The sequence below is a fragment of the Rousettus aegyptiacus genome, unplaced genomic scaffold, assembly GCF_014176215.1.
Source record: "Rousettus aegyptiacus isolate mRouAeg1 unplaced genomic scaffold, mRouAeg1.p scaffold_m13_p_4, whole genome shotgun sequence".
NCBI lineage: Eukaryota > Metazoa > Chordata > Mammalia > Chiroptera > Pteropodidae > Rousettus > Rousettus aegyptiacus.
Window position 1 is genome coordinate 128417531 of NW_023416307.1, and position 72089 is coordinate 128489619.

A 72089-nucleotide genomic window follows, 5' to 3' on the forward strand; every position below is an offset into this window, starting at 1 on the left:
ACGATCTCATCCATAAAGCTAAGGGTGGAAGATGCAGAAACACTGATAGTAGTCATCTGAAATCAAAGGTAACATCCATTATGAGAGAGAGATTGTTGTGAGGTGGTAGGAAATGGAACCAGCCCCCATGAGGTATGTGGTTGAAGAGACTAGACTTGAAGACAAGACAAAGAAGAGGGCTGTCATGGGTTGGGTCATTCAGGAAGTCAAGTCTCAGGGTGAGTAGGGAGTTGATGAGGTTCTCTCAGGATCAGTACAGACAAGGAAAAGGGAAGGGATCGAATTGGACAGAAGGAAGAGTTAGACTGTGAAACACTCATAGGGGCTTCAGCCAACCCCATGGGGAGCTCTGGAGCTGGGATCAACTTCCAGAATTGTCCTGAGTTGAGACAACGTGCTGGGCATTTATACTTTTGCATTGGTCAGTCTCTGGGTACAGACTGCCCCAGGAAGAGGTGTGACTGGGTGAGGTAACTCACTTCCATCAAGGAATTCTGCATGAGGGCAGGCTGCCCCCAACATTCCAGCAGCAGGGGGAATGACATCCTTCATTCCCAGTTTGGGCATCACACCAGTGTCCTTTAGAAGAGATCAAGGAAAGGAAAAGAATATAATGCTACCAAGGTATCTACTCTGCACCTACACTTTCCGTGTATTATTTTACTTCCAGGCAACACCCTGCAAGGTCAATATCACTAGCCTCATTTTATAGCTGAGGGAGCTGAGGGTTAGAGATGGTAACTTGCCAAGTGTCTCCAGTCTGTAAGTAATAGAGTCAGGATTTGAACCCACATCAGCCTGATCTTATGTCCACAGGACCAGTTAGAACTCTCATGGTGAGGAGACTATTTTTTCTGTAAAGAAGGAAATTAGGACAGGATCAAGAGTGAGGGGTCAGGGGTGAGATGGAGGATGGTTTCTAGAAAGTTGAAAAAAATCAGAAATAACTGGAGTTGAATGTGATAAGAGAATAAAAGGACTGATTGTCAAGGAGCAGACAAGGCCCAGGCAAGGTTCAATTGCACAAATGTTTTCTGGCACATAAGGAACTTTTTTGTTCTTTTTGACCACTCTTCAAACCAAACCCTCTTGCATATGTTGAAAAATTTTCCATCTTATGAACCTAGGTGGGAGAAACTGAAAATGGCAGATTGCCACTTTACCAGCCTCCTGTGCAATCAGGTGGGTCCTGTGGCACGGGCTTCACTGCTCACCCACATCCACCCAGCTCTGATGCAAACAGGTGGTAGGGAAGCAGGGACCTGGAGAAAGCTGCTCTGGTGGCTACAGGATTCATGGCCTTGTCCAGCGGGGGAGAAAAATGGGCAACAGACAGCATGATGGTTTGGGGATGGCAGTAGGACCTCCGTGATCTGTTTGGCAGCACAATTTCGAGCACATTTTGAACAGTGTTCCTAGCTGGGCAGTCCTCTTGCCAATTCTGTGAGCAATTCAATGTCCTTCAAATAAACTTTATTATGAAACAATTTTATACTTATAAAATATTGCAAAAATAAGAAACCCATAAATCCTTCACCCGGATTCCCAAAATGCTAACATTTTACCATACTGGTGCATGCATCAATTTATCAATTGATGCTAAATTAATTACTGAAAAATTGTAAGAAAAAAGATATTTACATAGTCTCGAAATACATCCCCTCAAATATGTGGAGTAAGGCAAAAGCTTGAAAGGCAAGGCAAGGGAAAGAGTAACTTCACAGTGATAAAACCTGGCAGACACCACCTTCGGCCAGTGATCAGACTTAACACCATGAGTAATGTAATGGGATGAATTGACGCCAAGTGCGTCGTCATAGGGATATGTTGAGATGAACATACCGTCCCTTCTGCGGCATTCCTGCGAAAACATACAACCCGAACTTACTCTTGAAAAAACTTCGGAAGAAATCTAGCCAAGATTTGTTCCACAAAATAACTGGCCTCTTTTCCCTAACGTCATTTTAGTAATTGTTATTAGTTTTTAACACAATATTCTATCCAAGTGTTTTATGACCTGCGTAGCACCAAACCAATGTAAGATCATTTTTGTAGTTTTTGCTATGATGAGGTTCATATTGGTGAAGGAAATGCATAATGGGACACTATTTTAGGGACTGGTTATCATATTGCAAGGGACTCCTGGGAGAAGCAGGTAGACTGAGAGGGAACAGAAGTGGTGAGAAATGTCGAGGTGTGGGGTGTTGAATATAGTGTTGAACATCCAGCCCCAGCTGATGCTTTTGTATCTAAGCTTTTCACATACACCTGTCTGTGCTCCATGGATGCAAAATTATAGCATATTTATTCCTTTCTCGTTAAAGCAGTGAAAGTGATTCATGGCAAAGGCATGGGCAGGGGTTAAATACTTTCGGAACACTGTGTGCCTGGTACTGTACCCGCACGGTATGTTCCATTCTTCCTATTGTAAGCCAGTATGTGATTAAGTGTTCAGGTCTTGAATAAGTTTCTTCGTACATAAAATGGGGATAATAATAATGCATAGTTCATAGGTACGATGTGAGGAGTAAATGAAATACTCAGTGTCCCACCATGAACATCTAAATGTTGGCTATGAGTGTGACTAGGAGGGCATAGGGTTAGATGATGGGCTTTAGGTCGCTCAGCCCTGAGAAAGGAGGGATCAAGCCCCTGCTTGTATTTTTCATACCAACATTCTCCTCCATGTGAAGCACAGAGAAATGGGGACTAGCAAAGGGGGCTTGGAAGTCCCCAGGTCAGTGCTAGCCTCTGGTCTAACATTCACCCTCTCTTTTGCCAGTTTCCTCCACCACCTTCACTTGTGCTAACCTTGGGGAGGTGGGCAGAGAGCTCATAACTCTGTAATTGCCTTGTGGTTTTTATGGGGCCATATCACGGTGTGCTGTGCAAACTTTTATGAGTATTTATTTTACAATGTCTACTGAAACCATTAACACTTTCATTAGCTAGATTCAAGGGCCATGAGAGGCTTGACTTCCCTGCTAAGATCTATTTTTGTCTGTAGATTTTAAATAAAAGTTTATGAAAACATTGCATGCTCATCCCAAGGCAAAAAAGTGTTCTCACGGACCTTGAATAGGAATCCATGATCAACTATTTGTCTTTTTCAATTCTGTATTGGCTGGAAGGAGATAAACAGAGATTACCAGAATATTCATTACTCCTCCACAATATTCATTACCTCTCTGGTTAGTCCACAATATTCATTACTTCTCTTCTCCTTGAAACCTGGATTACACACGCAAATCTTATCTGCAAGTGACCTCTTGCTTTCTGAGATTACACTTTCATTTTGGATTCTGTAATTTCTGGTGACCATGAGCTTAAGTATGGAGTACCAAGAAAGATAAAAATGTAATTTCTAATTCCTTTGAAATATGTCACTGAACATCATAGGTGACTATACCTGATAAAATTAGGATAATGTCTTTAATGGACTTAAAATCTATGGCAAAGGCTCAGAGTTGTTTCTCAGATTTTTTTTAAGGTACTACTGTAAGCTCAAGTTGTTAAGAGAATTACTGTGCTTGAGTGAAGTGATCATTAGCAAGAAGAGATCAGGTAGAGAAGCCAGTACCTGGGAGTTTGTCTTGGCTAGATAAGATGAGAACACGAATGGTATATTTTCTCAGTGCTGAGGTGTGTCATGGAGCTTACTTGATTAAAATACACACTGTGCACATTGATTGATTTTCCCAGTGATACGTAAGGATATGTCCTAAGAACTATAAAAGAGATGCACAAACGAATTGAATCCTTGTCCGGGAGTTTTTTTGTTGCTGTCATTGTTTGTTTGTTCCTTGTAGATGAAATTTATCCCCCTGAGTTCATGACCCACTCCTCATTATTGGTGCATGCCAAGCCGTTCTCTGCTTTTATTTTCCCCTTTTATTTCCCATACAACTTTTCCATTCCCCTCTTCCTCATGTGCAACTGCAGTTTTGCATTTGATGTCTGTGTTTCTTCCTTATGTATGTTTTTATAAAATGTTTACTGTTCTGCTGCATGTATTTTTAATGTATGTAAGTGGTATCGTGTTTTATAATCTCATTTCATTTCTCTCCTCACTAAACACTTTGTTTTTAAGATTCATTTATGGTGCTGTGTTTAAATCTAATCTGTTGCTTCTAATTGCTGCATGATGCTCCATTCAGATTTTATTTGTGTGCAAGAATGAACTATTTTCGAGGAAGAGCACTATCTGAACTTTGGAAAGATAATTCTGCATATTCCAGAGAGAATAGACCTGAGTCATTGGGGAAGATGGCATCTGGGAAACAACTTTAATCATCTAAATGAGAGGTGACTTTGGCCTAGTACTGGGAATGGAAAAGAGGGGGTATGTTTTATACCTATTCAGAGGTAGACTTGATGTATTTTGACTACATATTGCATAAAAGGAGTGACGGGAAGAAGAAGTCAAAGATAATTTTAGGATTTTGAGCCTGAGAGGTGGGGTTGGTTTCAAATACTAACGATAGAGGGAGAAAACAATAGAAGGCTAGGCCTAGTGGGGGAGAGAAGGGGAGAATAAGATGGTGTCAAACCTAGACATTCATTTGTTCATTTAGTCAACATTTATTATCTATTATATGCCCAACGATGAACTAGCCTGCTAGAAAAACAGGGCAGTGGTGGGGTGTGTAGTGTTCTCTACCCCCATTAAGTGGAAGGCAGACATTAACAAAAGACCACAAAGGATAAAAACATCATCTAAAATTCTCATAAGATACCTGAGAAGATAAAGGGTCCCAGATTTATATAGGAAGTCAGGGGAGTGCTTTCTGGGGCCACTACTTGTTAGCAAAAACCGGGATGAGTAGAGGTTACCAGGTGACAAATGAAAGGAAAGGCATTCTGCACTGAAGAACAGCATGAACAAAGGCCTTGAAGTGGGAAAGAGCTTGGCAAATAGAAAGTGCTTAAGGAAGGCCAGGGTGGCTGAGGCACAGGGAGCAAGGGGAGGCCTTGCATAGACTACATTCTACAGCATCTTCTAGGTCATGTCCAGCTTTTTGAGCTTCAACCTAAGAAGAATGGGAAGTATTTAAGAGTGTTAATCAAGGCCTGCCATGCTAAGCTGAGCAGTTCAAAATAGGGCTCTGTGAAGATGTTAGAGAGGCAGTGTGAGAGGGTGGGGAGGAGTTTAGGGGCCAGGGGTGGTGTTTAGGCAGAGAGGTGGCATGTGGAGAGTCCTGGAGGTAGGAAATAGCGTGTCCTGTTGAAGGAGCTGAGAGAAGTGTGTGTAGCTGAAGTGTGGAGAAGGAAGGGAAGAACAAGCAAAGTGGTGGCAGAATTCAGACCACATCAGGGCGTGGAGACCGCGCTATGGAGTTCGGGCACTCTCCTAAAGGGAAGCTGTTGGGATGCTTTAAGCAGAAGTGACCCTGTCTGATGGGGGCATCAAAATTTCACTTGAGCTGCTGTGGGGAGAACAGGTTGGAGAGCCTGTGGGAAACATTCAGGAAAGCTCAACATTGTCCCGGTGAGCAGGTGTGGCTTGGTTTTGGAGTGGCAGGGAAGATGGGGAGACAGATAGATTTGAGAGGTTTTGAGGTCAAGTTGCCTGGCTTGATGATGTATTAGATTGGCGGGGGCAGCGGACTCTGTGACAATCGTGGCAGATTGAGCTTGTGCTGCCTCTCAGATATGCAAACCCAGATGTCCAGGGATCACTTGGATATGATGCTGATATGTAGGAGATGATTTAGAGGCTATGAGATTGATTTCGGAATCAATTTATGCTGTGGGGAAAGAGGAAATTATGAGACTAGGTGAGATCATCAAGGAAGATTGTTTAGGGACATAAATTGAAAAATGCCTATTTGGAAGATAAATTTTTATTGGAGATTTTAAATTTTGTTATTCATTTCTGAGACATTAAAAATGCAATAGCAAGCAGCGAAAATATAGTATAATCTCATAATCTGATCATCGTGAATATATTTGGTCCGATCTGTTGCTTTGAGAAAATAAAGAAATAAAATATTACAACCCCAACTCCCCAACTCCTGGCAAACACACTCATGAGTTTGGGGACAGGATATTTATTTGAGATACGAATTCATCTTTCTGTGTTTCCCCCTCCATAATCTAGGCAGGTGACAGAGTCTGTGCTTATGCCCCACATGAGGCAGGGCTCTGGGTGTTTGTGAGGTCAAGACTGTCTGAAGGTGGAGAGACATTAGAAACAAGGAGGATTTCCCAGTGATTGTTTCCTATGCAATTTCTGTGGTCCTGGAGTGGAGTGGCAGGGTCCTTTTCCCTGTCCCAGGCAGTACTCAGAGCACTGGCCGGTCCTCAGAGTGGGTAGCCCACAATGCCTGGGCCACCAGCCCTGTGCAAGCTTGGCAGGGAAGGATCAAGGACACACAGGGCCTCAGGGTCTGAGGCAGTGGACTTCTCCATGGCAATCCAGAATAGACCAATGTCCTATTACCAGAGAGACCTTGTTTATGTTCTAGACCTGTGTCTTGCCTTTGAACCAGGGCACGACCTCTCAGGGGAAGGAGAAGAATCTCAGGAATGACTGAGGCTGAATTTTCACCACCCCAGCAAGATAAGAGCTCAGGATTGAAATGCAGTTAATTCACAGGGAATAAAGAAATTAAATATTTCTTAAACACTTGGGTTTATGGACAGGAAGTCATACTCCATATAAGTCTACTTATTGAGAGGAGACTATGATGGAGTCCGAGGGGGACAAGAGCCACCAACTCCTAGAGAAGAGGCAGTTCAAAAGGAGAGAGTGGTCTGCTATGCTATATACAGCAGAAAGGCCTGAGAGAGAGGTCCCTGGAGGGAGGGGAGCCTTTGAGAACACAGAAGGCATATGGCAAGGGCCTGAAAAGAGAATGGGAAGCGAAACTTGTGTATTTTCCATTCAAGTCGCTTGTTGAGAAGAGAGAGAAGAGAAGAGAAGAGAAGAGAAGAGAAGAGAAGAGAAGAGAAGAGAAGAGAAGAGAAGAGAAGAGAAGAGAAAGAAAATTTAAAAATATGTTCATATTGCCTGGGTCTAGGAGAGACTTGATGCTATTTCTACCTTGAGACAGAGGGAGAAGGAGGAGAGTCTGAATAAAAAGGTGAAGGGATTAAGAGGGGAGAATTGACAGTTACAAAATAGTCAAGGGTATGTAAAGTACAGCATAGGGAATATAGCCACTAATATTGTAATAACTATGATACCATGTGGTTACCAGTCTTATCAGGGGATTACGTTGTAAGTTACATAAATGTCTAACCACTATGCTGTACACCTGAAACTAATATAATATTGAATGTCAGCTGTAATTGAAAAATAAAAAAATAAAATAAAACGAAGAAAGATAGAGTGGATAATGGTGGAGAGAGGTACCTGAGCTTACGGTAGACAGGATACACTGAGGATGAGGGAGATGGCCTATAAGGAGAGACCAGGTGAATAGCTAAATATAGAAGGACCTTTGAAGTATAGAGAGGATACTTAGGGAGCACATGGTGGATGGCCTTGATCTTCATAACAAAGCATGTACTAAGATCAATGTCTGCCCTTCTAGGACTTGGGAATAATAGAAACATTTTCGGGACCATACAGAGAAGAACACAATAAGGAATGATTAAGACTGAGTATAAGTGCAATCATAACACAGTTACCATTACAATTGCATACTATATGGCAGTTACTATTCCATGCTTACTGTGTAATAATTCATATAATTAATATAATTCATAGACAATATTAGTATTATCCCTACTTTGTTGATGAAGAAATTGAGGCTTAGAAAGGTTAAATAACATAACCTCACTAAATAATATAACCCTGTGGTCATTCAATAAGGAAATTGCAGGGCTAGGGTTTTAACCAGTCTACTGGACACAAAAGTCAGCCTAACCCTTTACAGAAGAAACAGAGCAGTGCAGGCCTTGAGGTTGAAGTCAACGAGTTGAGTCACAGGATGATCTCTAGCAGCTTGGGGTCAGGAGAATTGCTGGATGCTGTGTAAACTGGTTTAGAAATTCCCCAACACTCTCATCTCAAGCTATCTGAATGAAGATATGAGTGTGATGGATGTGGGACTGTTGCCAGATTGTGTGTGTGTGAGAGAGAGAGAGAGAGAGAGAGAGAGAGAGAGAGAGAGAGAGAGAGAGAGAGAGAGAGACCTGATAGTTTGGCAGGGGGAAAAAAAAGTGACAAAGTGAAAGAACTGGAGGCCACAGCCAAAAGTAGATTTCAGAGTTCATCTGTATATTGGTGGAATCTGAAGCCAAGAGGCTGATGAGTTAGTTAAAAAGGAGATTTTAGAGGGTGAAGAAGAAAGGAATTGACATCAGGTTTAAAGGAATTCCAATATGAAGTGGAACTTTCAAAGGGGATGGAAAAAAGTATTGTCAGGAAATCTAAGAGTGAGGCAGCACTGTGCCACTAAGGCAAAGGGAAGACAGTGGGTTAGCGAGAAGTAGGGAGTACCCAACACAGAGAATCTGGCAAAGTCAGCGAGATGAGTTCTGAAACATGCCCATTAGATTTACGGAGATCTCTGGTGACCCAGGCAAGAGTCATTCCAGTGGAATGATGGGGACTAAAGTCAGTCGAGAGTGGGTTGAAGAGTGAGAAGAGTGAAACAAACTTTTCAGGAAGGTTGGCTTAAAGGGTGAAGAGAGAATAGACAATAGCCAAAGGGGTATGCAAGGTTGAGAGAAGGCAGTTTTCAATGGAAAAGAGGTACAGATATTTAAGATATTTAAATGTCATTGAGAGAAATCCTTTTGAGAGGAAACTAAAGAGAGAAGGGTTAGTGGATAATACACATTTCCTGACAAGACGGGAGAAGATGAGTCTTAAGCCATATGGACCAACCAGCCTTGGTAGGAGGGAGAAAAGGCCAAGGAATAGGAGGGAGGAGGGGGTGCTCAATTGGGGGGTTGGTGAGAGAGTTCCATGAAACAGACTTAATGTTCTCTGAGAAATAGGAGGCACGGTTGTAAGCCAAGAGTGAGGAAAGAAGTGAGAGACTCAGAGGTGTGAGGAGGGCAGATTAGGCCAGAAGCATGTTACAGAGTTGATAAAAGAAATATGGTATGCTTGCTGGGCAGTGTTGAGAGTCTGTCTGAGAACAGTTATCATGAATACATGGTGAAATTGATCTGCCCTATTGTGATACTTTCTCAATAAAGCTCAACAGCTTGTGCTCTCCTTCAGAGCATGAACGGAGTTGGGTCCATTCAGAATTGGCTTTTTGCAAGATGGATGTGATAAAAAGAGTGGCAGAGGAGTTTAGAGTTCTGAAAAGTGTTTTAGAGTAATGGGTTATAAGATCTAAGTTTTATAAAGAAGAGAAGGAAGAAAGAAGCTGGCTGATGGATTGGCAAAGGGTGAAAGGGGTTAATTGACTGGCGGTTCCAATGAAGTGCAAAAAACCATTTGGGGAAATTTGACCAAGCTAGATGGAGAGAAAGTTGAGACCTATGCATGAAATGAATCATGATGACAAGATTTAGGTGATTTTGAGAGTAAGTGGCCAATGTGTAATAAAGAAGAAGATCACTGGGGATAAGGAGGTCAAGAGATTGAGAGACCAGAGTGTTGGATGGTCATCCATGTGGATGCTGAAGTCACATGATTCAGGGGCAAAAGTCACCAATGAATGAAGATGGTAGGAAGATGGCAGCATTGAGGAGGGAAAGAAGGCAGTACAGCCAATAGCTCTGGGCAGGAACTGTATGCCCAGCTGGAAAGAATTGAGAGTATGCTTATGCCTGAAATGCCACAATTTGAGATTACTTTTTTGACTTAAGATGTTGTCCCCTTTAGGTTGCAAAGGTTCCAAGAAGGAGTAATAAACCAAACCTTGTGAATCATTTACTCTTTGGTATAAATGAGTTTCTCAGTAATTTACAGAGAATACTTTTCATCCAGGAGAACTAAAAAGGCACATGGAGTGAGAGGAAATGGCTAAAGCTGGAAAATGTCATCAAAGTCAGTCTTAGGAACCAACAGAGGGCAATTGGCTCAGTATACCAGGAAAGTAATAATTAGGTATGTGGAGTTCCATTGACTCAAAATGGCTCTCGTGAGCAAGCAGGGGGCACTGTGAGACTTGGTTCAAGGCTTTCTAACTTCTTGGCTGGACTAGTTTGAGAGAGATCTGAGCAGAGATCCTGGATAACTCAGAGGGACCACAGTTTGTCCCCAATAAAGACCATTTCTAGACTGCTATAGACTTTCTACTTAGAAAGGTAGACTTGGTTATTAAATTATAGGTCACCTCTCATTATGGGAAGCCAAACACATCTATATATTTGGGGAGCAGATCATACCATATTTGTAATGTCCATCCATCCAAAATCAAACATTTATTGATCAATTTCTATATGCAGGCCTTTTGGTGAAGAGTTTACAGAGACATGAATAAAACATGATCCCATTCTTCAAAGAGATCATCATCTGGGCAAAGGGGAGAAAGATGAGTTAGACAAATAATTAAAATGCTATTTGATGAATTCTATAATAGTGAATTATACAAAAGACCTGGGAACATTGCAGAAGCAGTAGCTAACTTTGTAGCTAACAATTTTTTTGTTCAAAATCAGGATACAGGCAAACTAAAACATTGGTCACAAATGTCCTAAAATAGTGCCTGTTTGGGTGGGTAGTAAGGCATATGTGTGCCTTCTCAAAATTGCTAAAAATAAAGAAGGTTGTTTTAGAAGGTCCTAATATCTGTACAATTGTCCCGATGTTGGTATGAAGGGGATGTGTTTTGCTATGGTTTTGAGATGAATAATATTCTAAATTAATGGTGGGAGTATTTTGTGAATTAGAATAGCTATACAGTAAAGAGAATCCAAGCAAAATTGTGTGACTGTGATTTTCCTCCTGCTTGGGAACTTGTGAAAGTGTCCTTGAGGCTGGTAGAGAAAGAATCTCAGAGATGTCCCCGCACTCTATCTTTGGGACATGGAGTCTGAGATTTCAACAGGGCTTGGAGTCCTGAAAGCTTTCCCACCTGCACCACTTTCTTTTTTGTTTATCTAAAACCATGGTTTTCAGCCCAATGTCATAGCATGAAGATGTGTGGCCACATTTATAATAACAAAATAATTCACATGCCTCTTCAACAATAGTTTCAAAATTATTTATATAACAATACAATTCTCACTCATTCATATTTTGAGCTTTTTTCCAATGACACAGAAGGGGGCAGATTTATATCTCTGGGAGGAAATTCGGATTGGCCTGTCAATATCTTATTTCTACCACATCTTTACTATACCATGAGGAGGACCATGCTATGGAGCAGCTAGTTATCAAGGATCACACTGGAACGGTTCAGTTGGGGACTGAGTGGGAACCGTGATGCTTCTTCTCCATGTACAAATAGTTGCTATATAGTGCTTATGAGCCAGTCAATCTCGATTCTTCTATATAAAAAAAAAAATTAAAGGAACCAATATCCATTAATTAACTTTACTCCTTGGAGGTGAGTAAGTTCATGGTTTCAGTGGGGTCTAGAATGGCGAGGTATAGAATGGTACCTTTGAACGAGAACTGTCATTAATTGCTGCTTGACCTTAGGTTTCCTCTCATCCCCCAGAAATCCTTTTGACACTCTTTCCAGCTCCTGCCTGCCCATGAACCTCTGGCCCCATTCCTTTTGGCATGACTTTTGCTTCAGTGTCTGCTTCCTTGTCTCTCTCCAAGTCCCTTTCAGAGACAATTGACTTTTTATTTCCTTTCCTTTTGTGGTTAGAGAACAAAGCAAATGAAAAGCTCCTGTGGTTCAGAGTCTGGTTCCCTTTCAATCAAGTTGTGGTTACCTGATAACTCAGTCACTGACACAGGAAGTCTCTGCTCTCTGCTCTCTGCCCCCTGCCCAGTTCCCTCCACCTGCCCGCCCTGCCTTTTCTGATGAATAAACACCTCGGACACACAAAAGACTCAGCCTGGAGCCTGCAGTGTGCAGAACTGTATGTACGGCCTTCTTCTGACAGCATTTTTCTTAAAGAAGTCAAACTCTTTTTGTACTCTATCTTTGAGACATGGAGTCTGAGATTTCAACAGGGCCTGGAGCCCTGGAAGCTTTTTGTACTCTTTTGGCCTTTCCAAAATTTAAAATATAGTTAAAATATGCCAGAGCATGTGTTAAGCAGAGCTGCATAGTAGTTTTCATATATTCAAGTTACTAATCTTTTAGGAACTGCCAACATTTCCATTTTAGGCTTGTAAGACTAGAAAGAATAATTTGAAAATATATCAAAACTTTAAATTTCCCATACAGACCCTGTGTGTGGATCGTCTAGGGGTTCACTATATGTTTTTCTGGCTATTTCTTTTTTCCCCATGGGTTGTCATCCTTTGTCCATTCATAGGAGAGTAGAGGGTGTATAGGATAAACTTGGAGCACTCTGCAGTATCTTAGTAAAGTACTAGAGTCAGAGAGAATGGAAAATGGGAAGTCTATGAAACCATGGGCTAAAATCAGGTGTTACTTACAGTTATATTGCATGAAAGAAGCTTTGATGACTAATAAAGGGTAGGAGAGAGGAGTCAAGGAGTGCCTCTTTAGTGCTATCCATGAATGAAGATATACCCCCCTGGAAAGCATGATGCATTTCTACCCTGTGCTTACTCTCCCCTAAGCCTCCCATTCATTAATACTTTCCCTATAGCACACACTCATACCCCCTCACACAGATATACACACATATACTCATACCTTCTCATAGCCACAATATATTCTCACATCTACTCACACCTACTCACAATCATGCACACAAATACACACACACACACACACACACACCCCTTCCCAGAGTGTGATCTAGAGGCAGCGCATTGTTCTTTAGCAGAATGTAGTGGAGAAGACTCTTGATTTGGAACAAAAATATTTGATTAGGCAGACCCTTCACTCCACTGGGGCCTCGGTTGCCTCACCTGGAAAATTAAGGATGTGGACCACATGATGCTTAAGTTGCTCTCAGTCCCAGTGCAAGCAGGAGGAGAATCTTCTATCCTTGAGATGTTCTCCCACCGCTCCTGCAACGAAGGCTTTTCAGAAACCAAAGAAGTGATTAATGTGGGAGCAGAGATAAAACCAGTTCAGCCTTCCTAGGTAATGATTTTGTAATCTCCTGAGCTGGTATGGCACCTTCAGACCTGTTATGCATGGGGAGGTTTTGTTGGTCTTTTCTAGACTTCTAAATAATTCCCCTTGACATAGCGCCTCTCCCTCCTACTTTCGCTCTCTGGCCAGCTGGGAGTGGCGCTGGAGGTCATGTCCACACTCAGGGCTGCAAACACCAGAAAAGTCAGTCACCTTGGGGTGCTGACCTTGAAGAGAGAATCAGTGATGGCTTCTCAGTAGCAAGCTACAAGATGCATATAGTCACTCCCCTTTTCATATCACTTTGCCATAGGCAATGCACGTTCACACCTATTAATTACTGCATTTGGGTCTTACAAGAGCTCTAAAGAGAAGAGAGTGCAAATATCCTTATTGCGATTTTTGATAAAAGGTTAAGTGACTTGCCTTTTAGTCACAGCTAATGAGGAGCAGAGGTGAGGCTGTACAGGGTTTTCCTCTGATTGACAGACCAGGGCCTTTCCTGGAGCTTTTTATTATCTCTTAAGAATATAGATATCTAAGACTCACCACAGTGGTGAAGGGGCTCAGGGTCTCAGAATGGGGGAGGATGGGGATCTATTATGTTAGCTGGATCCCAGGGGCTTCTGACATACATAGGTTTGGGGATCCCAGATGTATGTCTTCCAGAGGATGGAACAGGCTTGGTGTGGTAAGGAAGCTGTGGGGGTATAGGAAGTATGTTCTGTTTGTAATGCTGAGGCCTAGCTTGTAATTCTGTGTGACACTAGATTTGTTCTCTTATCACTCTCAGTCTCAGTCTCTTGATCAAGAGGAAAATGAAGCCTAATATAGCTCCCCCCACCCCCTCCACCCCCGCCACACACACACACACACACACACAGAGCATTAGCTCAGGAAAGTAATGTTTGGGAAAGCCCTCACTATGCACATCAGAGGCTGTATTAGTCAGCTTTGTTGTGTAACGAGCCACCCCAATTTGTTAGAGTCTTACAGCATCAGCCAATCATTTCTTGCTGATTTTTCATAAAGGCTGCAGGTTAGTCTAGTTTTGCTGGGCTCTGCTGGGCTGAACTGAGCTGAGCTCCACATGCAGACTGAAGGAGATGCCCTCTGTAGAACAGGCTGTTCTCATGGTGGAGGGTAGGAACAAAAAGGGCTGAGCCAAATCCCCTAAGTATATTGAAAGCTTATGGTTAGACAGCACGCATCATATCCACACTCTTATTTCCTTAACCAAAACAAACTCTTTGGACAAACCTTGGGGAATTACATACTCTGCCTACAGAACTGTGACCTGGGTAGAGAGGGAGTGAATAGTTGTTAATACACAATAACTTAGAAGAGAGGGGTTATTACACTGCCAACAGTTATAGAACTCATGGACTTCAACTCTAGTGGTTGAATCAAGCTCTTCATTGTCTGGTCAGGTGTTTATTTTCTAGTCTAAGTGGCTTCGATTCCATCCTGGCCCTTTTGAAGCTGTCTGTGCCTCCACGTTTCTTGCAGACCCTTCCTTTCTCCATCTTTTGCCCCAGAAGCTCTCGCCTTCAGGGACCATGCAATATAAATGCAAATGAGGAGAGGCAGCCATAAATCTCAGCGGCCTTCTTAAGTGCTTGCATGCCTATCACTCAGCTTGGCATGGGCGGATGCACTCATGCTTCTCTTCTTCAAGAAGGACACCTATAAGGTGAGTGATCACAGACAGAAGAAAGAGAACTAGCATTTAGGACCCCATGGAGAAACTGAGTATAATTAAGAGGAAGCCAGAGACTTGCAAAGATTTCAGAGAGAGAAAGAAAAATATTGTCAGCACAAGTTCTCCTGTTCTCTGTTTCAGAGACATAGGATGAGAGGGGATCCTATGGCTGAGATCCACAGCAGGAGGCCCGAGTTGGCCCACGTTCAGAGCACAGTGAGGGATCATGTGTCAGAGGGCTCATATCCTATAACCAGCCTCATTCTCGTGTGGCAGTGTGATACTTTCAGTGTAGTCTATCATCATTGGGCATCTAGTCACTAAACACACATTTACCCTATACCTAACATCATTCTAAGAGCACATATTAAGTACTTCCTGGGTTGAGCCCATCTCTGAGAATATGGAGATGAACAAGCCTCAGGTCCTGACTTGAATCGCTCTCAGTCTGCAGCCCAAGGTAGATGCATGAACCAAACTTTATATCCCAGCAAATCTCTATCTCAGGGCTGAAGGGTCTTATTTCCAGATCAACAAAAGTTCTCTCTCAAATTTTGTTTTAGGGCTAAAGACTCAAATTATGACCATCCATTCTCTTTTCTATTCCATGGAGAAACTGCATTATAATAACAAGTCCTATCCCTCGAAGGCATCATGACCCTAAGAGGTACAGCTGTTCTGGCAGGGCTTCAGATACCCTTACCCATGAAAGAGAGCCATCCTTCAGGGGACGTTACAGATTTTGTCCCCTTGGGCAGTCATTTCTCCTTTCTCCTTTGAAATTTAGTCTCATTTAGTCACTGAAAACAGTATTGTACATAATTTTATAGTTTAAAAAGTAGCTTCCCATATGGTTTAAATGAGCTAATGTTTATAGAGTGCAAACATAAATATTCCTATTTTAGAAATGTGGAAGGTAGGGCTGAGAGTACCTCCCTGTACTGGTTGCCTTAGACGCATTATCTCATTGAGTTAACACAGACCTGTGGGATGTAAAGCCAGCTTACTTACTGGATGGCTGGGTTCCCTCTTGGGTCCAACACAAAAGCCACAACTTTTCATCATACTATAGTTCCTTAGAATCATAGAATTGATAAACAATTCTAACCAAAACTAAGACTATAGTTTTTCTAACTCAAATATTTCTCTGTCTTCCATTTTTCTCCTCATTTGTCCCAGTTTTATATTTATTTAAAAAATAACAATATAAGGATAAAAAAATAAAAATAAAGTAAATTTGTGTGTAATTCAATCACCCTAAATCAGTTATTTTAATTTTCCTTAGTCTCCTTTGAGTCTTTATCCACATACCTACATATTTTATGTTGCTTTGGTTTTACCCCAGGTATCACCCCGTATTCTGCATTCTTCTCCTGATGTCACATCATGGGCGTTTTTCCATGTCGTTGCGTGGTCCTTGATGTAACCATGCTCAGTGGTTGTAGATTTTTCTGATGGGATCCCCAAGCTTTTTCTGCTCCTTCCCTTCACACTCAGTGTCCCCACAGGCCTTCTCACAGCTTAACATCAGACTTCAAAAGATGAGGACTGGATCCATGTGCCTCTGTGTGTTTAGAAAGGTATGGGATGCTGAGAATTCTCTTTTCTTAAAAAGTCAAACATGAGCATCAAATAAGAACAAATATGCATGCTGTTAAACAGTGATTTTTAAGGGTCGTTCATCAACAGGTGAATTTATGTAAACCCCTGCTTAAAATTTTTGCTATATTGAAGTCCAGGAAGAAATTGAAAGTAACGACTCTCTAATGCCTTTCTTTGCCCAGACATTTAGCAAGAATGGCAATTTCATTTAAGGGAAAATTTCAACAGAAATCAATTTTTCTAAATCAAATTCAAGGGTCACTGATTGTTAAGGCAACCATGGGTATGCTAATGCTGCTATTTATAGTTTGGTTAATACCTATGCATAATAAGAGAAAATTATTTACAGAGACGATGAATTTAATATTGGGAGTAAAGCAGATTTACAGCCCGGAAAATATAATTGCTTGTTGATATCAATTAAAGGATTGTTTCCAAAATCAATAAGAATTTTAAAGAATAGCGTGAGCCTGAATGAATGATAAGCAACTTGGAAGCAATTTTAAAATCTTACAGTGAACAAGTCTCTTGAGCCCCATGAAGGGCTTTATGGGCCTTTGAGGAATAAGGTAAGATTTAAAAAAAAAAAAAAAAAACTTCCATTGATTCAAAATGAAAGCAAAGCTTGCACACACCACTGAACTGCCACTTGTGTCGCTACATAAAGCTATGTTGGACATGGGGCTCTGGGAGTGATGAATCAGAGGGAATGAGAGAGCTTGAGAGTAGGTGCCTTATAGGCAGAAGCCAGACAAAGAAACACTGCAAAGTCTAGGGAGGGGAAGAAGGCTTGCCTTGGGAGAAAGGAGTGGGCAGCCCCTCAGTTCCAGAGAAGAGCAGCAGAAGAGGGGGAGTCCAAGAGATACCAAAGGATGAAAGGCATACAATTTTGTCACTCCACAGACATCTATCAGGCATCTACTGGGTGGAGGCATCTTGATAGGCTCTAGGAGACAGAGATGAATAAGAAAGGGTCTTGTTCTTGAGGAGTTCATGGTCAGAGGAAAAGGCATTTGTGCAAACAGTTATAGAGCAATGTAACTAACATTTGTTCTCATTTGTGGAGAAACCACTATATGACAGGCAATGCATCAAGCACTTGGCGTGCACTCTTATTCATTTCTCACAAGGAAACCCCATTTTACAGATTGTAAAAACTGAAGCAAAAAGAGGTCATATGACCTGCCCAAGGTAATCTAGCTAGCAAGTGCAAGAGCTGGAAATCAAACACAAACATTCTTTATTTGTTAAAGTTACTAACACTGTTTTCCACTGGGACTTGAGTTATGGAACTTTGCTGTGTGGTGTCCAGGTAATGGCCCCAACACCAAGGTGAACCCCATAAAGGTAAATACCCAGTGCTGTGGGGCTGTCCAAGAGGAGAGACTCACTTTTCCTGAGGAAGGTGGGGAAAGGCTCAGCCAGCTCCATTTCCCTGAGGCAATGACATTTGAGGAACTATTCAAAGATGAATGGGTATGTGCTTGGCAAGAAATGTTGGGAAGACCTGTTACAGAGACAGAGCTGTTGCATGTGCCAGGAGGCAAACATGGGCCATGAAATAATTTTACAACTTGCAGAAAAACTTCCTCAGATCATCTCAAACCACAAGTGCTGTCCCTGTTTTTAATGATTCCCCATGGTATTTGCCTGTGACAAAGTCCATCTTCAAGAGATCACTAATATGCATCTGAAAGGTGCTTGATTTGCAACTGAGCTCCAGATCAGGAATCTGAAGGGGAGGGAGGGAGGATTCTGCCACTTTCTAGCTGTGTAACAATGGGCAAGTTACTCAATCTTGCTGAATTTCAGATTTCCTATTTGTAACATAAGGATGTAATACCACTTTCTAATGTTTGTTGTGAAGTTTAATACGGAAGACTAAAGCCAGATTTTCTGGAATAGGGCTTGGCACAGAATAAGACTAAATAATTGCAGCATACCACATCACATCTAGTTCCAACGAAAGATTTTAAGCAATAAGTAGAAGATAAACATGTGTCCTGATTAGGTACTTGGGCATGGACTAAGCATGCCAAGGCTTGAATCTTGGGTCCATTACCAACTGCCCATGAAACCTTCTAAAGCTGAGTACACGTCACTGTGCCTTAGTTTCTTCCACTTTAAAATCGAATTAATAACGACACCTACCTCCTCAGATTCTTGGAAGGATTAAAAGAGAGAATATGTGCGTATCTCCTAGGGCAATGCTAATCTATAGTAAGCATCCAAAAAATGTCTGCTAGTGTTAATATCAAAGCACTGCTAAGTTAGCCCGGGCAGCTTACTTGTTCCAGTGTCTTCAACACAATTAGTATGGTCCTACCAGTACAATCAAAAAGTGTGTGGTCAGTGGTCCGGAATTTTCAGCAAGAGGGTGTGATCTATATTCTGTTTTACTCATGGGTTTGCGGAACAGAACTTCCATTGATCCAGAACAAATTGAGATAAATTCTATTGGTTCAGAAATTGATCTAATGTGAGTGCTGGCTTTTCTCCCATTACAATGTTGCCAGGAAGAAATCAGTATCATGTTGGGCTAGAGGAGGTGTAGAGGCATCAATCCTAAAAAAGCTGGAAAGAAAACCCAAGAAACAAGCTACGCTGGAGAGAGCCTACTCACCTGAGAGAGGTGATAGGTTAAGTAAGTGGATTCTGGAGGCACCATGGGCACATCCTCTTGCTTTGTTCTGCCTCAAATAGCTTATTCATGAAATGGGGATAATTACAATACATAATTCACGAGTTTGTTGTAAAGATTAAATACATGTGCATATAAAGTATTTAGAAGCCAATAAATGCTGAATACTCATCAGATATTATTGATAATACACAGGTGAAATGTAGTAAGCCTAAACATAGCTTCATGGGGGTAGGGTGAGGAGAGGAGAGGATGGGAATTCTCACTGTTTCTTCCCTATTTCTTTCACCATTTTAAAAACATCACTTTTTATTAGTTTAGTTCCTTTCAGAAAGCATTTACTGAGGGCCAACTGTGGGCCTAGCAGTGCTCAAGAGTCTGTAGGGGGCCTACGAGGAGAAGCAAGAAGTCGCGGGCATCATTTCTACGTCAGGGGCTCTCCATCTGAAAGGAAAACACTTCCATGCTCAGGCAAGGGGATTGCAGGGGCTAGATATACACTCTGTTTCAAGCAACAATCTAGGATGCCATAAGGGCATTTCAGGTAAGTGGACATTAGAAGCAAAGTCAGAGAGGCTTGGCCTAGTGTGATAAGTTGGGGTGGTGGATGTGAGGAGACCAACCTGGTTGGAAACAGTGTTCTGCTTAAGAGGCTGCTATAGATAACGACAGCTGGTCAGAGATACACCCAGTGCCTGGGGTAGGACCAAATTAGTTGTTAAGGTACTGAAACCTGCCCACATGCTATCATCAGCCTGGGACAACTTCCCCCTCCCCACCACACACAGAAGCCCCAGTAACCGAGACCTAAAGATTAATGGCCACCACTACAAAGGGCCTCCAGGACCAGCCTGCCTTAGTACTGTGGCCAGTGACCAATTTCGATTATCAGCACACAGAAGACCTCAAAGGCCAGTTTGGGGAGATTGTTGTGTTTTATTCTGGAGATCACAGAAACCCACTGGCAATCTTCTGTTCTTAAAAATTTCCCTTGTCATGCAAAAGCATGGCAGGACAATGTGTCCTGCTGCAGGGACATTTACCCCAAACAAATTCAGAGACAGGCATTTGCTCTCTCCTATAGGTTTTCCTATGGGATCTCTGGGCCTGATGCACACAAGGAGGTATCCCCTCTAACATAGGACAACAGAGCTGCTCAACTGTCCTTCCCTGATTCCAGTTTCACCACTATGATGGTTAAGCAGTCACCTCTCCCAGCCATTAGGAATGATATTGGTGATCACTTTGGAACTGCCTCAGCCTTTTGCTTTCCCTGTATGAACAGTTGATTTGTCCTGCTAACTATTTCTCAACGATTTATTTTGTTGTTTTGTCTCCCGAACCCACCTCCCTGACTGTCCCCTACTAACCTCTCAATCAGTTAGCACATCCCTACGACTGAATGCCCTCTTAGCATCTGCCACTTTGATCTTATCTTCTAACCTCCCTCGGGGTAGCTCCAGTATGGAGAGCTCATCAGAGGGAGTGCAGATGCTGGTTGACACATCCGTTGATGAGGAGGGTGGCTCCAAGGAAATATCAATGCACTAGAGAGCAGCTTGGGCCAATTGGGAAAACTTCCTTGAGAACAAAATGGAAATTGATCCCTGATAGTTTTAAATTGAAAGAAGGAGGCATTCCTTGTTATTTTTTAAATAAATCTGGGTAATTTTATCAAGAAGGTTGATTACATTGGAAATTTTGATTGATTCAGAAATATAATTATTTCAATTCAAAAATATACAAAAAATTACTTTGGTTAAAACATTCATTTTCCTGTCTTGTGTTTAAACAGATTATAGGGTTCTTTGTTCTCTTCTCTGTAGATGGTTATTGAGCAAAATCTGGATCTCCCAGCTGCTTGATTTGCTTCTTTTTCAGACTCAAGGCAAACAAATGTTGCTATTTCTTTTCTGCCCAGCACTTCAAGGCTAAGGAGTTTGAAGAAGTCTGAGGTAAATCTTGCTGGCAAATCATTTGAACAGCCACCGAAAAGATGATCAGAAACCATCTGCCAGATAAACAGAAGACCCAGGAAGATGAGGATGGATCATGAGTTTGCCTTTTTATTAATCAAGGCTGAAGTTTTCTGACTATCATTTTCTTCTCATGGCCTCAGTCACCTCCCTAACCCAGACCTCATCATCTGAATTCTGTCTGAGCCTCTACAGGCGTTTTCAGCAACTCTTCCCATGTGACTCTCACTTTTTCCTATATATTAATCATGTGACCTCCCACCCACTTACAAACTCCTTCAGGTCTTAGAAGCTCTATCCCTCTAAGGTACCCAAAGAAGTGGTGGTCTGCAAGTTCTTCACGGTAGTTTGTTCATTGACATTTACACTGATGGGAAATGGTCGCTGTCGAAGGGAATTTAATGCAAGGAGACTGGTTCTATATATTTAACTATTGTGGCCAACAAACGAGATTACTGCCAGCTTTGCTGCAATTATATTGTTACCATCTTTGTATAAACGAATGACTGAGGGTGTGCCCCCGAACATCTACCGCCTGAGAAGGCCAACATCAGTAATTTGGGCAGGTGCCTGGGAGACATTCCTAGGTGCTTCAGGGGACAGCCTGACCAGGGAGGATTAAAGAGGGTAAAGTAGTATGCCAGGTAAGTACTCAATCCCTGAGCTCAGGCTGCCTGTATTTGAATCCTAATTCTGTCATCAATTTTCTGAGTTAAATTAGCAGTGTTTTTTATGAGAACCGGCTTTACTGGTGTCCCCTCAATTCATGTATCTTCAGCTCAGCTGGGACTGACTTTGTTTTTCCTCGTTGCTATTTAGACTACTTCACTGTGTTAAATGGGATGCACGTGGACTCCTAGAGTAAGTATACGCTGGGAGAGAATGATGTGAAATAGAGTCCATAAGGGGCAGAACTTTCTGAGTAGATCGTATATAAAGCAGGGGAAAGCAGGTGGGACCAGAAGTCAGAATCTGGGTTTTATTACAGTTCTGTGCAATAAGGAGATAGGGGAGCAAGTCCTATTCTTCTGTCTGTCTATCTCGTCAAGAGCATGAACTCTGTGGCCTTCAGAGCAGAGTGTGGATGTGGAAGTCCCTTACAGGCTATAATGTGCTGGGGTGACTATTGCTTGGCATGGCTTTCTGCTTTAACCTACCTCTTGACCCCTATTTCTGCAGCATGTTGTGCTTTTTTTCTTATCAGCAGAGCTGGCTACATGAGTATGTGACCTGTGCAGTGGCACAGGACCCCACGCTCACCAGAGCCTGCACTTAGTTTAATGCTCTGCTGCCAGCATCTTGAAATTCTTAATTTTTAGCAAAGGTTCCATATTTTCATTTTGCATAGAACCCCACAAATTCTATAGCTGATCCTGTTTACCTGGAAAGTCCCTCAAAGACAAGGTAATGACTTGACAAGGAAAAGGGACATAGCAAGACTCCAATGGCAAAGCTCATACGTGGTCACAGACATAGCTGGGTGCAATTAGGGAAAGTGTGTCACATTTCTGTGCCTCGCTAAAACAACTTCCAGCAGCACCTCCCCCGCCCCTGCACCTTCTTGTAAGGAGAATTTTTGGAAGGCTAAATCATATTTTCCCAGATATTCCTCACCATACACCTGCCCCAACAACTCCCCCAGTACTCATTCATATCCAGAAACCCAAGAATCAACAGCATCCATATGGTGCATCCTCTATAAATGAAAGCTCTTTTAATTAGCGATGGGGCACCTCAAATTATTTCAGCAGATGCTTCCATTTTATGCAAACAGGCACATGTCTTTGCAATTGGGCAATATTGTTCTAATTATATCATAGCCTGCAGCCCAACTGGGCATGTCTCTTAGTCTCTCTGAGGGAAAGTACGTGGGTTGGGGGAGATCTATTTTATTCACTCTCCCCCTTCTCCCTGACACACACTAGGATATATCCTTTCAGTATTTAACCTTCATTAACTGGTTTTTGTTTTCTTTTTTACTACTTTGATTTGCAAGTGCTTTCTTTAGTAAGGAAAGGAAGAATGGGAAGGACATTAATTATTTGGCACTAGAATGGGCGAAGAGAGGAGGTTCTAGGATTTTCTTTTTTAAAAAAAAAAATTCCTTAAAAAGAATGGGTCTACTTCTTCAAGGAGGCCGCGGAGCAGACTGTGTGACGCAGAGATTCCTCTCACTCTCCCCAATATCCTGGGATTCTGTGGCAGAGATGACAGGGCCGTTTGCTATAATTAAAGCTCCTCTAGGAAGGGTGGGAGAGAGTGTGGTCTCTGAACAGACGGGGTTGGTATCTGGAGGCGGCTTCGTGGTTTTGCATAGTTCTTGGCGTACAATGTTAGAGGGACCTGTAGGCTTGTCATGCTTGGGAAGGTATATTGTTTGAGTCTATAAGATGCTGTTATGGCTGTTCACTAAGTATTTCTAGCTCACCTTCTGACTTCTGAGCACTTAGGACCATGCTTCTGTTTCTTCGAGGGCTTGTATATGAGGCTTCTATGTGAGACTCTATATCCTTCTCTATGGGGCTGTGTGATTTAATTTGGCCAAATATGAGCAGGTATGAACTATGTCCCTTCCAAGTGGAAAACTTGAAGAGCTAGACTTCCTTCTCACTGCTGTGGTAATCATAGAAGCAAGAAGAAGACTATCACCCTGGGTCCCTGAAGTGTCTAATCTCAGCAGAAGCCTCCTATGGGCCTGAGACATTTTCATGGTGTTATAGCACTGAGATTTTGAAATTGTTTTTTGGTGCAGAAAAACCTGGCTTATTCTGACTAATATAATAGTGACTAGAACAAGCCCTAGTTCACTCTCTGAGGAGTTCCCATGAGGCCACTCTGAGCTGAGAAAAAGAGGGGTTCCCAGAGGAGCAATCTGGGAATTGGCAGTACTGAAACAAGCAAGAGAAGACCTGTTGACATCAGTCTTAGGAATACTTCTCTCCCATTCTGGTACACAGGAATAGCCAACTGTGAGGCATTCAGGCTATTTTAAGTAAGAAAGAGTAGCTAGAATCCAGAGCAGGGAGGCACAGACAGGGTGACTCATGCCAAGTTGAAGAACAGGCTGAAACTATGGTTGAGGCTACCTCAGGGGGATCCAGTCTCCAGGCAGACCTGACAGCCTCGTCCTCCCTGGTGACCGAGAGCCGATCCTATCCTTTGCACTTTAGGCCAGTGCACAGGCCAGGCTGTGTTGAGGTGCTTCAAAGGACATCTGGAAGATGCACCCAGATGTCCCCATCTGGTAGAGATGTTCTGAGGATGGCCTAACTTGTTTTCCTTTTCTCTTAGTTGTGTAGGTCCAGGATTTCGTGGTGAATAGTCTACCAATATGGTAGACTCAGTTGCTTTCCTGGTCATCCTCTGATGACCCCCAGGACCTAAGGCAAGCTCAAGGTTAAACTTTCCCACTCCTATTTCACCTTACCTGATGTTATTTAAGTGATGAAGGCTCCACTTATAGAAAACATGATCTGGGTGTCAAACTGCCAATTGGATAAGTGTTTTGAGTATCATTCTATTTGTAAGATGGGGAAGCTTGTGAAGATTTATAATATTCCTTGAGTGCCTCAAAATTTTTTTAACCAAGCAGGATATAAACAAAAAATGGAACAAAATAAGAAAGAAAGCTTCTTATTTCACGTTTAAATCTGATTTATTACCTAGATAATAAAATGATAGAGTTAAATTTAGGTAAAAGCAAAGAGACTTGGTAACTTTTAAAGTGCACATAACATTATTTAAAATGGTCTCTCTGGGTAAATACTCTAGGCTGAGTCGCTCCCAGCCCAGAGAGCTTCTTGATCTGCCCACCGACAGTGTGACGCTGAGAGAATGAGTCTTCGGCAGTGTGGGCATCACCCACCAGTGTCGGATCTCGATCTTCACCACACTGACTAGATACACTAATAAATTGTCATAAAAAGGAGCCCAACAGCCTTTTACCGTCCTACTTAGAGGCAGGAGGCTGGATGAGATGACCTCTCAAGGGATCTTCCAGCCTGAATGAATAATGCATAATTAGGAGAAAAAGCAGGAAATGATAGGAATTTAAACCTCCATGTATTTCTCGGCTGACTGAGGTAGCACTCGAAGAAGATAAATTGGGGCAACAGTGATTAAAATATTTGGCATGCATGCAGTATGGACATCACTAAATGTTAATGGTTTCAGGACATCATCGCCAGTGAGTTTATTTCGCTCTTGGCCTCTGCCATCGGGAGCTTGCTATTTGGTGGGGGAGACGAATAAATATGTTTCAAAATTGTGCTCAAGGCTGTGTTACATCCATGTCCAGCTGCTGTGAGAGTGCTGATCGGCAGGGGTTCTGGCTCTTTAAATGAATGGACCTAAAGCTGGATCTTGATAGAAGTAGAAATTAAGTGGCAGGGTGTGAGAGAGCAGCACCCTTGCTCTTGCAAATCCTTCCCCTCCCCCGGTGGGGTGGGGGTGAGAGGTGAGGAGGAGCCTGGGAGGGAAGCTGTAGGAAGGATTGCCGGATAGGGCCAAGGGTCAGGTACAGAGGCTGAAATATGCTAGCGAGCGAGTGTAGATTTCATCCTGAAGTAGTGAGAAGCTGGGGAAAGATTTTAAGCAGGGAAGAGGCATGGTCGGATGGGAGATCTCTCTCCAGCTTTGGATGCAGAACAGCTAGCTGGAGGACAGCGACACTGGAGGAGATGATCCTATAGGAAGCTCCTGTCCTAGACCAGGTGGGAGATGGCCAGTCCTGAGAAGGGAGGGAAGCAGGAACAAAATCTGGGGATCCAGGATGAAGGATGAGTACTTCCTTTTGTCTTTGCCCTTTCCGAAGGTAGAAGCACACCCAAGTAGCAAGCCTGCTGGTGGCTAGCCTGGATGTGCTTCCCCCTAACAAATGCATGTGTGGGACTTTGCCCTCAGCCCACTCACTCTCTGAGCAGTGACTTACGTTCAGCTGAGAAGAAGCTCCCAGTTGCCACCCCCCGCGGTTCTCCCCACTGTCCTGCAGTGGGGTCCTCGGCAATGGCTGCTGTGCTTCAGCTCTGTGTCACAACTGCCTCTCTGTCTTCTGGATAATCACCCTGTCCACCTCCAATCTACTGGGAAGAAACTTCTCAGAGGAAGCAGCAAAGCATGATGCTGAAGGAAGCAGTCTAGAGGTCAGGAAAGTGGGTTCCTATCCTGACTCTCCCTGCCACAACTCTCCCTGTCTCTGGGCCTCACTTTTCATTTCAGGGAAATGGGGAACACAGATGGTTGGGCCCCACTCCAGAGTTTCTGATTCAGTAGGTGGGATGGGGCCTGACAATTTGCATTTCTAACAGGTTCCCAGGTGATGCCCAAGCTGCTGGTCGAGGACCAAACTTTGAGAACCGGGTTTTCCACCTTACATTTTCTGAGGGCAGTTTTTAGTCATGCCAACTGGGTCATTCAGCTTTTTCAAAACAGAAAGCACATGGGTGCTAAGCAGTGTTCTCCTGGATCTGGGCCTGGGAGTCCTCTGAGGGGTGAGAGCATGGCCAAGAGAGACTGGGAAATGCAGGGGCAGTCAGGGCAGATGTGAGCCCTAAGGTCCCCTGCACCGACCTGCAGAGCTGCATGGTCGCTGTGCCTTTGTATGGCTCTCCATTCCTTATTCCCTATTCCGTCTCCTCTCTCCTGATGTGTGGGAAAATCAATGCCTGCAAGGTATTAGAAAAGCCATCGAATTGCCCTTACCTGTCATCAGGTGACATCCGATATCGATTTAGCTTATGAAAGTGATCCACAGGTTAGCTGAAGCCTAGAAAAGATCAAATGTTATGAGCCTCATGATCCCATCTTCCTTCTCCACTCTCAGATAACACTAGAGGAGGTAACTGGGAAACAATAGAGCAAAGACACTTTTTTGGGGGGTAGGGGGGATGCTCAGGAGGAGAACAAAATACAGAAGAATAATTTTATTGGAAGAGAAGAAATTTTAGTATCATACATTTTTATTTAGACCAATTTTCTCTTTAAGTGCAACATCCTCTAGACTTGACCATTAAAGAATAGCAATTTTAACACAACCAGTAAATCAAAGAAAAAATTACCATGGAAGGAAGCTTCTTACAGATGTTCCAATGGTTATGTACCAGACAGGTAACATAGAGCTGGGAAAGGCTGATATCTACCAGAATCTGTGCCAAGGCTGCCCAGCCCCTCAGGGGACATTCTTTTTAATAGGGAAAGTACTGATGTTAAGACAAATATTTGCTAGCTTGTGATTTCAACTTCTCTAAGTTTTGATTTATAAGAATAAATTATAAACTTATTTGGTAGGGTTGTTGTGCAAACTAAAATAATGAAAAACGGCCAGTGCCTGTTAGCGTGTTAGGCGTCTCTCTCTTTATTGTTACAACGTTAGAAGTAACAGCAGTGGACATAGCAGCTGTGGCAGAAGGGCAGTTTCCACTTATTAAATGCTGTGGCACCACAGTGATACGTGATCTTCATATTGTTTGTCTTGACACACAAGACCACATGCCCCAGCAGCCTTTGCGGTTGATTCAGAACCGTGTGACAAAATATGACCAACAGGATGCAGGTGGAAGTGATATGAGCTGGTTCCCAGCTCACACTTACAAACATTTTTATAAAATTCTCCAAACCTTTCTTTCCTAGATACATTGACCTTGAGATTACGTATTCCATATGTTTCAGCTGCAAGATGCAGGGGGGCTATCAGACCTGCATTGTAATTTATGTCCGTGATTAACCTTTTCATGTTAAGACCCCTAGAGTTTATTTGTTACTGCAGCATTGCTTATACAGTCATGTGCCACATAATAATGTTTTAGTCAACCAAGGACCCATAAGATTATGATGGAGTTGAAAACTTCTATCACCTAGTGATATCATAGCCATCGTAATGTCACAGTGCATTGCATTACTCACATGTTTGTGGTGATGTGATGTAAACAAACCCACTGTGTTGCCAGTCATATAAAAGTGCAGCACCTACATTTACAGTAGTGGAGTATACCATCTAGGTTTGTGTGAGTACATTCTATGATCTCATAATGATGAAATCGCCTAATGATGCATTTCTCAGAATGTGTCCTCATCGCTAAGTAAACGTGACTATATTATCCTGACAAACACAAATGTCTACTATGTGAAATAGTAAATTAGACACATGAATAAATAACATGACCTAATTTAATCTTCACTAAAAATACTTCAAATCTGCTTGTCCCCCTCACCTGCTGACTTACTGCCCCAACTCTACTCTGCAAACATGATTTGTGTTGATATTTATTATACTACTGAGAGCTGCTAGAATTAAAAAAGAAATTTCTAAAATCGGCTGCTGTTTTGCCTAGAATTTCCTTTTTTTTAATTAGTAAAGGACAGATCTGACTTTAATCATTAAGGAATTTCATGCTCTTAATCACTTAAGTTCCATAATGGGATCTCTGTTGATAGTTTATGATTGTTATACCTTACTTCTAGATTGTTTCTATTATTATTTTGTGCAATCATTCTTAACTCATAACAATTATTTTGCCATATATAATATCTTGAGTGAAATGAATATTACTATATTACTTTTTGTTTGTTTGTTTAAAACTCGATTAAATGCTGTTATTGAACAGGATTTCTCCAGGTACTCTATAGTTCTCGTGTCTTGCTTTTACAAATTTTAAGTGTTTATTTGTTCATTTTTATTGTCCATATCCCCTCACCACTACTGTGTATGTATTTCAATATGCACAACTGCGATTTTCATAGATTCATTAGCAGTTTTAGTTAATGCACTATCTTTTGTATACTTTGCCCAGTTTTCTCCAACATTTTGTAGATCTCTAGTATGATACCACACCAAAAGTACTGATATTAATACGACCCACCAATTTTATTAAAATTTCCCTGTTTTTACCTGTACTCCTGTATGTGTGTGCATGTGTGTGTGTATGTGTGTGTGTTACTAAACAGTTCCAAGACCACAAGGATTCCTTCTGTAGCGCTTTAATGATCGTACTGTTTCCCACTTCTACTCCTCCCCTGCAACTCATAATCTATCCTTTATATTCAAAATTTTGTATTTCACCTATGTTTACTAGCTCATGACTTCAGGCAATGAAAAGTGGCCAGTGCCTGTTAGCAAGCACTAAGTAAATGGAATCATACAGTATGGGGTTGTAATTATACAGTATGGGATTGACTTTTTTTCAAAGTAACATTCATGTAACAAAAAATTAACCATTTTAAAGCACATGATCCAGTGGTTTTAGTATATTTACAATGTACGAACATCTCCTCTATTAGATCCAAAATATTTCCATCACTCCAAGAGGATACCTGTACCTATTAAGCAGTTACTCCCCATTCTCCCTCCCCCAGAGCTCCTGGCAGCCCTTCGACTGTTTTATGTCTCTGTGGATTTATCTATTCTGGATATTTTGTGTAAATGGAGTCATACAATACGTGACCTTTTGTATCAGATTTCTTTCACTTAGCATAATGATTTTGAGGTTCATCCATGTCATTGTGTGTATCAGTACTTCATTCAGTTTTATGTACTTCATCAATACTATTTTTATTGAATGGCTAGACCACATTTTTGTTTATCCATTTATTAGTTGATGGATAGTTGAGTTATTTCTACCTTTTGGCTATTGTGAATAGTGAACATTTGTGTATAAGTTTTTGTTTAAATACCTGTTTTCAATTCTTTTTGTGTATATACTTAGGAATTAAATTGCTGGGTCATATGGTAATAGTATGTTTAACTTTTTGAGGACCTGTCGTGTTGTTTTCCACAGTTGCTATACTATTTTATATTCCTACTAGCCATATACAAACATTCCAAAATCTCTATATTTTCACCAAACTTGTCATTTTCTGGTTTTCGATTATAGCCAAGTGGTATGTCATTGTAGTTTCAATTCATATTTCCCCAATGACTAATGATGTCGAGCATCTTTTCATATGCTTGTTGGCCATTTCTATATCTTCTTTAGAAGGAAATCTGTTTAAGTCTTTTGCTCATTTCTTAAATGAAACATTTGTTTTGGTGTTATTAAGGCATTTTTTTTACATATTTTAGATACTAGACATTTATCAGATATATGATTTGAAAATATGTTCTCCCATTCTGTAGGTTGTCTTTTCATTTCCTTGATCATGTCTCTGAAAGCACAAAAGTTTTTAATTTTGGTGAAGTCCAATTTATCTAATTTTTTTCTTTTTTGCTTTTTATTTTGGTGTCATCTCTAATAATCCATTGCCAAATCCAAAATTGTGGAGATTCACTCCTAAAGCCTGCCTACATTTCTTGGCCTCACACCTTCCTCTACGTTCAAAGCCAGCAGTGCAGCATTTTCTCTCCTCTGTGACCTCTGCTTCTATCCTTACATCTTCTCTCTCTGACTCTGATCATTGGGTTTACAATATAATCATTATGATTCCATTGGGTTCACCAGGATAATTCAAGATAATCTCTGCATTTCAAGATCCTTAACTTCATTGCCTCTAAAGAGCCCCTTTTACCGTGTAAAGTGACAAATTCACAGTTTCTGGAGATTAGAACATGGACATCATTGGGGGCTATTATTTAGTCTGTGACAACTGTTACCAAGATTTTACAGCTTGTATTGAAATGTGGAAATCTCATTTCCATTTAGATCCCTTTACTGTCTCCACTTTAAAATATCATTATCTTGGGCATGAAATGCTATTATAATTTTTGTTTCAATTATTCATCATGATTTCTAAAACTCGTGAAAAAAGTCTATTCTATAGTCCTGCTCTTTCCACTGTTCTATCCTTAAACTTTAAGATTTTGTATTTTTTCATTTCCTTTTTGTTTGAGGAAATTTCTTTAGCCAATCTTTAAGAATATTTTTGCTAATGACAAATTTAAAAAATTTTTCCTTTGTCTGAAAATATTTTTCCCTCTTATTCTTAAAGGACAGTTTTACCAGATATTGAATTTTCAGTTACAATATTTTTCTTTCAGTACTCGAAAAATCTTGTGCCACTTCTTTGGGGCCACCATGATTTCAGTTGAGAAATCTGCTGTCATTCAAGTGGGTGTTCCCCTATAAATAATGCATTCTTTCTCTCTGGTTGTTTTGAAGGTTTTTTTTTCTTCATCTTTACTTTTTTTAAAGTTTTAGTATGATATGATGGGCATGGATTTCTTTGAGTTTATTCTTTTTGAGGTTTACATAGTGTCTTGGATCTGTAAATTTGTGTTTGTCACCATATTTGGAAAGTTCCCAGCCATTATTTTTTTCAAAGACTCTTTTGGCTCTACTTTCTTTGTTGTCTGCATCTTGGATGGTAGTCACCTTGTTTAGATTTAGCATGCAGGTCTCGGTCTACTTTCATAGGCTGTAGTTCCAAAGGCAGATTAATTTTCGAAGCCTACAGGGTTTTATTTTGGTCCATGCAGTGTATCTAGTGCTACTGGGGTTCCCATTGGTTCTTGCTGGTGCTACCTTAGTGTGGCAGAAGGAGATTTCCCAAGTGAGGCCACCAGGTATCTCTAGGTCACGGAGGGGCACAGTAGGATCCTCCTACAAGTGTCCCCTCACCCTTTACTTCTTTACCACCCTTCTCAAATCTCCAGGTGAGCTTAGGAAGACAAAGAAGCTTTCCAAATCAGGCCAGCTACTATAACTGTGTCTCTCCTGCTGACTCCATCTGTCCATGTATCTTTTGGTGGGAAAGGAGAAACTGAAACCTGGGGAGGAGAGAGAATGCCTATTCTGGTGTGGCTCATGATCAGTTTCCCTTGCCAGGGGTACTGGGCTCCCATTGGATCTGGGGGAAGAATGAACCTACCTGAATTGCCATCTACTGCTAGGATAGGGGCTGAGAAATGCCAGATCTGGGTAGCTTTTCTGTGTTAGGGAGGGGTGGGGATGCAAAACACCCTGTCTCTGTTTTTTTTTGCTCCAGTCTTAAAGTTCCAAGCCAGTATACCTTTCTCTTATCACCATTCAGAGTTCTCCTTTGGTCCTCTCTTGCTCCATTTCCAGGGTTTATAGCTGTACTTAGAAGGGAGGAGGAGGGAAAAACAGGCTCACACTACCTTGTTTGAACTGGAAGTGACTCCACCATTTTTTTCTTTGATAATTCCCTCATCTTCATTGACTTTGGTCTCTCCTGCTGTAAATCCTATTAAATGCATTTTAGGCTCTGTTTTCTTCCTCCAGTTTAACAATCTTTACTCTTATATTTTCCATCTCTCTTTTTGCTGTGGAAGATTTCCTTATCTTCCCATTCACTGTTTTCATTTTTATTTTATTCATTTTTATTTTATTTCATTTTTATTTTTATTTTATGTTTATTCTACTTTCATTTTTATTTTATTCATTTTTATTTTATTTCATTTTTATTTTTATTTTATGTTTATTCTACTTTCATTCTGTTCTGCTATTTATTTAATTTTTATTTCATTTTTCAGATTTTAAATTTTTAATAGTTTTTTCCCTTTGATTGCACCTTTTAAACATTTTCTCAAATGGCTCTAAGAACTCAAGTAAGAACTACCATTTTTACATTGCTTTATTTTTCTTCCTTTCTTTCCTTGATGTCTTTAATTTGTTGTTGTTATTGTTGTTTTGGTTCATTTTTCCCTCCTGTTTCATGCTGTTGATTTTTCTTAAAGGTCTGGTGATCCCTGGTTGACTTTCCACATTTATAAATGGAAGACAAGGCTGCTTGGTATGGATGGCACGTGAGAGACCCTTTGCTATTGTGTACAAAGACCTTGGGGGCAGGGGGAGGGCCGATATAAAGCCTAGCAGACAAGCAGGTTCACAATTCCCATCACTGCCTAAATACATTGGCCTTGACTGTTGTCACAGCACTTTACTGTGTTTTATTTTTGAGTGAAGCTGCCTCCGTTTCTGTTCGTTAGTCTGCTAAGGAGGCTTGGAGATGCCCCATCTCTCCTTCCCACTTTCTCGAATATCCGTGCTGTGGGCTTCAGGGCCCAGCCAGGTATGGATGTTGCAGCTAATTTATTTGTAACTTGGGGAGATAAAGGCCCAACTGGCACAGAGGGTACCACTCCAGTGGATGTTAGTGGGGGTGCTCTCCCTGAAGGTTGTGCAAGTTCATCCATTGGGTGTACAAAGAAAATCTTAAAATTTTACCGACATTAATTTTATCTAAAATGTGAAAGACAGTAAGACTTACTAATTTTAATGTATGGATTTTCATTCCTGAGGTAAGGAGTTCCATAATCCACTTGTTTGCTTGTTTGATTATCTTGTGATAAATTATAGTTTATATCATCTTTGTTAAGGAGATTTATGGATAGTCATTTAAAAAAAAACTAACTCTTGAATAATGGTTAGGTGATTAAAAATTCTAGCATGGAAAATGTGAATCACAGATAATTCAAAAATCCCAACATTAGTAAACAACTGGAGAATAGCAAAGCTGACACTTTTAACTTTTGTTCACTACATTATGTGATGAACATAATGATAATTTCATCAGATCTAATGAGAATTTGGCCCCTGAAGTTCAAAACTCTCATAAAGACTTGATAAAATAAATTCTTATTCATGATCATTGTGATTAATCTCACCTAAATATAAATTATGTTGAGATATTTGCTAATGAGTATAGTATGTGTATATAATTTATAAAAAATATATATATAAATTGTGGATGTGTGCTTGATTTTTTTAAATGATAAGAGTATGTTATGAAAAACAATTTGGAAATCACTGTTATCGATGGTCTTCCAACTAATGATCCTGATATCACTCCACAGTCATACTCAAGCTGGGAGACACTCTGAGGCTCCCTGGAAAACACTGCCTTCACTGCTGCCTGAACCTTCTCTCTTGTGGTTTTGAGCTGCAACAATGTAGTCACATCTGTATTCTATTGCTCATAAATTTTTTACCATTTCCATTCCATCGATGACATTCTTATATTTTAAGTGCTACCAAGGATTTATTCTTTCTTTCTTTCTTTTCTTTTTTCTTTTTCTTTTTGCCAAATATCTCTTACACTTCTGTAGGATCTGTGGGGGGGGGGGGGGGGGCGGATAATGTATATACATAGGCTACCATCTCAAATCTAAAGCCAAAAGGTTGCTATTGAACTTAAGGAATGAGAAATCCCCTACTGACTATCTCCTCTATAAATAATATTTTCTGTTGATATTTACTAAAACAAAAAGCAAAACAAACAAAAACAGCCTCGCTCAGAAATCAGGGGATAAGAATGTTCAAACTTAGATTTTGTAATGCAATAGAGAACTCTTGGGGCCTGCACCTTGTCCAAGAGAAGGTGAGATTGATGGAGAAAAGGGCAAGTTGTTATTATCTTTGGGTGGTGTCATTTACAAGAAAAATAGGAAGGACTGTCTCTTTCCACCTAAAAATATCTCTCCATCAGTGTGGGGCTGACATCAGAATTAGAACCAAACATCTCCTATCCTGACTACAATAAGTCACCTCCTGGTTCCCTTCTGTGCTTAGGTCTTTGGAGGATCCTGTGTCTGCTTTTAATGAGGGAGAACGTTTCTTTACAATGATGCCCTCCTATTGCTTAGCTTTATGATGTACAAACTCTCTCCTAAATATGTCATGTAACACTTTCAACATGAAAATGAATTTAAATTAATTGGGTTTGAGACTCCTTTTTGGAGAATTTCATGAAGCCCTTTGAAATAACAGAATTGTCACAAACATGGGTTTGGAAGCAGACATCAGGTACAAAGAGTATGTTAGAGGAAGATACAGTTGTCAAAAAGGTATTTTTCCCCCTGCAGTGACAGATGGCTCTGACAGCTCCGGTTTGTCAGCAGGCAGGCACATGAGGATGAGGGGATCAGAAATGAAAGATGCCAGTGAAAATAATTCCTTTCGTGGCTGTGAAGTGATCATGACATTGCTGTATCATAACAGAGTGCTGAAGACAGGATCAAAATGATATCTCCCAACCTGCAGAAGAAATTTCTACCTGATAATGCCCTCTCTCCAGCCCTTCCTATTTTTACTGGTGTCCCTGATGGTGAATGGGAAGGGGCAGGACTGGGACGATCTGTCCATGTTCGTGAATTTCTGGAGGTTGCCAGCTGCTTCAGACAAGGTTTAGATTTTAAGGTTTGTTGTCCCTGAGAGAACATTCCCTGAGAGGCTGGGTGCAGGAAGCACCTGGGAGGGTAAAATACGTTGTAGTGTCAAGGGTCCGGCATCAGGGGGCGACCTACCTTCCAAATCTGGAGGTAGGGACAGCCCATTTCATCTTATGAGGGCTGCAGATTGTGGGAAGGGTGTTCACTTTCTTAGGAAAGACGGTCTTGGAGAAATACTCTCTCTTCAAGCCTTCCAGAAATAGCTGTTGAGATAGCTGTGGTCAAGAGCCTGGGATACTAAGCCTGGAATATGGGGGGCACAAGAGCCAAGGACTGAAATGAAGAAAGTTGGGCTCCCAGATGGGTCCCAAATGCCTACTCCCTTATGTAATTTGCTATGTCTCTGCTTCCCAAGATTTTTCTGAACATCTGGGAAAACAATTTATTTAAATTAATAACCTGTACCAATTCTTGTGACAATGAGTTTCCTCAGTTCATGATCTAAAGTGGATAGAAGTTCTATTCATACCTTCATATTTAAGGCCTGTGCTCTTAGTCTACTGCTTTGGAGTTTTCATCAATCAATGAAAAAATTAAAGAAACTTCCCTGAATTATAGGGCATGTCGTCCAGATTAAAAAGACCAACCGAGTGCCTAGCATAAAATAGAACATCATCATCATCGTCGTCCATAAAAGTGAATAAATATATGTGATTAATTACAGCATTGGACAATAGGCAGAGCAGAACTGTAATCCTTGAGAGAAGGAAAACCCAACATGAGCTGACCTTAAAGTTCACCTGCCTTTCTGTCTGGGGACACTTTTCCTACCATAGTGCAGAGAGGTAGGGCCCAGATGAAACGTTACCTCACTGAATGGAAAAAGCGGGTAGCAGAGTTTAAAGCTGCTGAAATGACTTGGAGAGATGGCTATGAACACACAGAGCAAGGACCTGTAATGTCTGGCAAGGAGCACATGCTGCAGGGCAAAGGCTGACTGGAGGTACCAGTAACACACTTTGGGCAAGTGAGATTTATCCCAGGAATGCAAGTTGGCTTAACATTTTAAAATAATGTAATTTACCACTTGAACAAAATGCAAGGAAAATGTGATTCTTTCAACAGATATAGAAAAAATATTAGACAAAATTTAACAACTATGCATGATAAAAATTCCAAGAAACCAGAAATAGATGGAAATTGCCTCAATCTGATGAAGAACAGCTACAATTGAAATCCTATAGCTAAGTATTGTACTCAGTGATGAAGTAGTCAACATTTACCCCCTAAGATTGATATCAAGGCGAGGATAGTCTCTCATCACTTCCATTCAACATTGTGTTGGAGGTTATAGCCATTGTAATAAAGCAAAATATAAAAATAAAGTTACAAACTTGTGAACAAAGAAGTAAAACTGTCTTTATTCACAGACAATGTAATTGTTTACATAGATAACCTCAAGGAATCCATGCACCAAAAAACTCTAAAGAATCTAATTTATGAACTTGACAAAGTATAAAATATAAAGTCAATTCAGAATGCAAATTCACATCTATATAATAGCAGCAAAGAATAGAAAAATGAAATCACAACATACATACAAAATAACCCAAATTTCAAGACATGATTGATTGATAGAAAGATGATAAATAATAGACACATTGATGATAGATAATAGATTATATATATAGATAAAATGTGTTACAGGGTAGGGAAAAAATAGATGACAGAAACGTTAATGAATGTTTTCTCCATAAACAAAACTTTTTAACCAGTACCTTGAGCCAGAAGCCTAGACATCATTCTCTCTCACCACATCTAAAAAATCACCAAGTTAATCCTCCATTCAAAGACAAGTTTAATCTGTCCACTTCTCTCCATCTCAGTTACAACTACCCTAGTCCAATCCATTATCATTTCTTACTGGGACTGCCTCTTAAATTCTTTCCCCAAATCCAACACATTTCCACAGAACAACCATACTGATCATTTAAAAAAGTAAACTGATGATGCCCCACTCTACTTAACACCCTTCAAAGATTCCGAATGCCTTGAAAGCAATCCAAACTAATAGGGACACTTCACGAGGCCTAGAGAAAGCTGGAGAAACCCCCTGACTTTTCCCTCCTTCTTCCCTCCTCATTCGGTCAGCGCCTCTCATTGGCTGGGCCCTGACATTGTCCTTGGACAAAGGACTATGAAAAATACCACTTGCAGGAATCAGCCTCCCTCTGCCCCCACCTCCAAGATGCAAAACATCAGGGGGAAAGATACAGAATGGATCTGAAGGGATATGATCCAGTGTCTACTTTAGCTAGAAGGTCAGGGATGTCCTCTCAGGAGGTAACTTCAAACTGAGCCCTGAAGGGCGAGGGAGAGCAACTTCATACAAATTTCATACTTAGTAAAACATTCTAACCCTTCTGTCCTGTAGACTTTCTTTGTGACCTTAAGGTATCTTATACTTACTAAACCTGAGTTTCCTAATTTACAAAATGAGTAGTAGTTAGGGGTGTGAGGAGGGTGGTATCACCGAGCCTTGTTCCAGGATAGAGGAAAGGGCTTTTCAAAGGCGCCTGCAAAGAGGAGCTATGGAGTAGTCTGCCCGGGTCACCCTCCATTTGTCAGTGGTCTCCAGAGGGGACCTTGATAGTCTCTTTGGACTATCAAGAAAATGAGTAAGGGGCATCAGCTCTGTAGTTTCATAGGACACTGAGGGAGAGGGTAACACATTCAGGGAGGTTGTTGGACACACAACCTTCCTGATGTACCCCCAGATGTACCCTCAGAGACAGGTCACACACTCCTCAATGCAGATGAGAAATACGAGGACAAGTGAGAAGACAAACCTGTTCCCTCTCTTCCCTACATCAAGTCTGCCTGGCCAAAGCCTGGCCTGCAGTGAAGAAGGAGAAACCTAAGGGTGCAAGTCCAGACTGGACATGACCAGGAAACCCAGAACTGCCTGAGATAGGCTTGAAAGATGGGAAGGGAGATTTGACAAAGCGCACCTGAAGACAGATTGGAGGAAAACTTCTTCCTGTGTGTGCCTGCAGAGTTCAGACAGTTCGATTAACCAGATACATTTGCGGAGCTGAGGACCAGGATGGACCACTGTGGGGCCATGCGCACATCTCTGACTTATCCTTCACAGTAGTCCATAGAGTGGAAAGGTTCAGGGCAGCCTTCCTGCCCAAATCAGAACTTCATGCTGGATTGTCTTCATTCCTTTCCTGGAAATGATGCTGAATAAGAATCAGGTGGAGCCACTGTCTCTTACTTTTGTGTAATTTCACCCTGGAAGGCGACTGGCCAGGGTAGGTAATTGCCCCTGGCCTTCCCATCTGTGCCGGAGAGAAACCTGGCACTCAGCCACGGGTGTTCCGGTCTGTGCTCCAGGCAGAGGCGCTCCTGACAAGTAAACTGACACTTCCATTGCTCTCATGCCAGAGCGAGGCACGACTTTAATTAAACGGGGTGCTTAAAACTGCGGCAGAAGAGCTGGGACTAAGACAGCCTCTTCTCCTATGACATCACCCTGCTTGCAGGCATTTGCTCTCTTTTCCTTCAGACTAATCTTCCTGTGGCAGCCTCCATTCTCTGATTTCAGACCACTGAGGTTTCTTTAACTTCTGCCTTCAAAACCCTTTGCAAAAATAAACTCCGAGGCCAGACTGGTGGGAGTAAAGGCAAAAAGAGCTTTCTCTCTATGGGTCACCCCTTTGGGAAGAGTGATTCTTTCTGTACCTTCTCCTGCTCACCCACTGCCCTTGTCTGGTTGTGTATGTTTAGTAAGAGTAGGAAATGTGAATGCCCAATTGAGCATTGCACATCGTCTAAAGAGGTATTTCATTTGCTTGTATTCTATAGGCCTGGGTACAATCCGTGGGAAAAATAAGCCATGTCTCTCAGTAACCATATTGCTGTGATGTCAACAGAGTCCTGAGAGTCCCTCTAGGGCAGAGCCGAGGAGAAAGCTTGATTCCTCAGGACCTGGGGACCCCAGTCTCAGGCTACTTCCTCAACACAACAGTGGGAGTGGGAAGAGACAGGTGTTGAGAGGAGGCAAGTTCACATTTCCAAATAGGTCTAGCCAAGTTCTAGTTCGCTAACCTCCCAGACATCATGGTCAGGCATTCCTTCTGCATTGCTATTCATGCCTACTAGAATCAAGACTGGGGCTTTATTTATTTTTATATTTAATTTTTTTTTTAAGGGAGATTTCTCTTTGTTTGGAGGGGGGATGTCTTTTCCTTTTACATAGGATATTGTCATTCTGTTCTGGTTTATTGAAGTTAATCTTTTGTAGGGTGCCATATTTAAAGGAAGGAGAAAGGAAAACCAAATAATCTCACTGTGCTAGATAGCTAGGTGTCAGAGATGGATAGGGGAAGATAAAGGCCGATTCCTGGTGGCTCACTCTTGGTGTGAAATTTGTCAGAACAAGGGATGAAGGCCTTGGAGAGATGGGCACTTGTTGCGTCCACTCTCTGCAGTGTGGTCCTGAGGATCGGGAAACAGAGCTTTTGTCTGTCCCTCTTAACGACTGTTAATTTTTAAATGCATTAAAATTATTTTTAAATAAGCGAAGAATAAGAGTTCTGAAGGTTTTTTTAAAATAACTTTGACTTGACTAAAAGTTGGATTGAGAACGTCATTTTTTTTTTTTCCTGGAAATTTTCCCTAGCCTTTGAAGTACTCCCAACTATATTCTCCCTTCAGAGAGAAAATGGTTGTTTTGAAAGTTGCCTTTTAAGCAGCAATGCTGTTTTTTCTGTGCTGAGAGCTGCTCTTGTGCACTTCAAAAGCAGAGCATGTCAGCCTTCTCCACCCCGTTTCTCCCCTTTGAAGTACGTGTGGGGGCAGCCGCTGTCTGCTGTCTTAATCACACTCTCCGGCATTTCCATGGCACTTTACAGTTTTCAAAGCCCTTTCACAGCTATTATCTTATTTGATCCTCATGACACCCCCTAAGGTAAGCCTAAGGTAAGCCAGGCAGGTATCTTTATCCCCATTTTACAGATCAGAAATCTGGGGCTCAGAGAGGTGGAGGTTTGTCCCAAGGTGATAAGACACCCCAAACAACAGGAGCCAGGAGCAGCAGCAAGCCTCTGGTGGCTACTTCAGGGCTTCTTCTACCGAACTGCTCTGCCTTGCCCTGCCGGCATACGGCGGGTTGGACATTGAGAACTTGATGTTGGCTCCGTCCAGGGCATGAGACACGTGTACTCTGAGACTGGTAGGGAGAGACCCTCGCGAAGACTTCCTGGCTACAGTGGAGCAAAATAAAGGCAGGACTCAGCCAAGGCCCAGCCCTGGGAGCATGAACACCAGGTGCTCTGTTGCACAGGCCCCTGGCTCAGAAGCTGCGGGTCCAACTAGTCCACACTGACTGTCTTTCAGTGACTGAACTTTAGCTCATTTTGAACCCACTCCAGTACATTATTAACCTTTGTCCACAGATTAATTTGTATGTTTAGAGTTTAACTCAGAATTCAAGCTTCCACAATAAGCAGTCATCCTTTCTACCTGTGTATCCAGTAACTAAAACTTATGAAAATTTTTTCAATGTAGACACTTCATGTTCAGGACACTTCCTTTATTCATTTTATTCACTGGTTCATCCAACAAGGGCCCCATACACAATAGCTGCCCCTAAGACTTTGGCAGAGAAATGAGTGAGTCTGACTTGAAAAGAGACAATGATGCTTTGGGGTGGGAGTGCCAGCATGGGAATGAGCCCATGTGCTGTGGTCATCTCAGTCTAGGACTAGGGGTCAGAGAAGGCTTCCTGGAGCAGGAAAGGCCTGTTCTGGCTCTTGAAATGTGAGAGTAGATTTAAGCCTAAGATAGCAGGGGAAAGGGCTTAGGGAGGGAGCAGTGAGAGAGAGGGCATTCTTAGGGGAAGAAACAGCACAGAGAAATGCCAAAGGTGAGGGGACGGTACACTGCAGGGCTAAATGTAGCTCAGTGTGACTAGAGCATAGAGTCTGGGGAAGAAGAGAGAGGTAATATATGAGTCCGGAGTGTGAGGGCTTAGTCATAGAGGAATACATTAAGAATCTTGGACTTTATCCCAAAGGCAATGTGCAGCTTTAATAAGGGTTTTTAAGCAGGATAATGTCATGCTCAGATTTGCATTTTAGAAAGATCATTCTAGTTGCAGTCTAGAGAATCCGGCTCAGATACACAGAGATTCAGTCCTTCCCACAGGCCTGTTCAAGACACAGACAATTTGAAAGCAACAGTAGGAACAGCAGGCTAGTTCTCAGTTTTCCTGGAGTCCCTAAGCTCTGTATTCTTATTTAGCAAGGTCATCAGAAACCAGAATGCTTGGCTTGGGCTGTTTTAATTCCTCCAGAGACATGCCATTGCAGAACTAGAACTTAATATTTCATTTATATAAGAAACTTGCATCTGGAAAGTGCTCTGTGTTTTTGTCAAATTGAAGTTAAAGGCATTGTCCATCAAAAAAATCGATATTATTTATTTGAGAGGCCTCCCTTTTGGAACTTTGGTTTATTCAGTATTAAGATAAATGTTCAATATGGCTTTCCTATATGTAATATGGAGATGTGTGATTACCTTTCTGGGCTTTCTGGACTGTGACCACCTATGTCGAGATCCTTGGATCCTGTTGGGCTCTAAATAAGCATCTGCTAACTTCTCATGGTTTATACATAACCTTTAATTCTAGGAGGTGGTGAATGGATGTGGGCGTGGAGCCAGCTACCAGATCTCAGCTCAAATCTTGGCTCCATTACTTTCTATAGCTAGGACCATGGACAAGGTATTTAAATTATATGAACTTCTGTTCTCTTATTTCTAAATCTCAGAAGCCAATATGTCACCGAATTATTGAGAGGCGTGATTAAAATTATACGTGTAAAGTGCTTGGCACATAGTAGGCATTGAATGAATACTGACACATTAATTCTGCAAACAAATCTGTGGGCTTCATTTCATCAGACAGTGAGGACTATATAAATCAGCTTGTTTCTCTTTCTTTACTGTCAGAAAACTGAGAGCTCACTTGGGGGCTCAGCTACAGGCTCCTGCCAGCATTTATGCTAGTGCTCCTTTGTTCAGATTTCAGTTTATTTTCATTTTGCATCATTCTACTTTGTACGTGTTTACATTTTATAAGCACCTCAAATACGCTTTTGGAGCTGGCAGGTTTAAGTCCATAATAGGTTTACTAAGTAAACTTATCTGGTTATCGTCATCACATTAGTAAGGTCTAGTTCCTGGATTTGATCTTTCTATGAAGAACTGACTTATGCCTTGATTTCTGACTGTAAGCTTAAAAGCCAGTCTTCGCCATAAATGAAATGGTAGAAGAAATGGGGAATAGTCTTTCATTGAAGTAGCCATCCATCTTGTAACAGATCCTACTGTTTGGTGGTAGTTCTCTGAAATAATGTGTTGAGTAGATACCAAAAACAATGGGCACACTGGCCCAACTAAAAGGCAGTATGTGGTTGATGATGGAAAAATGTTCTGATACAATGCTGGTTTCAGGCAAAGCTTGACTGGGGTTTATACAATGTCACTAGGACCTGGATTGTTTCTCTCTCAGTTCTGCTCTCTTTCTCATGTGTTGACTTTATGCTTAGACTCGAATTCCAGCAAAATACTGGTAGTAGCTCCAGTCTACAGATTTTCAAGATCGACTTTAAGCTTCTTTCCACCCTTGTCCCTGATATCCTAGGAAAAGTCTTCGTGCATCTCATTCACCGTGATTAAATTTTGTTATGTTGCCTCTTAGTTTTTCTTCTTTGTGACCAGTGTGATGTGTTGCTATAATTGGCTTAAAACCATCTGAGCCTCAACTCTGAAGCTGGGGGCGGGGGGTGAGTCATTTTACCTAATTTGCATGGACTGAGAATGAGGAAAAAAATGATTTCCCCCAAATATTTAATGGTATTGCTTTTTCTTGGGGAAGGTTAATGAATGCTGTGTGGCAAAATGAATATATGAAACAATGCTGGGGCCACATCAGGATCAGTTATTCACCTACTATATTTCTCCTTCGAGACCGCTCTTTCATACTTTGTGGTTCTGGGCTTACAACTCTGCAAACTGTGCTTCCCAGGCTCCCTTGTCATCTGGCTTCCTATTAGTTTCTGCCAATGGAAGGCACTTCAGGAAGACTGGAGAAGAGAAGAGAGAAAAAGGAAACTTCTTTTGGTTTTGCAGTTTCCTTCATCTTCCCTCCAACAACAGCAGAAGGTTGGCTTCAGCCCCAGCTTCTTTTGGCCCTTCCAGCACCTTCCTTGCTTGAGTCATTGCCTTTGGTTTTCCACCATCCTTGTTTCTGGACATATATCTAGAGTTAGATTACATGTTCCAGAGGACAGGTGCAAAGTCTGTCCCAGAGGGAAATAGCAGATACACCAAAATAACTGCAGGATTTTGCTAATTTACATAAGCAGAGACCCAGAAAATAGTCTGGGATGATTTATAAGGTGATAGAGCAAGAATGATTGTCTGTAACTGTGGATCAGGCTGAATTTATCTGTATGATTCTTGGTTAGTTGACTGAAACCTGAGCACAGTGAAGCTGAGATGCTCAAACTTCCTGGGCATAATATAGAGGAAAGAATTAAAATGCTTAAGAAAATAAGAATGTCGAGGTAGATTTGTCTTGCGCAGCCTCCACACTTATTCAGCCCTACTAAATCCACTGAAAGGGTCCAGGTTGCACTTCCTTAATTAAGGTATTGAGAAGAGAATTAGTGAAGAAACATCAGAAATCTTGAATCGCTCTTTTGTGGCCATCTGTAGACAGGGAGTTGCTGCCACTGAAATGATTTCCTGACTTCAGTGAGGTCAACAGAATTCTGAAGTAGCAGAAACCAAGTGATAACACCAAACTGCCAGAGACAAGGTGGACAGAATTACCATAATGAGCAGCAAGGAAGAGGCGGTAATCATTATTTATACAATTTTAACCTGCAGAAAAATTTGGCAGTGACTAGTTGATCACAATGTCCCTAGGAATGAAAGATACGGGCAGCCTATTAAAGTGTTAATGTATAAAACAGGAAAAACTCCAGTCTGGTGGTCAGAAACCTGGAGAGAGATGCCAAAATAGAGAATACTGGTTTCCCACTCAGTTACAAAGCCTGTCAGTTCACAGGCCCAGAGCCCCTTGATTGCAGGAAAGACTGGGTGTTGGTGAGACAGATTCCTACAACACTACCTTCCCATATTCCTCCATACAGTCCAAAGGGAGATAAAGCCATTTACTAGGATGATTGTACACAGGCTAATGGGTAATATTGAGACCTTTCAGGAATTAACTAGACACTAGCTCTGATTTAATGTTATTCCTTAAAGATCCAAAATGCCACAGTGGTCCACTGGCTGAAAGGAGCTTAGAGAAATTTGGTAATAAATTGGGTCCAACTCTGTCTTATAGGAACCCTCCCTGTGTTTACTTTCCTGGTTCTTTAACATGTAACAGACCTACTCAGCAATTAGTAGAACAACCACATTAGCTCCCTGATCCAAGAAATTAAGACTCTTATGGTAGTAAAGGCCAAACAGAAACTTCTGGAGCTTGCCCTCCCTACTTGAATAGTAAGCCAAGAGCAAAACCATGTCTCAGGGGAAACTTCAAAGATTAGTGCCACCATTAAAGGCTTGAAAGATGTAAGCAAGCATGGTCATCTGCTCTCATTCCATTGAATTTGGTCTGCTTGGTTTGTGCAGAGGTGAATGGATCTTGGAGAATGTGGAATATTGTAAATTTAATCATGTGCTAATATCAATTATAGCTGCTGTTCCAGATGCAGGATCTCTCCTGGAACAAATCAATACAACCCTTGGAACGTATTACACTGCTATATCAATTTACAAGGGCTATAAGAAGTAGTTCTCTCACCTGGCAGGAGCCACAGTACACCTTTATTGTTTTTCTCAGGCTATGCTAACTCTTCTACTCTTTGCTCTAATCTAATCTAGAGATTTTAATCATTTCATCCATCCAGAAAACATGACCCTGGTCACTGCTGTTCCTGAAAATCAAAGTATCAAGAACCTTAGTGGTTTTAGTAAGACACATGAGTACTAGAGGATTCCAAGGGCCTATAACCTTAGCAACATGTCTAGAGTTCTTATGATCTAGATCTAATGGGATATGCCTTTCAATGTGAAAAACAAGTGCCTTCACCCTGTGCCATCTACTACTAAGAAGACAAAATGACATTTTGGGGCTTCTTTAAATTTTGAAGGCAACATATGCCACATTTGAGTGTGATGTTCAGACACATTTATCAAGAAATCTAAAAGTTTGAGTGAGTTTCAGAGAAGGAGAAGTATCTGCAGGAAATCCAGGCTTCAGGACAAGCTATTCTGCTGCTTAGTCACTGTGACCTAGCAGATCCAACATCATACAAAGTATCTGAAGCTCTAGGTGTCTTCTGGCAAGAATTACTGTAGGGAGCCTTAGGAATTTTTGAGAAAAAAACCTCATCTTTCTTCTACAGATAAATGTTCCTTTGACTAACAGCTTCTTGTTTACTCTTTGGCCCTGGTAGTGCCTCAGTATCCAACCATGGAACTCCAAGTAATCTGAACTGCTTATCGCAGATTGAATATTACTAGACCTTTCAAGTCACAAGGCTAAGCATGCATAGAAGCAATTTATTATCAAGTGAAAATATAAATCATAAGTGATAAAGCTCAAGCACGTCCTGCAGGCCCAAGTAAGTTGAGTTTACTGGTGACTCAGACTCCTGCAGCAATAGTCCAGCTGCATCGCCTCCTCTCCCACCAGACATATCTATGGCATCATGGGAAATTCCTTATGAACAATTGGCCCTTTCACAACTCCAAATTAGGGCCTAGTTTACAGATGTTTCTACATGATATGATGGCACCCACAGGAAGTAAACTGCTACAATTTTACTGTCTAGATGGTTTATATTACTGTTTTGTCAAATATTCTGGCTTATACTTCGCAATGCTCTTTCTTGTTTGGAAGTAGGCAGTCCATGATATTTCCGTTTTCCCTCTTCACATCCTTAGCAAGTTGCCTTATATCACACAGTGGCAAGATGGTTGCTGCCCTTCCAAACATCATTCACAGTCGATGCAGAAAGAAATGATAAAGGAAATGCCAGCTGGCTTTTCCATTAATCAACAAAACAGTCTTCCACAAAACTTCTGCTTAAGTCTCCTTGGCCATAAGGATCACCTCAGCTGTGGCAGTAGATGGGAAAGTCTTTAACTCTTCATATTCTTATATGAAAAGTAGTAAGGGAGAAGGGAGTTGGGAATGGCTGCTGGGTTCACCAACCAGCAGTGCCTGCCACTGTCATAACTAGTCGTTAGCTGTTCTTAGTGACAGAAACTGCTTTGTGAGATCCCTCCTGGGAATGCTACACCATCTTTAGATAACAGATGTTGCCCATCTTTTTCTGTTTTAGGAGACAAAAATAAATTTCAAACATCTAAAAACTATCAGAATGAGTGAACGGCACAAAATTTTTTATGTCATTGGTAATTCTGTGAGAAATAAGGGGCATTCCTTGCAGTCTGATTCTTGCATTCAAATTTTTGAAAGAATTAAATAGGTTTGGGCCACTAGTGAGTTCGGTTAACTCAGGCAAGGTTTAAATCCTATCTGTGGTGTATACATGCTTCCAGGTTTTAAGTTAGCTTTACTAGAATTTCCAGCCAGTGGAGATGGACTACACGAGTATTTCAGATTGAGGTACATAGGCCTATAGTTTACCTAAAACAAAGTGGCACCTATTCCAAGGATACATTCCATGGAATGATGTATCTAAAATTTAAGGGAGCCAAGGATTACACTCTTTACATTTGATAAATAGGTTTGGACTATTATCTTGCCCAATTATGGGGTATTTTGTAAGAATCATGGTCCACAATCCAGAGCAGGTTTAAGGGAATCCTGGAACCAGAATTCACCTCAAAAGCATTCTTCTATGGCTTCAGGCAGGTAATTAGATGTTGTGTCACCACATCTATATTCCACTTGGCATGGAATGGGTATTGTTTTGCCACAGATCTGGGAGCCATATTTCACCCAGATCACCCAGATGTCCTATATGACCACTCTTTTGGAGGCCTTGCAGAAGCTATATATTTTGTGTACATGGGTGGTAATATTTTAGTAATTTTTTAAATTGAAGTATAATATACATAGAGAAAAAAGTCACAAATAACAAATATCTAGTTTGATGAATTTTCATTACCTGGACACATATGTACAACCTGCACCCAGAAACAGAATATTACGAGCACCCCAGAAGTCACCCCCTTTGTGTTTGTCCTTCCTGCCAATACTACCTCTTTCAAGGGTGACCACTCTCTTGTTTTTCTCTTCAGTTTTAATGAGATGTAATTGACATGTACATAACATTGTATATATTTAAAGTGTACAACATAATGATTATAAATGTATGTGTGTGTGTGTATATATATTCATCCCCGGGACTTAATTATTTTATAACCAGATGTTTGTATCTTTTGACCACTTTCATCTATTTCCCCCACCACTCACACTTCACCTCTGTCAACCACTAATCTATTCTCTGTTTCTATGAGTTTCATTTTTTCAGATCCCACATACAAGTGAATTTGTACAGTATTTGTCTCTCTTTGGCTTGTTTCATTTAGCATAATGCCCCTAAGGTCTGGTATGTTGTTGCACATATCAGCATTTCCTTCTTTTCTATGGCTAATATTCCTTTGTATTACTATGTGCCCCATTTTTTTATCCATTCATTGCTACTCTCTTGACTTTTAACAACACTTTTAATACTTGCGTTTGAAACATATAAATAGAATCATGGAATGTGTAGTCAGTCCTCTGTGCCTTGCTTCTTTCACTCAATATTACAATGGTGGGATTCATCCATGTCAACACATGTGACTGTAATTCCTTCATTCTCATTGATGTACAATATTACATTGTATGAGTACACCATAATTACATTATCCACTCTTTGGCTAGTGGTCATCTGAGTAATTTCAAGTTTTAGGCTATCATGCGCAGTATTACTATGAATAATCGTACACATAATTTTTGATGACCTTATGGATGTTTCTGTTGGATGAAATTGCTGTGTCATGAAGTATGCATATGTTCAGCTTCGAAAGACATAAGCTGCTTTTTTCCCAGAATCTAGTCACTGTTAGCCCTGGGGGCTCTGGGCTGGGCTTTCCTCTGGAAGCAGTAGGGTCTCTGGCTTTTGCTATGGAAAGAGCTGATAAAAGGCATAATGAGTTCATAGCATCTTCTCACAAACTTCTCTCAAGTTCCATGTTGCTGATTTTCCAAGATTTTAAAAATTTTTATTCTTAGATGCAGTAAAGAGGCATTTAATCAGCCTCTTTACTGCTTATGTTTGGGGTTGGCACATAACTACCCCATGCCGGGCATGGCCATGTGCCTAACCTATTTTACTCCATTATTTCATAGTAAGCCTCTGAAAAAGCTTAGTTTCTTTTATAGGTAACCTTCCTGCCCCAAGGTTAGGAAAGAGTCATGGAGTTGTCTCTCTCATTTGATATTGCTTCCTAACTTATTCTAATACCTGGCTTTAAAAAATTTGGAATTTACTCAAAACGGAAAGAGGCATTTTATAACTCTTCTCCCAACCTGCTGTTCTCCATTACCAGAGACAGTGTAAGAAGACTGCTGGTAGAAAGTTAAAGCTTTGACACTATTTGAAAATCTACAAGGTGGCTTCAGGGGAATAAATGTGAGGCAGCTCTATAAAGCTGACAATTTGGATCCAGTTAGACTGATGAATGGAGACCGTGTTTGTGCAGGTTCCTGAAACAGGTCTTGGGTCATAAGGTTGTCCTGAGCGTGCAGGGCATGGACTGCTATTCGATAAATGCTTTAAATGGCTTTCATGCCAAGCATTAGGTCAGGCTCTCAGATAGACATATGGTGTCTGCTCTGGAGGAGCTCACAGTATACTGGAGAAGGCAGACAGTTAAGCACATAATTGCACAAAAATGCTAAGGCACTCTAATAGAAATAAGGGATAGACTGGGGCACAGAGAAGTAGCCAGTTCTCCACGGGGAGAGGGACTGAGGAAATGGGTAGGAGGGATCTAAAGAGGATGAATTCGAAAGATGAATAATATCTGACATTGGAGCCAAGTGCGAAGGGCAGAAGGACGCTAGAATGTAGGCAGGGACTGTGCATGAAGGTGGAGGACTTTAGCAGGGAAGTGGCAGGTCAGATAGTCTTGAGTTAGCCCATGATTTGAAGGAAATGCCTATCTGCATATTCCTGGAAAGGATCCTGACCGGTTTCCTGTCAGCAGAATCTCTGAAGAGTAATAGAAACACTTGTAGAGGCTATGTTACAGACTGGGTGTGAGCAGCGGGCCCCGACCTGTGGTAAGATGGGCATTTGATTATGATGAGATAGAGCTGCTGTTCACTCAAATGGACCTCTGGAAACTTACGTGACTATTGGCTATGGACAGCTACCCAAACTCAGGCTGGAATTGGGAGTCTTATAAAAGTTTGTTCTCCAAGGTCTAGTGCTCCCTGGAGCCCAGTCTTCCCTGTGCTGTGTCTGAGGGGATGCATATTGTCAGCAAGATGAACTTTCACACTTCCAGTGAGGAAATTTCATACTATCTGTGAACTAGAATGGAGTTCAGTCCTCCCAAGAGAGGCTGCTGCTGGTAAAGCATTGAAAGGGTTTGAATGAAACCCAGTATGCTAAGTGTGCTAAGGGGGGGGTTCTCCCACAGGTGTGTTAATTCCACCCTGTTGAAAGAGAGAATAGCATCTTTCCTGACTATGATCTAGCAAGGATGGAAAAGAGGGAGTCCAAATCTCTGCCCCTGCTTCTAGGGAGGAATCCCACCTGGTCTGTGTCACTTCTCCAGGTTCTTGCAATGCTTAAGACACCTGTCTATAAATGAAGGCAGGATAACCAGGAGGACTGATAGAGAGGCTCAGAGGAATTATTTCAGAAAAGGGTCAGGACAAGTGGCCCAGTGGTCCCTGTGTCTATGACCTCATTGATACATACCTCTCCTCTAGATAAAGGACTTGCTTATTTCTGGGCAAACTTGCCCCCAACTCCCATCACTGGTTTGGTGGGAAGAATGCTCAGGAGATGAGATTGTGTGGCCCTGGGTTAGGTAAAGTAGTTGAGGCTTTCCTACATAGACACCCATTTCTTGTTCTTCTGCTGGTAACATATTCTGACTCTTCCCAGGACTAGACACGTGGTTTATCTCATATCCTATCCTAGGAAATAGAATTGTGGGGCAAAGGAAGATGAGGGTTGGCACAAGTCGTCTGAGAAGGTCTCCTAGTTCCTGCTGCTGCTAAGTGCATGGGATAGTTCTGTCCTTGTTCCATAGCCAGCTTTTCATTCCTTAATTCTGTGAGCTACCTCGGGATCCCTCCAATTAATCACACACACAGACTCCCTCTTTCCTCACTGCTTAAGGCAGTCAGAATTGGTTTCTTTTATTGCAGTAGAATCTTGGCTGATGTAGAAATTGGTTCTAGAAATTAGTTGTAGGCAGCAGGCCCTGAGGGTATACAAAATTGGTCATGAGCCCAAATGGAATGTATAAATATATAGAGAAGGAGCAGCTCCTCAGTTACTTACTGTATTTACCTGAATGACCATGCGCTCAATGAGTATGCAGTGCTGGGGACCAGCAGCCCTGCCTTAGAGTACATAGGAAAATGATGGGTCCTTGTGGCACCATTTGATAACCTCAGCAAGTGTCTTAACCTAAGCTCAAATATTAAAAATCTCTCCTTCAAGTAAATAATTTCTCATTACTTGTGGCTATTGGACTGAAACTCCTTTAATATATTCAGAGATTGAATCTATAGGTTTCTGAATGACGACACTAGTTAATTTTCAACCTCATCAACCTGAGCATCAGTGGACAGAACTCATAATACTGAGATGGGGACATCTGTGAGCACTAGAGAGCTTGATCCTACCTCTTCAAACCACTATGAAGTACTCCCTCTATCCCTCTCTTGCCTACAAAAATGGCTGACACTCTGCCCTTACCTCATTGCTGTCCTCTGAATAAGCAAGAGTTGGACTCAACACGGCCTGCAGGGTGAAATAAATAATAAAGGTACAGAAGAAAAAGTTGTGCTGGAAAGTAACTGCAGGTCCATAATCTGGGGTAACTTGGGAGGCATAAATTTTGAGAGTGCTTAACTAATGAGGGTGAAATGTAATTTTAAATGAAGCAGAATCTATTGTCATGGGTGAGCCCATCAGACGTTGTACTTGCTGTGTACCTGCTTGGACAGTCAGCTGGATTCCAACAATTGAATGTTTTCACTAATGAAAATTTCTACTGAAGACTGGCTCGTGCCAGGTGAAACCAAAAGGCCAGCACTGCAGAGAAGGGAATTCAAAGACCCATCTTCTTGCTGTACCCTTGACAGAGTTCAAAAGACTCTTCTATCTCCTTGCCTTGAGGAAGAGGTGGTAAGGAAAACACCAGACTCTTTTCTAGATGCTCTCCTGATAGTCCCCTCTGGACCAATAATACTGTGGATGGGACTTACTCAAAACAGGCTCTTGGTGTTCTGGGGAAAGAAGAATCTTAGAGTGACATGGCCCAGGGCACAGCTAGAAGCAAAGCCATTTTGGTTCTCATAATAGGCAGTTTTTAAAGTGTGGTAGTTGGGACTCTGAATGGTCTTAGAAAATGGTTTTACATGCAGTATTAACTAGCTGTGTTCAATCAATCATATGTCCCCAGGGACTGTGACATCTCAGCATCTGTATCACTCAGGTCAGGATAGGTTATGCTGCCGTAATAAACAACTCCTATAACCACAATGACTTCAGGTAATAAGATTTAGATTTCTCTCACTCAACACTATTTTCCACTGAGCGTTAGTCAGGGGAGAGGCTGGGGAGGGCTATGGTCCTCATGGTTATGTAGGGGCCCAAGCAAATCACATCCAGAGGCAGAGGGAGATCTGGTGTGTTCCATAACAGAAATTAAATACTCGGGCTCAAAAGAAGGATGCATGTGATTTCTCACTGGATAGAAGTAGTTTCATGGTCCCGTAAAATCAATAGGAAGCCAGGAAATAAAATCTACTATATATTGAAAAGTGAAGAACTAAACATTTTTGGGAAATAAAACTAATTTCTGACTACTACACTATCCTCTTGGATATCACACAGACCTATGACTCTGAAAGGAAGCTCCCTGTGGTCTTTTAATTAACAGTGGTAAAAATTGGAGCTAGACTTTTAGGTGGTTCCAACAGTATCTGTCAGTACCACCACCAAGTGGATGCTGGGGAGTTACATCTCTCCTGAGAGATGACCTGAAACAGCACTGGGGAAGGGAAGTCTTCTGGGCAGGCCAATTCTGCCTAGAAGGAGAGATGAACTGCGGTAAGGATCTGAACAATTCCTGACAGTGGTGCTGGATTGAATGGCTGATTAGAATTTTGGAAGCGGCAAGACCAGAAGGTTGCGGAAGTGAGAATGGAGACACTCTCTAGATGGGTCCAGAGCTTGCTAATACCACATCCTTAGGATCACAGACCAGAAGGTTTTGGATTATGTCCTCTGTCCCTAATTCAGGAGAAGGAAAGAGAACAGGAATGGCTTGTTCAGGAATGACTTCATTTTGATACCAGGTGGGAGGTGACACTCTGTAAGAGGTAAATTCTATCCTGCAATACACAGTCTGTATGTTATTTCTATTAAATTCCAATACCTAGGTCCAGTAAGCAAAAAGGATGGCACTGCTTATATTACCCTAGTTTTGCTTCTCATCCTTATGATTCAATGCTCAGTCACATTAAAAAAAAATTATTTTTGCATATTCTAAAACTCCCTCTTTGATGTGTAGCATTCTATGGGTTTTAAAAATGTAGAGTCATTTTTTTTTTTACCTCCCTGGTCATCATACAGAATAGTTCCATCACTCTGAATTTCATTCTGCCCCTCTGTTCTGCTAGATGTTTTATTGTCCAAAGGAAGGAAGCTTCTACTAGAGAACATAGTAATGGCCCTGTGCTGAACTTGGCCCGGGATGGGGATTCTCAAAGCAGCTCATCCATTATTCTCTTCTCTTAAGGGTTAGTGGGAGGGGCCGATGTTATGGAAAGAAGTGTGCGAGTGGGCTTTATGTGGCTGGAGTGAGAATGAAGAAAGGACATGTCTCCAAATATGGCCGAGGGCAGGGCAAGCATAGAACATATAGCTGAGCTTTATCTTCCTTTGAGAGGCCAGCACAATCTTGGGCCAGGAAAGCTAGCCTATAGGCTGCTGAGCCTCAGGCCCCTTCAGCTCATACCCAGTCAAGACTGGCATGTGGCAAAGGGCTTGGCCTCCTTTCCAGTCTATTAAACCCTGGCCACCCAGCTGGCTTTGTGGACTCTGTGACTACCAGTGTCTTAAGGGTGCTGCCTTCCCTGAGCTATACGTATAACTGGAGCTGCTAGGGCCCACAGGCCCTCCTTGTACTCCGCCCAAAGGAGGCTCTGTCGCTTTAGCATCCTCACAGCCTGTTGGGCCACCGTGTGGTCTGCAGTGGTGAAGGAACAAGAAATAGCAAGATGAATGGGTCCTAAGATATGTAATCAGCCTCATCTGCCACCCATAGACCACCACAGGGCTTGGCTCAAATGATGAATGAAGAGACTCATTTTAGTGGCATCTGAAGCCACAGAAATGACAAAGGAGAGAAGAGAGATGTTTCATGTTGGGGTGGGTAGAATTGAGGCTGTTGTTGGTCTTTCTTTCTCTCTCTCTCTCTCTTTCTGTGCGTGCGTGTGTGTGTGTGTGTGTGTGTGTGTGTGTGTGTGTGTATGGGGTAGGGGAGATTGAGGTAGTTGGGAGGAAGAGGAAGAGGAGCCGGAGGAACTGAGATGATGGTATGGAAGCAACTGTCTCACACTGCCCTCTGGAAGACAAAAAGAAGCCTCAAGCCCTGAGAGAGACATCTCTTGTTGAATAATCAGAGTGTAGGACATAAATCCTTGATTAATGATTAGGTAATAGTGACTTATAGATACTTGCCTGTTTTTCATCAGGGGACACCCATGTTCTATCAAGGTCTAGGCATGGGGAACCAGAAAAGTAAATGATTTCTTTCTGGATACATCTTCTTAGCAAAATCTGTCATGGATAAGAATGACTCCCATTTATATGTTTCTTAATATCTTTATTTATTCTTTAGTTCACCCCTCGGCCTGTAAGCCCCTCCCCAATGCCAAGCTCTCACTATACTTGGATGACTGTGGGTTGGCTTCACCTTCCAGAACCACACCATCAACTCGAGTTGTTGCAGCAGGGCCCAACCCCTGGGGAAGGACCAATGGGAATGAGGTGCCCTGTCTAGGCCAGGGCTCCAAACCTACGGTAGGGAAGGGGACTTCTCTTTCTCCTGGTTGTTTGGGTTGGGATTATCCCAGAGCCAGGCAGGATGGAAGAGGGCAGCTTCAGAGCCAGTGTTGGGAGTTTAGACTTTCAGGTTCCTCCCCAGGGGATGTGGAGCCATTAGAGACCCTTGAGGAGGAAGCAGAGATTCCTAGGTTGGTGGCTTGACCCCTGATGACCATGTGCTGTGTTGCTTGCTCTTGGTAGTGAGGTAATTATCCTCTGAGCCTGCTAAGGACTCTGGCATGATATGGCATAGTTTCTGGCCTGAAAGTTCCCTTGGTAAGGTGCAGACTGCTGTCAGATCAATCCCACTCCTAAAGCCACTCCAGCCTTAGGGAGAAGAGCCTGGCACGGTCAACATGAAGCCTGGGACAGACTGCAAGAAGGTCATGACATTGTGGTGTGTGCTGTCAACCAACTTCTGAGTGGCACCCGCTGAGGGTGAGAAGCAGAAATGGCTGGTCCAGGTCAATTAGGGATTGATTTACTTGACATGTCCATGTTATCTGTCTACTGGATTTTCACAGATGGCTGATCTTCAGCTGATATCACACTGGATAGAAGGAAAGTTGACTCTATTTTGTAATTGATGAGATGGGCTGCCTGTTTGGATCCTGGTGCGGCCGCCCACCCCCGTAACTGGACTATTTAACCCTCTCAGGCAGGCACAGCTCTTCCAGTCTCAGTGACCATGTCCTGCTCTAGGCAGACACTCTGTAAGGAGCCTGGGGTCTGTGGCTTGTTGCCTCTGGACTCTATCCATCTGGTTGTGGTACCACCTCAGGTATCTTGGATTATAGAACAAAGACATTGGCTCCTTTTCTAGGATTGATCTCTCTCTTTATTTTCATTTGATCCTGTAGACATTAGCCTCACCATCTATGATCAAACCCCATCTCTGGGTTCCAGATCCTCCTGACCTGTGGCAGGCCTTGGTTGATCTCAAGCCTTCCAGAGATTTGTCCTGCTTCTGAGTCTGTGTCTGGGTCCCTAACATCTCTCAGAGTCTACTTGATTCTCAAGAAAGACTGACCACCCTCTGACCACCCCCTCTGAGCACCACCTGCAGGTTCCGTCCCACCCCTGATACCCCTGAATGCTGTTTATACCTGCTAGGGTCCCCTGTTGCTCCAGACTTGAACCCCTTTGCCCCATCTTGATGTTAAATGTCTGTCCAGACTATACCTTAGAATGCTGCACCCACTGGACATGTGCTTATCTCCCTGCTCTTGTGTTCTAACTCCCAGCTCATACTGAGTGGTTCAGTGCTACTTCTGGCTTCTTCTCACAGCCCTGCCTGCTGAGAGAGATGTTGGCAAGACCTCCTCCCACCCACTCCACCTGCAGCGACTCTATAACCTACTGGGCCTGTGCTGTGCCCAGTGTCTATGGGTTGGGCCAAGAGGGTAAGGCCATTCCTCTGGACAGTCACCCAAATACCAGCTCTCTACAGGCTTAGCTGAGGAAGGGACACCACTTGCCTCCTTGGAGGTATCAAGAAGGACCATATTTAACACTAAGAGAGCTAAGTTGTGCTTCTGGGTTGTAAGAAGTGCTTTGATAGTCTCCACCTGAAGGGCCAGCAGAAGGACTAGAGCAATGAGCTCTCAAAAGTTGACTCTATTTTGTAATTCCCATCTAATGCTATGTTACGAAATTTATAGAGCACCTACTGTATTAAAAACAAACAAGATCATTTGGACTGCAGGGAGGGGAATAGTGGTATCCTGAGTAGCAAGAAAATCTCATTCCAACCAAATGGCCTGGTTTTAGCCATATGAGGTAGAGTTCAGGGTTTCTGTTTGGGCTGAAATGTGAAAGAGAAAGCCAGGTCACCTGAAACAACCACCTCGGTGGAGGTGGTATGGTCTCTGAGTGAGATCCTAAAGCGAAGCAGAACCTTAGGAGTAAGAATATGAAGGGGCCGGTTCCATATCCCTCCTGCTTAGGGACCACCATCCCTAGGAGGCTGGGCTTTGAATGCAGATAGACCTGGGTTACAGACTCACCTCCATAACTTGCTAGGTTTATGATCTTGGACAATTTACCTAATCTCTATTCCTTAGTTTCCTTGCTTGTAAAGTAAAAACTCTAATACTTACAAGATTATTACAGCAATGAATTGAGATAATGTATGCAAAACAGCACAGCACATGGAAGATAATAAATTATCAAAAAATGATGTCTATTAAATTTAATCTATTTCCAAACTTGGGTGACTAGAGTTTATTATTATTATTACTATTATTATTATTCAGGAAAGAGGCAATTTCCTTTAACTATCCTGCTTAGTCAATCTTCTGTTGCCTGAGACTTGGATCTGCACCTTTCCTAGGACTGGTTACATCTCTGGGTCCTAGCCAACCCACTGGCCCTTCCCTTCATCCACTGGTCCCCAGCTCTGGAAGATGCCACAGACCAAATCATGCACACAAAGTGTACGGAACTTTTCCTATATGCCTTCTATTCCTTAAAGATATCTTGGTAATGCATTTGAACTTTACCATAGCAGTCATGTAAACTAAAGGGCATTGTGAACTCCCTGTTAAGGAAAATAATAACATAAAATAAATGTGTGTGTGATAGGAGTAGGGAGACAATAACATACAGGCCCTGGCAAAGAGTGGGAAGATCAGGCTGACACCCATCTCCTTTCTCACTTCAACAAAGAGTTATTGATCTTACAGCTCCAGTTTCATTTTCTTTATGCATCCAAGTCAGACCTTATGCAATCTTTCCCACTCGATACTAATTAGATATGCATGTGAACTATCATTTTCACACTCTCTCTTCTTTTATCCAAATTAAGCATTTAATTGTCTAATAAGCATGTTTGTAAGATAATCAAAGGGAGAGAGATCAGTGCAAGTCAAGAGAGAACTGGAGGAGAGACTCAGTATCTAACAATAAGTAGGAATGTGCAATGGGGTGCTAGCAAGCCCTTCCACCCCATTGGTGTTTGTCTACCACCAAGATTCAAGTTAGAGTTCTATCTGGCCAGCTACTCAACACACAAGCTCAGCTCAGAATTCCTTCAGGCTAAATTAGGTATTAGCTGGGGATTACTTTCCTCTCCTTTTATTTTTCTTTTCTCCTCACATCTTTATCCTTCCCCTTGGAGAAATAAACTGAATATAAAGTTTTCATGTTATGTCCCATCTTTATTCATACTTCTCATTCATTCATTAAGTAAATGTTTATCAGGAGCCTACTCCATTCCAAGAATATTGGTTATGTCAAGATGAGTTTCTTTGAGCTGAGAGCTATGTATATTTTGACCATATTGAGCACAGGCAAGAGTGCGATTTGGGTTAAAAAAATACCTTTAGTTGATTTGCTTAATGTTCCTCCCTAGCTTAAACCTTGTGAGAAATGATTATCATTTCCCAGATGGTAATGAAAAAGAAGGCCCATCCAGTAAGATAGTCTACTGTTTTGAGGGGTTGGTACTTACCGTGTGCCAGGCCCTATGCTATAGAGTTCTGTACTGTTATTCTCCTATATCCTCTCAGCTCTTCTTTACCCTTTTCTTTGATCCAGACACTCAATTGCTCAATGACATCTTACTGAGAACCAGATTTGTGAGGGCTCAGAATTACACACTGGGATGTAAGACAAACAAAATAATATCTGCTCTTTGTGACTCGCCACTGAAAGATAAACATGTGAAGAACAGGCCACCTAAGCCAACCCTAGAGCAAGGCAGAATGGTGTGGATGTGCTTCCTGCTTTCCTTTTGTCTCTGTGAACCACTTAGTGTGGTCTTCTGCTTTTCTGACAATATCTCCTCATCCTAGCACCTTAGACAACATACGGAAAAACATTAGTTTTAAATTTTAACCCAGTAAAGCATCTCACTAACCTTGTACCTAGAGTGTCTCATAGCAAAAATGACCAACGGGGAAGGAAAAGGCTCTGCCTGGTAGGTTTGTGCTGGCTTGCAAAGGAGAGAGATGATTCTGGAATTGGAGAGAGAGGTGTCTCTTAGGACAAAAGTAGTCCTGCTGAGAAACAGAGGATCTCTCCTATGAAAACTCCATGCCCCCAAGCCAGACTTTATGACTCTAGAATACTTCCTCTCCTGACAGCTGGTGCCATGGGCACTGCTCCATTTAGAGCTTGGCCTGTCCTTGAAACCCCCCTGCTTATTCTTTCCATACTTCCCCTCTTTCCTTTGTCTTTCAAAAGTTGCCTAAGGACCCTAATGATATTCAACTTCCAGGCAAAACTGCGACAGGAAATCTTGTGCTCTTCCTTTCCCACAGATGCACAGCTGTTCCCGCTCCATGGATAGAGAGCCAGGCCTGCCACTTGCAGAGAGGAGAGAACTTAGGTGCCACTGACTTCTGCCAGCAGGAGGACGACATGTCTACATCCCATTGAAGGACATGCCCAGATCCTTCCTGGCCACGTGGTGAGCAGAAATCTGTCACTGAAGTCTGCCGCCTTGGCAATCATAGGCTGCAAGTTCATGGAGAGACCAAGAGCCAGGAAATAAGTTAGAAAGCAGTGTGACTAGAGGCAGACTTGGAGTCTGGCACCGTGAGGAACTCAGAGGCAGAGTGATCCAGCCACAAGACAAGGTCTTATTCACTGCTCAGGGCAGAAGAAGGCCCAGTAAGACCCTAGAAGGGCATGAAGAATATCGCAGGGACTTCAGAGCTCTTTACCAGTGATATTCAGGAAGCTTATTTCATTTTATGTGCTCTTTCGGAAGATTCCCTTTAAGCTACCTCTGCATGGCAGGGACGTTCATTCCACACATCCCCTTTGCTTTCTTGAAGAGTGTAAGAGCTGTCACTGTGGTAACTGGCTGGGCCAATAATGTTAGTTCACAGACCCCTAGAGCTGTGAAGATAAATGAGACCTGTAAGAAAGTTCTTCTTTATATTTAAACAAAAATTTTTTTTCTCCTTACAATTTCTACCCATTAGTCTGAATTCTGAAGTTTCAGAAAATCGGGCTTCTCTTTGTGTGACAGTCTTCCAAGTATCTGAAGCCTTTCAAGAGTCTCAACACCCATGTTATCGAGGTGCATTGCCTCTTGTTTCTCCAATGACTGTTTCCAAAACCCTCTTTATCCTCCTTTTTTCACTACAGGTTTAGAACTCACTACTCAAAGTGCAGTCCATGGACCAATGGCATCAGTATCTCCCAGGAGTTTGCAGAAATGCAGCATCTCAGGCTCCATTCTAGATCTCTCGAATTAAAATCTGCATTTTAACAGGTTCTCTAGGTTATTTACATATGCATTAAAGTTCGAGAAGTACTTGTTTATATTATCTTCATAGCAAAACACATACACACACGTTTATATATAACCTCTATACCAAACAACAGGAGAATGATTAATTAAATTATGACATATTTAGGCTATACATACTTTATGCATAGAAACTACATAGAAACCTGAGGAAGTGCTAACACTAGTAACTAACATTTAAGGAGCATTGATTATACCCTAGCTGGTGTTCAAAACATAATAGTGATTACCTCCTTGAATCATCACAATAATCCCACAAGGTAGATAACACAGTTATTCCCATTTTAAAAGTGATAAAAGAGGCCCAGGGAGGGTGAGTAACTTCCCTGTGATCATACAGCCAGAGCCCAGGCAGTTTAATTCCAGAGCCTATGTGCCTGACCACTGCTGAAGTCAAAAGATACAGCCAGGGTTTAAGAACCGTGTGTAAGCTATGACTACACTGTGAGGATATGATTACACTATGAGTATTCTCTAATGATATCATATTGTGTTATTGTAATAAAAATAATAAAAACAACATGCCCCAAACTGAGCACAGCTTTATCCAGCCCCAACAGTGTTTCTATCACCTCTCTTACATTTTCTTTCAATTTAAACAATGTTTACAATACAAACATAACATATAGTCATGGTAAAATATTTTCATACACACAAAAAAGGAAATAAAATGAAAAGTAAAGGACTCCCTCCCCAAAAGCTCTCCTCTGCTTTGAGATAACCACTGTTAGCAGTTTCTCGTATGTCTTTCAAAAAGTGTTTTCTGCATTTAAAATAACGAACACAGACACGTACATATATAATGCATACACGATCCACTCTTAGCTTGATACATCTGTTAAAGCAGGCGTGTGATTGGCTCCTGTTTTATTTATGATAAATTGGAAGACCCAACTCTTTCGCACATGAAGTGCTAAGTTTTCATCTCCATCTTGTACAGCTTTTTTTTCTCACCTAAATGTAGGGTATCTCATGTCTTCTTACTGAGTTTCATGTAGCTGATTGCGTTCTAGCACTCCAATGAATTAAATCCTTTTCGCTTCTGACTCTAAAGCATAGAAGTTTTCTCTTTCACAAGTCTGATAAGTAAACCCTTATTTTTCAGGCCCAAGGGTCACCACCAATGGTGAAACATATACATATACCAAAATATTAGTAATGGCTACCTCTAGATGGTGGTGTTTTATTTTCTCTTTTCTATATTTTTTGAATGTTTACTAAGGAGCATTGTTCAATTATTTCATTTTTTTAAAAGAAGAAATAAAAGCCAGAGTTTTATAGATTGGTTAGTGTTTCCACCTCTTCACCGTCTTCCTGAAAATATGATACATTCATTTTCTTTGCTGGGAAACTTTGTAGTGGCTCCTAGCAGAGTAAGCAGTGTCTGTATGTGTGATCCATTGACATTGGATTTGTCCACGTGACTTGCTCTGGCCAATATGATGTTAGCTAATGTGATATGAGCAGAGGCTTGTTTGTGTGGTTTGGTTTGCTCAGCTGTGCTTCTGCAGTCCACCATCCACCATGAGAAGAGCTGTTGGTCCCAGAAATGAAAGCCCTTGGAGCAGATGTAAACCCAGTCTGTAAGCCAAGGAGGAGATTCTCCATTCCCACATCAACCCACTGAACCGTAAATGGGAAAGATAAATGTCATTGGGAAGTTTTTTTTGTACAGCAACAACCAACTAGAAAGGGGAGTCAGTTCTCCCCATGCTGGTTGGTGTGACTTGACATTAGTTACACGCCTCCTCCAGCTGTGGCACCTGCCCTGCCCTTGCTTTGTGCCTCCCCCACCAGTCACTCTAGCTATGCTCATCATTCCTACTCTAAGTCACCTGCTTCCTACCATCACCTACACGGCAGGTAAAGAGGTGGAAACCATGCTTTCTGTCTTGTCCTGATATACTTTTTCCAAATGCTTCTATTCCATGAAGTAGAAAGGGTTCTAGCCTACAGCTTAATTATGAGCTGTTACGAGGTGAATTATGTCCCTTCAAAATTCACATGTTGAAGTCCTAACCCTAAGTACCTCAGAATATGATTTATTTGGAAGTAGGGTCATTGAATATGTAATTAGTTAAGGTGAGGTTCTAGTGGAATAGGGTGGGCCCCTGATCTAATATGACTGGTGTCCTTATAAAAAGGGGAAAGTTAGGCACAGAAACAGACACACACACACAAGAAGAATGCTAGTGAACATGAAGACTGAAATCAGGGTGATGATGCTTTTAAAAACTGAGGAATGCCAGACATTGGCAGCAAACCACCAGAAACTAGGAGGGGAGCATGAAACAGATTCTCCTTCAGAGCCTCAGAAAGAAACTACCCTGCCTACACCTTGATCTCAGACTGCCAGCCTCCAGAAATGTGAGATAATAGATTTTTGTTGTTTAAGCGACCCAGTTCGAGGCACTTTCTGATGGCAGCCCCAGGAGTCATACACAAGGTCATTGAGATTCTGCATCCAATTACAATGTGTGGGTTTTTTCTCCACACCAAACAATTCTCTGACATCAGCTGGGTGTCCTACATTCAACAAAACTCACTCTATCTATGCAGAGATAGTGTCAGATTCCATGGGATAAAGGGTCAGTCCTACGAGACTTCGCCCCACCCAACTTCAGAGTCAGTCAGTTGCAAGTCCAAATTGTCGCCTGAGCTTCTGATTGACAGGCTATAGAGAAGTTCCAAAGACCCCCTCCTTGGGTTTGATTAGCTTGCTAGACTGGCTCACAGAACTCAGAGAAACATTTTACTTACTAGATTACCGGTTTATTATAAAAGGGTATATGTCAGGAATAGCCAGATGGAAGAGGTGAATAGGGTGAGGTACGAGGAGAGGGTGCGGAGCTTCCACGCTCTTTCCCAACTAGCCACTTTCCCACAACTTCCATGCATTCACCAACCAGAAGCTCTCTAAACCCTGTCCCTTGAGTTTTTATGGAGGTGACATTACATAGGCACCATTGACTAAATCATTGCCATTGTAATTGATTCAACCTCTGGCCTTCTCCCCTCCCAGAGGTCAGGGGGTAGGACTGAAAGTTCCAATCCTCTAATCACGAGATTGGTTCTCCTGGAAACCAGCCCCCATCCTTAGGCGCTTTCCAAAAGTCACCTCATTAACATAGCAAAAGACATCTTTATCTCTGTTACCACAGGGGATTCCAAGAGTTTTAAGAGCTCTGTGCCAAGAATGAGGATGAAGACCAAATGTATATCTCTTGTAATAAATCACAAAGTCGCACCACAGGCAAGTCTCTCTGTTCCTTTCAGTGCTCCTGGTGGTATAACTGTCACTACCACTTCCTGTCTCCAGGAGCTGGGTCCAGCTGACCTTGAGGGTGAATGAACAGGTGACATACTTTCTTCTTCGACTCCTTCAGAATTGGTCCTTCCCCCTTGCCCCATACAAGATGAAGTGCCAAAGTCACCCTCACCCTCCCACTCCACTCCTCCCATCAGAAACTCAATGCTGCAGTCTAGTATCTATTTCCGCAAACTCTTTTATTGAGCTTCTGGTGATGGTCTTTCTACAAAACGAATGCTGTGTACCTTTCTGCAGTATCTAGCGGGATGAATTGATACCCCTGTCAATAAAGACAGAGCTAACTACCCTGTGTCCCTTCCAAGCTGCCAAAGTCCATGACCCTACCCATTAGCAGTGCTTGCCAACCAGGAGCTAGCCTGCCTTCCTGCCCACAGCTCTGTCCTACCATATGGATAATCATGAAAGTCCAACCACATATAAATGTCCTGAAAAAAAACAAAACAAAACACAGGTAACTGTGGGATACTCTATCTACCAAACTAGTAATTTTATCAAATGTGAAATAAATGAAGTTCGAATTAGAAAATTAGAAAATTGGAGTTGAAAAGAACCTAGAGATTGTCAAAGCTCAAGCACCCATTTTACTGATTAGGAACCTGAGGCCCAAGAGAGGAAATGCCTTGGCAAAAGCGAGCTCTCTTCAGAGCCAGGACTAGATACAGGTTTTCCACTTCAGCTTTCATAAGACCTCATTAACGAGTTTTTTTGTTGTTGTTTAATCTATGATGGCTCTAATTGATCTCTGCTTTATTTTCTAATTGTTTTCTGATCATTGGTTTAATAATCTATTTCACTTTATTTTTTGTACAGAAGCAAACATGCACATTGTTACACAATTTCAAATTGTACAGTAGAGTCCGCCATAGAAAATGATAACCCTAGTAGTCCCCTTCATCCCAAACACGAGCCCTCTCCCCTGAGTTAGGTACTCATAACCTCTCCGGTCTTTAGCACTTCCGATGGTTAGTCTATCACTAAACAACATGCTTATCTCCTTTTAATTGTTCAAACTTTAAACAGGATCAAGTACAGTTTTTAAAATTGATACCTTTATTATTAATATAATCTGACCTCTATTTTTGATTCTCAATTTTAAACATTATCTATTTACTTCCCACAATATATGGAGAAGAAATTCAAGTTTATCTGTCCCTTGGTTCTTTTATATGGTCAAAGTTTGTAACATTTATTTTTATTCTGTAAATATAATTTAGTTCTCATAACACCTATCCATAAATTAATTCCAAGATTAAATAGTATTTAAAATATTATGATTATTTGCTTATTACTTATCATAGATCCCAATACTGTGTTTTTTCCCTTTAAAAAAAATGTTCTCGGCCTTTTGAGCCATGCTTCTCTTGCTCAGGCCTACACATCTGGAAGTGTACTTTCCCTTCTAATAAAACTTTTCTACTGCAAAAAAAAATGTGTGTGTGTACACACACACACACACACACAGACACACACGCACACACACAAGCTGTTGATTGAATGAAATCCCCTGTTTTTAATTCAAAATGCTCTTCATGGAAGTCTTCTGTGCTCCTGTTATTATGTGACTAATTGTGTTCTAGGATGGCTATACACCATCATTTCATTTCGGGAGTCCATATTCCCCTCTTATTTTTGGAGTGGTATCTGGAATACAACCTTCAGCATTTTTTGTTTCAGAAAATATATATAAATGGAATTTAAACTTTATGAATTCCGGAATGACTGAAATGTCACACTCAACTGATCATTTAGAGTGTCATGGAATTCTGGGTTCAAATTATTTTCCCTCAGAATTTGGACTGCATTTCTCCTGTGTCTTCTAGAATCCATTATTGCACATGAGAATTCTGAGTCAGTTTGATTTTTCTTCTTTTGAGGTAATCTCTTCTCTTCTCTCTAGGAAGTTTCAGGATTTTCTCTTTTGGTTTGGAGTGCAGAAATGTCTCGAAGATTCCTGTCAGTGTGAGCCTCTTTGAAAGTGGTCTTGTTGGGAATTTGTGGGGCCTTTCAATTGCAAAAATCCTTCTTTTTTTTTTTTTTTTTTTTTTTTTTTTTAGCTTCAGGACATTTTCTTCTAGTATATCCTCGAAAATGTGTTGTTATTTCTTTTTCCCCTTCTTTAGTTTTTTACCTCATAAATCACTTCTGTGTGAATGCTAGACCTGCTACACCTGACTTACACTGCCTGGACTTAAATTTTAGTTTTCATTTTGCCGTGTTTTGAGACATTAACATAACTTTATTTGCCAGATGACCAACTTTGTCTTCAGTTGTGCTCTGCTATTTATTTTTTACTTTTGCAATCATATTTGATTACTAAGACCACGTTTTGTTTTCTGAATGTACTTTTTAAATTATCCAGTTCTTCTACGATATAATTTTCTCTTAAATTGTTGTTATGTATACTAATAAGAATTATTTTTAATGCACACAACATTCTGAACTTCGCTTTTTTTTCAGCTGACATTTTATCTTGGTAATTGTTGTATGTCAGTACCCATACTTCAAGTCTTTTTAACTGCTACACTGTTTTTCATTTTTTGTTTTACATATATATAACTTAACAAGTCCACTAATGATGGATACCTGGCTTTTAAAAAAAGAATTGATAAAAAAATTAAAAAGAATTAACATAAGCAATATTGTACTTATTCTCTTGTATGAATGTCTTTGTTCATATAACCTAGAGCAGGGGTCCCCAGTCCCCCAGTGGTGAACCGCACCAGTCTGTGCCTGTTAGGAACCCGGCCGCCAGCAGGAGGTGAGAGGCAGGCAAGCTAGCAAAGCTTCTTCTGTATCTGCAGTGTTCCCCACCTCGGCTCCATCTCAGATCATCAGGCATTAGATTCTCATAGGAGCATCGGTCCCTGGTGCCAAAAGAGTTGGGGACCGTTGGCCTAGAGTATTTCAAGTAGAATACATTTCTAGTTGTAAAAACTGCTGAGTTGAAGTGTTAATGTACTGCTGATTTTGATAACCACTGCCAAATCGCTATCCACTGAGTTTATATCTATTTATATTCCCACGAAGAGTGAAGAAAATTCTGTCTTTCACTCTCCTCTCAAAGTATGCTATCAGACTTAACCTATTTCTTCAGTGTGAAATGGTATTTTAGTATAGTTTAATTTGCATTTTTCCCATTACGAGTGATATAGATCAAATTATTATATGTTTAAAAGTCTTCTGCAATTCCATTTCTGTAAACTATTTAGTTAAACCTGAACCACATTACTGATATTTTAAAAGTGTTATAGGAATTCTTTATGAGTTAAAGAAATTAGTCTCTTTTATTGTGTGAGTTGAAAGCATTTATTTAGAGACTGTTTATGGAGCTTTTAACACCTTAAATTTTCAATAAATTTTCAAATTTAGAATAGTTTCATATTAAAAAAGAAATAGAGGCAATAATACAGAGTTCCTATATCCCCAAGCCAGTTTCTCTTATTATTAACATCTTAGAGTAGTATGATTCAATTGTAGCAATTAATGAATCAATTTTAATATAGTATAGTTAATTGAAGTCCGTACTTTATTATTCAGATTTCCTTAGTTTTTACCTAATGTCCTTCTTCTGTTTCAGGATCCTATCACATTACATTTAGCCTTCATGTCTCCTTCGACCCCTCTTGGCTTCTACAGTTTCTCAGACTTTCCTTGTTTCTGATGACTTTGACAAGTTTTGAGAAATACTGGTCAGGTATTTTGTCCTTTGGTTGGGAATTGTCTGATGTTTTTTTCATGACTAGATTCAGAGGAAGATGACAGGGGTAAAGTACCATTCTCATCACATCATGTAAAGTGAACATACTATAAACATGATTTATCACTGTTGGAGCTAACCTTGATCACCTGGCTGAGGTAATAAGGTTTTTCCAGCTGTAAAGTTATTCCCTTTCCCCCCCTTTCCATATGTTACTTTTTGGAAGGAAGTCAATATGCGCAGCCTATGTCTAAGGAGTGGGGACACAGACTTAAATGCTCTGCTTTCTTCAGAGTATCCACATGAATTATTGGGAATTCTGCATGACAGATTTGTCTGTTCTCTCCCGTTTATGATTTATGTAGGTATGTATATTGTTGTCTGTCTGTTTATTCAGTGATTTATTTATGTCAGGATCGGCTCATGAATTTTATTTTGTACTCTGGTTTATAATCCATTACTACTGCATTTATTTTGTTGCCCAAAGAGTTCTGCTTTAGACGTTGGGAGTTCTGTTAGCTGGCTCCTATGTCCCTTTGACATATCCCCATCATTGAGTTGTGTGTTTTTTAAGCACTTCCTTGCTGCAAGATGCTTCAGGCTCATCTTGCACATTTCTTGTCCCAGTCCTAGAACCAACCATTTCTGTAAGGAGCCCTATCTCTTTGAATGGAGATTGCTACTAAAAAGCAAGGTATAGGTTCTAGGTGTGCTCATTTTTATTAGAGTGTCATTGCTCCTAGGCCCTTTCAGTTGACAGAACAAGGTTAGATATGTGTGTATACTAACCCATGTATCCACACATATCTATAAATATTTCTAGATATAACCATCTGAATCTATATTAAGGTAAACACGAGTTCATATTGATGTCTTCAGCTGTAATCCAGTACCACATGGGATCTTTCTAGCTTATCTGTAAAATCCTTATCTGTAAAATCCTATTCTAACAGTGAGAAACCTGGCTCTCACTATCTGTCATCCATTTACTTAATTGTTCAATCTTAGTATACGAGTATAGTGTTTTCAGAATTGTTAACCTGTACTCCCATGAGAAAAAAAAAAAAACTTTATCAACTAGAGTACAGTGTTTAAGTACAAGTCCTTTTGCATTTAGTCTTAAAGATTCTACTCATTTCTAAATTTGATTAGATCAACACCTCTCCCTTACCTTCTTCAATGAGGTTGTTCCATGCATTTGAAATATAGTTAATTCTTTTGTCACACTCTACTTTCCAGCCTAGGACTCCCTTCCCCAACCAATCTCCTAAAGTACTTTTGAAAATTTGCATATGTTAATGTTTACTCTATGTGCTATAAAGTTCTATGGGTTTTGAGAATTGTATAATGTCATGTAGTCACCATTACAGTAACTTACAGAATAGTTTCAGCACCCTAAAAATTCCTCGTGCTTCACTTATTCAACCCTCTCTTTCTGACATGAACCACCAGCAGCCACTGACCTATTTACCATCTTTATAGTTTTGCTCTTTCCAGAATGTCATATAAATAAAATAACATGGTATGTAGTTTTTTTTTTTTTAAACTGGCTTCTTTCACTTAGCAATATGCATTCAAGATTCATTCATGTCTTTGTGTGGCTTGATAGCTCATCCCTTTTTATCATTGAATAGTATATTCCATTATGCGAATGTACTACAGTTTGCTTACCCATTTACCTATCAAAGGACATCTTGGTTACTTCCAGTTTGGGTAATTATAAATACAACTGCTATAAATATTTATGTGTAGGTTTTTGTATAGACAAGTTTTCAAGGCAGATAGGTAAATACCTAGAAGTATGGATTATATAATATGTTTAGGTTTGTAAGAAACTACTAAACAGTCTTCCAAAATGGCTATACCATTTTAAATTCCTATCAGCATTAAATGACAGATCTTGTTCCTCCACACCCTTGTCAGAAATTAGTATTGTCAGTTTTTCCTTTTGTTTGTTTGTATGTTTGGATTTTAGTCATTCTAATAGGTATATAGTGGCATCTCATGTTATTTTAATTTCGCACTTCTCTAATGACAAATGATGGTGAACAAATTTTTAATTGTTTATTTACCATCTGTATATCTTCTTTAGTAAGGTGTCTGTTCAGATCTTTGGCCCATTTTTAAATTGGGTTGCATGTTTTCTTATTATTGAGTTCTAAGGGTTCTTCGTATATTTTTGACACTAGCCTTTTATCAAATATATATTTGCAAATATTTTCTTCCTGTTTGTGAATTTTCATTCTCTTAACAGTGCCTTTAGCAGAGCAGCTATTTTTAACTTAAATAACATCTAATGTATCAATTTTTTCTTTTGTGGATCATACTTTACATGTTGTATCTAAAAACTCATCAAAAGTTCAAGGTCATGTGAATTTTTTTCTATATTTGCTTTTAGAAGTTTTATAATTTTGTAAATATGATCCATTTGAGTTATTTTTTGTGAAAAGTATAAGGTCTTCTTTTTTTATTTTTACTTTTTCTTTGCTTTTTTTTTTTTTTTTTCATGTGTGGAAGTTTATTTTTTCTAGCTCCATTTGTTGCAAAAATTATCCTTTCTCCATGAAATTTCTTTTGTGCTTTTGTCAAAGATTAGTTGATTATATTTTACTCTAAATATTTTTTAATGTTTTTAGAATTACCAATATTTTTAAACCTTCTGGTTTTGTGTTGAGTATCCAAAGGTCTTAATTTTTCAAGATTATTTAAAAAAATTCTCTCATGTCTTCACTTAGTACTTTTATATCTTTGCTTAGTATATGTTTAAATTTTTGATCCAAATGTAATTTGCATAAATGTAAAGTGTGAGGAAGAGATTCAAATTTTTTTTTTCTGGTGGCTTTTCAGTTGTCTGGACATTATGTGCTGAAGAATCTGTCTTTTCTACACTGACACATTCTTCTCATATACAAAAAATTTTAATGGCTATTGGGTCTAGTTCTTTATTTCCTTTTATGTTCCACTCATAGATTGCCCAGTCATGTCAAAAACACACTATTTAATTATTATATATTTATAAAACATTTTAATACTTTAAGACTAATGTCCCTTCATTATTTTTATTTTTTCATTATTTTCTTAGAGAGTCTTACATGGTTATTTTTTCATAACAACATATGATTCAACTTATCTACTTCAAAAATAATCTATTGTTTTTATAGGGATCAAATTGAATTTAGAGATTAAATTAAGAATAACTGAAATCTCTACAGTATTGATTTTTCTATCCAGTAATACAGTAGCCTTTCCATTATTAAAAACTTATTTTGTGTCTCTCAATAATATTTTAAAATTACCTTTATAACAATGTTACTCAATAATCACATTAAATGCAAATACTTTAACCACCCTAGTTACAAAGCAGAATTGTCAGATTGTATAAAAAATGAGGCCCAACTACTCGCTGCCTATAAGAAATGCATCTAAAATATAAAGACATAAATAGGTTAAAAATGAAAGGATGAAAATAATGCAGCATGCTAACATTAATCAAAGCAAAGCATATTACTAGAGATAAAGAGGGTTATTATATAATGATGAAGGTATCAGTGCATAAGAGAACATAACAACCCTATATGTACATGTCCCAAATAATAGAGCTTCAAAACACATAAGCAAAAACTGACAAACTGCAAAAAAAAAAAAAAAAAAAAGATAAATCAAACAATTGCTCTTGGAAATTTCAACACTCCTTTTTAAATAATCAACAGAACAAGATAGAAAACTTGTAAAGATATGGAAGATTTGCACACTATCAACCAACCTGGATTATTTGACATTTATAAAACACTCAACCAACAATAATGTTATATATCTTTTCTCAAGTGCACATGAAATATTTACTAAAACAGACCATACTATGGGCCATAAAATAAGTACCAAGAAATTTAAAAGAATTGAAATAAGAAGAAGTTTGTTCTTTAATAAAATGGAATTATATTATAAATCAATACAAGAACAATATCTAGAAAATTCCCAAATATTTAGAAGTAAATAACACACGTTCTAAGAACTCATAGATCAAAGAAAAAAAAAGGGCGGGGAGGGGGAACTGGAAAATATTTGGAACTAAAAAAAATGAAAACACTGCATATCAAAATTTGAGATTGTAAATAAAACATTAATTAGGGGGAAATTTATATTGCTAAACAATTAGAAAAGGAAAAAATAAAAGATCTCCAATCAATTATCTCAGCTTCTATCTCTAGAAACTAGAAAAAGAGGAGGAAATTAAAATCAAGTAAAAGAAAGGAAATAATTAAAACGAAGGTGAAAATCAATGAAATAGAAAACAAAGAAAATCTATGAAAACAAAAACTCTTTTTTTAAAAGATTAAAATATTTATAGACCTTTAACACAGAAATTATGAAAAAAGAGAAAAGACACCAATTATCAGTATAGGAATAAAATGTGCAACAATACAGATTCCAAGCTTAGAGAGTCATATGTCAATGACATTTTTAAAACGTAGATGAAATGATAGTTTCTTGAAATGCACAAACTACCAAAGCTTTTTCAATAAATAGATAACCTGTGGAAACAAACTTATAGATATAGAGAACATTTTGATGGTTGCCAGATGGGAGGGGTGTTGGGGGGTATGGATGAAAAGGGGGAATACCAATGGCCAATTATAAATACAGTCACGGGAATGTAAAATACAGTATAGGGAATATAGTCAATAATATTGTAATAAATATATATTATGTCAGAAGGATATTAGGCTTATCAGGGTAATCACTTCATAAGTTGTGTAAATGTCTAATCGCTATGTTGTACACCTGAAACTAATATAATATCGAATGTTAACGATAACTGAAAAAAATAGATAACCTGAATAGCCCTATATTATTAAGAAAATTGAATCTGCAGTTAAACCCTTCCCACAAAAACCCCAGGCTTAGTTCACATTAATGAGAAATTCCGACAAATGCATAAGAAAAAAAATACCAACTCTGCACAAACTTTTATTTGAAAATTTGAGAGGAATACTTCTTAACTAATTCTATGTGGCCATCATTGCACTAATACCAAAACCAGACAGAGACATTACAAGAAAAGTAAACAGTAGACTAATATCCCTCATAAACATAGATGTAAAAATTCTTAACAAAATTTTAGCCACCCGAATATATCAAAAGGGTCATATATCACAACCAAACTGGATTTATGCTAGGAATGTGAGGCTGGTTTAACATTTGAATATCAATTAATACAATTTGCCATATTACAACCTAAAAAAAAAAAAAGAGAAAAATATGGTTAGCTCAATAGATGCAGAAAAAGCATTTGACAAAATTTAATATCTATTCATGACAAAATGTCC